The sequence below is a fragment of the Dermacentor silvarum genome, chromosome 4 (genome assembly GCF_013339745.2).
Source record: "Dermacentor silvarum isolate Dsil-2018 chromosome 4, BIME_Dsil_1.4, whole genome shotgun sequence".
Lineage (NCBI taxonomy): Eukaryota > Metazoa > Arthropoda > Arachnida > Ixodida > Ixodidae > Dermacentor > Dermacentor silvarum.
Window position 1 is genome coordinate 154,371,595 of NC_051157.2, and position 72,089 is coordinate 154,443,683.

The window sequence follows — 72,089 nt, forward strand, 5'->3', positions numbered from 1 at the left end:
TATGTGCACACCTTTCCTCACTACGGTCTGTCCGTTTTTAATTAGGGTAAGTACGGTGCTCAATTTACAGAATTTCCGTTCTACGGAGCTCACCGTTTTGTATTTGGAAAATACAGACAATTCCGTGATCACAACTACGGAAATAACCATTTTCCATTCGACGGAAATCACCGTTTTTCATTCGACGGAACTCTCCGTTCTCCATTCGACGGAAATCACCGTTTTCCATTTGATGGAACTCTCCGTTTTCCATTCAACGGAAAAAATTTTTACAGACTATCCGTTTGACGGAAACGCTGTTTTTCATTTACGGAAAAGTGTCCGGCAACGTTTTACCTTCAACTTTCACCGTAAACTGAAGAATTTTTTTTACAGTGTACACGTGTGTGAGCACGTGCGTTTTTACTGTGTGTGTACGTCGACTGCTTTTTCTTGAAATATTACGCATGAAAGATTTCATGTGTGTCCGTGTGCATATAGTTTTGCTGCAGCAGCGCTTGCATACACTTGCTTGTGGGGTTTTGACATCGGTGAGCACGCAGGCACAGACCCGCCACTAATTCCAAGGCGACGCGAAGCATGGGGATTGCACGTAAGTTGGAGAGGCGAGAGCAATCGTCGCCTCTAGTCACTCCGACACGCGTTTGGCAGGTTTTGTGGACATTGACCCCACCGGAATGCGGTGCGTCCATTGTCGCTAGCGTGCCTGCGTGTTCTCCCTCTCCCGGCGAGAAGGATATCATTCAGGCACCCTAAAGTGGTATGGTCAATGGGCGCGACAGTCAAGTATTAGCTGCATGAGCCTTTATTATTGGTCGATTAAGGTGTTTCACGCAGGGGCGGTCAGCCTGCAGTCTGGGCCAGCAATTGGTTCACCTGTGCTTCTCCTTAGCTGTTCAAAAACATGTGACCATGCGTCCATAAATTCGTGTCGCGTTCATGTGTGATTAGAAGGCACGATACTCACTCATGCACTATAATCAGTACTTCGTGGAATATCTCCAGCGCAAACGGGTGTGAAAAGCGTCTTGGTTGCTGGAACTCAAGCAAAATCTTACGTTCCACTTTGAAATGCTGGTAGCACGAAATCAAGCGTTTTGCACAGCGAATTTCTTGACATGATGTGCGTAAGAGAGCGGGAGCTCATTCAAGTTTGAACGCCGGTGGGTATCGGAGTGTAAACTGATCTTGTTAAGGCTCTTTCAATTAGAATTGCTGCAGATCAGTTAGGATGCGTCACTGTACAGTGGCTATGTGGTGGTTGCGTGTGCCACCTAAACTAGCACCAAATTGTCGTCTTCAGGAACTGCGCGCAAATTGTCTCTCGGACTGTTAGTTGCATTTTGTCGGCTCTTTTACAAGATAATACTTCACTCATTGATACAACAGCACGGGAAGATGTTGACCGAAAGCCGACCTTATATGTTTTGCTTCTATTTTGAGCAAACCTGTGAACTCCGTCAACATTTGGGAACAAGGTAGAATATTGGGTGAATAAGTAAATACCAACACAATTTAAATGTCGAGTAAAAAGACGGTTAGCAAGGAGAAGGGGTTAAAGAGGATTGCTGCACTACTTGCACTCAGCCTTTTTTTAGCTATACATTGATTATTATGGTCAGCATTTTTTAGGAGGTTAAACAAAGAGTTTTTAAAGCACAGATGTAGACTTTTCACACAAGGTGGTGTTCCATGCAAGGCCCCGTTTGAGCCACAGTTTGAGAGTGTCACGTTTAGATAGAAACTGGTTAAACAGCCATTAAATAATTTATTTGCCGTATTAATAGGAAATCTTTCAATAATACCTGCCTGTAACTTCCTGGAAAAATAGTTTTCTAGCAGTTTGTGGTCGCAGTTTTGTCTCATCGGCTCTCGTCAATGTCCTGAAACCTTATGAATACGTCAGCGTCTGACAGTATTTAGAGCCGTGAACAACACGCTAATGTCTTTTACGATGTTTAACATATTTATATAACGCACATAAACACAAATATGTCAACATTAAATTTACATTAGAAAATTTTTATCATGTAGCTGAATTGGGAATCCATTCTATAATACCTAAGTGAAAGGACGCAATTATGCAAGAATTTTGGGTAGAACCACATGTGAGATGACTTCTACACTTCGGTGTCAGCACATGCCCACTGGCACGATGACCGAGTTCGGAAACGGTTGGTTCCAAGCAGACAGCGATGACCAGGCAGAGGAAACGCTGACGCAACGGGTAGGCACCACAGCCGAACGTTCCCTGCTTCTCGTCTGCCCGCCGCGGCAAAGTAAGGATAGCGCAGCTGCTCCTCGGTGCAAGTCTTCGGATACCTTGGAGAGTATGAGACCCAGGACATATCAGAAAACGTTCCATATCACATGCTACACTTTAAGAAGGCCCACATAACACAGAACCAAAGCTGCATCTGTCGCTTAAACGATAGTATACTCTGTTTCAGTATTTCCGTGTAGCAATGTAGAAGCTACAGGCTTCTTTGACCAAACAGGAAGGCGAACACATCTTAAAGGGGCCCTCAACCACTTTTAAATGCGAAGCATTTCTTGGCGAACATTTGTTACTATGACAGTATCTATCTATCTATCTATCTATCTATCTATCTAGCCGCCTACGTCTTTGGCTTTCATGGTCGTTTCGTTGACTTGGTAGGTACCAAAATTGGCATTATATGACAACAGCATATAGTGAACATAAATGATATGTCATGACATGAATATCATGACATGCGTGTCATGTAGGTCATGAAACAGCCGCCTACGTTTTGGTGCTATCATAGTCGTTTCATTAACTTGGCAGGTATCAAATTGACATAGTAGGGCAGGAGTGTATGGCGAACATAAGTTGTAGGTCATGACATAAATGTCATGGCATGCGTGTCATGTAGGTCATGACAATTACCGAGCGAAAAAGATTAACACTGAGAAACCACTGGAATGGGTTCGGACGTGGGTACTAAGTGAAGGAAACACTAAAGGATCATGGTAGAAATCATACTCATGAGCATGACTCAGCAAAAATGCCAATGACTCAGCAAAAAAAAAGATTAACACTCAAAAACTACTGGAATGGGTTCGAACGTGGGCATTAAGTTAAGGAAACACTAAAGCATGATAGCAGAAATCGTGGTCATGAGCATGACTCAACATAAATGACAATGACTCAGCGAAAAAAAGATTAACATTAACAAACGAATCGTACTGAGCGATGTGGTACTGGGTGACGGAAAACGCTAAAGTTTGATGGTCGAAGTCGTATTCATGAGCATGACTAAACCTTTCGCCTTAAGACCTTTTAGGTGTAGCTAATAGGACTACAAGCATAGGATCCAAGCATAGTGCAGTATGCAGAAGTGTTAGGTAAGGTTAAGTGCAGTAACCATAGTTTAGTGAGGTCTAGGATTTGAAGAGAGAGAGAGTGAAATTAGTCAAGAGGAAACAGACCAACCTAGAGGCAGTAAGGGTAAAAGCAGACCAATTCAGGCTGGTGCTTGCAAACAAATATGCAGCTTTAGAAAAAGAAGATAAAGACAACATAGAGGTAATGAATGAAACCGTAACTAGGTTGATCTCAGAAGCACCAATTGAAGTGGGAGGTAGAGCACCAAGGCAACCAGTAGGTAAGCTCTCCCAAGAAACAAAGGACTTAATAAAGAAACGACAGAAGATGAAAATGTCCAACTCAAGAGATCAGATAGAATTCGCTGAACTGTCAAAACTAATCAACAAGAAAAAAGTAAGGGATATTCGAAATTATAACGTGGGAAAGATTGAGGAAGCCGTAAAATATGGACACAGCATTAAATCAGTAAGAAGAAAGCTTGGCATAGGACAAGGCAAGATGTATGCACTGAAAGATAAGCATGTTAATATCATCAGCAATTTCGATGACATAGTAAAAGCAGCGGAAGAATTATATACTGACCTGTACAGTGCCCAAAACAGCCAAGCTACTTTCATTCAAAATAGTGATGAACCGGATACAGAAGCTCCTTCTATAACTAGCGCTGAAGTTAGAAGGGCCTTGAAAGACATGACCAGGGGCAAAGCTGCTGGAGAAGATGGAATAACAGTAGATTTAATCAAAGATGGAGGAAGATATCATGCTTGAAAAGCTTGCGGCCCTTTATACGCAATGCCTCACAACTTCATGTGTACTAGAGAGCTGGAAGAACGCCAAAATTATACTAATCCAGAAGAAGGGAGACGTTAAAGAACTGAAGAATTATAGAGCCATTAGCTTGCTTTCAGTATTGTATAAAATATTCACCAAGATAATTTCCAATAGAATCAGGGCAACACTTGACTTCAGCCAACCAAGAGAACAGGCTGGCTGCAGGAAGGGATATTCTACGATGGATCATATCCATGTCATAAATCAGGTAATCGAGATATCTGCGGAGTACAATCAACCTCTCTACATGGCTTTCATAGATTAAGAAAAGGCATTTGATTCAGTAGAGATACCAGCAGTCATAGAGGCATTGCGTAATCAAGGAGCACAGGAGGCCTACGTGAATATCTTAGCAAACATCTAGAAGGATTCCACAGCTACCTTGGTTCTCCACAAGAAAGGTAGAAAGTAACCTATCAAGAAAGGGGTCAGGCAAGGAGACACAATCTCTCCAATGCTATTCACTGCATGCTTAGAAGAAGTATTCAAGCTCTTAGACTGGGAACGCTTAGGAGTGAGGATCAACGGCGAATATCTCAGCAACCTTCGGTTTGCAGATGACATTGTCCTATTCAGCAAAAATGGAGACGAATTACAACAAATGATTGAGGACCTTAATCGAGAAAGTGTAAGAATTGGGTTCAAGATGAATATGCAGAAGACATAGATAATGTTCAATAGCCTGGCAAGGGAACAAGAATTCAGGATCGCCAGTCAGCCTCTAGAGTCTGTAAAGGAGTACGTTTATCTAGGTCAATTACTGACAGGGGACCCTGATCACGAGAAAGAAATTTACAGAAGAATGAAATTGGGTTGGAGTGCATACGGCAGGCATTACCAAATCCTGGGAGATTACCACTGTCGTTGAAAAGAAAAGTGTACAATCATTGCATTCTACCGGTGCTAGCATATGGGGCAGAAACTTGGAGGTTAACAAAGAAGCTCGAGAACAAGTTAAGGACCGCACAAACAGCGATGGAACGAAAAATCTTAGGACTAACGTTAAGAGACAGGAAGAGAGCGGTGTGGATCAGAGAACAAACGGGGATAGCCGATATTCTAGTTGACACTAAGCGGATGAAATGGAGCTGGGCAGGCCATGTAATGCGTAGGATGGATAACCGGTGGACCATTAGGGTTACAGAATGGATACCAAGAGAAGGGAAGCGCAGTCGAGGTGGGCAGAAAAGCAGATGGGATGATGAAGTTAGGAAATTTGCAGGCGCAAGTTGGAATACGCTAGCGCGAGACTGGGGTAATTGGAGATCGCAGGGAGAGGCCTTCGTCCTGCAGTGGACATAAAATATAGGCTTATGATGATGATGATGAATAGGACTCCTGAGGACTCATGACATGAATGTCATGACATGCGTGTTATGTACATCATGAAGCACCCGTCTACGTCTTAGTGCTCTCATGGTCATTTTGATAACGTGGTACCACACACTGTTTCTCATTACTTCGAGTCCCACAGGGCTTGGGATCTGCCGTTTTTGTTTACAGACATCTCGTTCCCCGCCTAACATTTCACGAACAGCACGAACGTCACTTCGCACCGGTTATTCATGAAGTGTCACTCGCCCCAAAGTGCGCACGGACACTTTTTCGTCTTCTTTTTGCGCTCGTGTAGTTGTAGACTGAAACAGCCTTCCTTACGACATCGCAACCATCACCAGTTCACCTGCATTAAAAAAAATGTCACAGTTTCGCCCTAAGGGCGAAGCAATGAATGCGATAGCAACACAGCAATGTCATACGAAGTAAGGTGAGCGGCTTTGGTAGCAGTATGAATTGTAGTAAACATGAGCTGATTAAGTAAGCAGGTGGCTGCGGCGTAAGTAGACCGACATGAAGAGAGACTCGATGACCACGAGAAGGCGCGTGTGAAACGGTGGTGTTCATGAGAAGCGCTTCCCGTGGGCAGCGCGTGCGAAGGGACACACCTGTAGCTCTGCACTGCCGATCCGGGCAGCATTGCATGTGTAGCGTGCGTTGGAAAATGTGGCCCGACTATTACTAACTGAATGAACAAGCGTGGTATGAGCGCGCACAAACAAACGTGAATAGATCACACTGAATTACTGCAGACAACGACTGTGAAAACGCTGGCAGGAAGCGCATATATACGCCGCAGCGGCGAAGGTACGTGCGGTCTATCGCTTCAACGGAAACTGAGCGGCGAATGCACGGCGCATAAAGGTCAGAGCCGTGGGGAGATAAGAGACCGTGCGGGCGAGACGAGCGCGGTTGTTGGCAGAGGAGAAGTGTGCCACCCTCCCCCCCCCCCGCTCCCTCCGGCGCTGGCTTCCGGCTTCCTTGCTTGCGCGTGGAAGATTGAGTGCGTTCGGTCTCCGTGATAGCGCGCGTCCCCGCACGCTTCCGCTCGGGCATACGGCGCGCGGCGAAGTTTTTATCTATAGGGAACCTCACGGCGACGACGACGGCGACGCCGACGGCAGAAATCCGGTTGAAGTGTCCATATAATTGCTATCGCAAAAAAAAATGTCACAGTTTCGCCCTAAGGGCGAAGCAATGAATGCGATAGCAACACAGCAATGTCATACGAAGTAAGGTGAGCGGTTTTGGTAGCAACAACACGCAGAACTGTTGTCGACGAGGGAACGCTGCGAGCGCGGAGCAAGCGGACGCGCCTCACATCGGCTCCGGCAATTTCCCTCTGCTTTACCGAAAATTCCAAGGGACCCCGTGAAATTTTGCGTCTACTAGACGGATAACATCACCCGGCGCCCGAAGATACCACTCTGGACCAGGTGGGCCAATTTTCGGGCCTTTTAGGCCCATTTTTGTCTTCGCCACTTCACCCAGCTGGGCCTAACACCCCGGAGCCGGTCTCCATCGTTCTCCGCGGCCGCCATGGCGGCCTCTGCTTGGCGCGGCTACGATCCCGAGACGATGACATGGTCAGAAATCGTCGCTGAAGCCCCGTCTTCGCTTGAACCTTCCACTCCGAAAGAGGAGATAGTGGATGAAGGCCTTTTCTCGTTGGTGGCACTTCGTAAACGCCAGCAACGCCCGAACGCCTCGGTGGTCAACGGACTCTCCATAAGTGCCGGTGTTTCTGTGCCTCCGAATACTGCAAGGTCCAACCCTCAGCTCTCGCAAGCAGCAGGGTCGAAGAAATGGCGGCCCACCGCTATGCCTCGACTCCGCAAAGAAGATTTCACGATCGTCATCAAGCCCAGAGTGACGATCTCCCTGAAGACGGCCCTACAGAACGGTGAGCTTGGTGCTTTGCTCTCTGCCTATGTAAATCCATCTTCGGCGGACATTCTTAGTGTCTGGCCCATCTGGGACCAGAATATCGTCATTGCCACCACTCAAGACGTCAATGCGGCGAACGCGCTCGCTCGTGAATTTACACTTAATGCTTCCAAAGGCCCCATCCCGGTGGTCGGACACGCCAAAGTCAACGGTGAAGTCTGCAGGGGGATTATTACGGTCCATGAGCAGGAAACTTCTACCACCTTGAAATCTAAAGTCCAGTGGCGCGGAGGAGAGATAGCCTTCATCCGCAAGCTGGGGAAGTCGACGATTGCCCTGCTCACCTTCGTGGGGCACAGAGTACCGCGTTACGTGCACTATAACAGTGTGGTGACTGTGGTGCGCGAATATAAGCGGACTATTCCCGCGTGTTTCCGATGCGGCACCATCGGTCACCGTCCAGACTTATGCCCGAATCCTCAAGACAATCGCTGTGGACACTGCGGCGAAACAGTCGCAGTCCTCGAAGACGGCAACATGGCGCCCCACGAGTGCACTCCTTCCTGCATTGTGTGCGGTGGCGGTCATCTTACGGGCTCACAAGACTGCAAAGCCAAATTCCGACGGCTGCAACAACCGGGCAACCCGACCGGTCAACGAACCCAACCTCGGACTGCAGTGCCCTCGGGTCCTGTCACCACTTCAAAAGCTCCCACGCCTAGCAACAAGACGACGAAAGGCACAACCGGACCAGCGCCACCGGCGGGCACCTTGTCTGGACGTGCCCCCAAGTCTCCTCGGTCAACTACCCCGAAAGCGTCACGGGATCCAGACGTCCCTACATTCCAAGACGGGGATTTCCCGGCCCTCCAGGGCCCTCCGTCTGGCGCACCAAAGAATACGTCTCAGCCCAAGGTAGGCAGCCGAGACGGGCCTCCTCCGCCTCCCCGCACTCCTCTACCTTCTCCCCCACCAAAGCTTCCTCCTCATCCACCCCTTAATTCTGACGTCGCGGACCTCCGCCGCGAGCTCGAGACTCTCCGGGCACAAAATGCTCAACTTAACGCCAAAATTCACGCGCTAGAAACGGCTCGGTCCTCCCCGCCCCCAGCACAGGTAGCTCCGGAACCGATGCAAGTGGTGCCGGCGGACCCGACACCCTCTAGCTCCGACTTGCGTTTCACCGCCCTCGAAAACGCCCTTGCCGAGTTGACGACTCAGATATCAAATTTTGGCCAAATCCAAGACAGCCTTCTCAAGGCAGTCACAGCCACGGTTACGGCCGCCGTGACGACCAACATTAAGACATGGCTAGAGTCAAACCCCCGGCTTTTACGCCGAACGGGACGCCTCAAAGACGCGAGCCGCCCATCAAATTTCACCCGATCCATCGATCTAGCCGAACTCTCGGAGGAGCCGGAATCGCTCCCGCTGCAGGTGACGGAACCTGGTCCGGCTCTCCAAGGCAATCTCTCTTCAAATCAACATGGCTGCGCCCCCTCCCAACCAACCCCCTAGAGGGCGGCGCCCCCCGCAAAGACAGCAAGCTCTCTCTCTTGTACAGTGGAATTGTCGGGGTTTCAAAGACAGGACGAAACGCGCCCACTTAAGGGCGTACATTGACAATCTCGAACACCCCGCCGCAGTCCTTGCGCTGCAAGAAACCGGAGCTGCGGTTAAGCTCTCGGGCTTTAACGCTTTTCAGCGAGACCCGTCCACCTGTCTCCTAGTCAATAAAGGCTACACAGCGCAGGAGGTAGATCTCGACCTAAATCTGGAATATTCGTACGTGATGGTCTCTGTCCTTCCCCTGCGGCGAACAGATAGTCCCGTACACATACTTAATATATACTGCCCCCCGAAACTAAAAAACGTCACTTTTTCTAACATCTTTAGCGCAGCGCTAAGGATCGCGGGTCGCGATCCCCTGATGATAGTGGGCGATTTTAACGCCCCCTGTCCCATGTGGGGCTATCGCAAGGAAGAGCCGCGTGGTCGTAAGTTGGCGGGACTTATATCTACGCTGGGCATCACTCTTCTAACCGACCCGGTCCACCCAACACGTGTAGGGAATTCCGTCACTCGGGACACCTGCCCCGACCTTACCCTCACGAAACACATCCGACACGCAGACTGGATCAACACCGAGGACACCCTCGGTAGCGACCACTGCATACTGAACACTGTCATTTACACTCGACCCTTACATCGCGCTTTTGCACAAGCCAAACTTCCCGACTGGAATGCTTTCCGCCAGGCCCTCCCCGTAACTTCTCTCTTGGAACAAGACTACTCCACTTGGGCACACGGACTCGTGCAAACACTCCGTTCACACGAAAAGCAGATACAGCTTACGGAACGTGCACCGGACGTGGATAACCACCTGATGCACCTCTGGGAAGCTCGCCGCAGCCTAACCAAACGATGGCGGCGGCAGAAACACAATCGTAAACTCCGCGCTCGCATCTCTGACCTTACTCAGCAAGCAGCCGAGTACGCTGCCCAGCTCGCAGACACTAACTGGGTAGATAGATGTAACAGCGCAGCAAGACAGATGTCGAGCCGCAACACTTGGCGGCTCTTCAGGAGTCTCATAGACCCTACACAAACACGATTGAAAACCTAGAAACACCTCACTCGCGCACTACATAACTTTCAGGGAAACACGGAGCAGCTAGCGAACGCTTTGCGCTCACAATACCTCAATCAGGATCGAGACCCACGAGGGATGGATTATTCGTATGCAGGCTGCGATAATCCGGAAATGGATCAGCCTTTCCAGCTTCACGACCTTCGCGCGGCTCTTGCACAAATGCGCAGGGGGACGGCGCCTGTGAGAGATAAGGTAAGAGTCAAACTATTGGCAAACCTTTCAGATCGGGCATACGGAACCCTACTCGAATACATCAACGCCATTTGGACCGGGGACACTTCGTTGCCAGCCGATTGGAAGACATCATTGGTAACCTTTATCCCGAAGGCGGGGAAATCGGTAAACATAGACAACCTCCGGCCCATTTCCCTCACTTCATGTGTAGGGAAACTCGTGGAAACGATGGTCCGTGACCGCCTCTCGGAATATCTCGAGAGCAAGAACACTTTCGCAGACACCATGTTCGGTTTCCGACCTCAAAAGTCGGCACAAGACATCCTTTTACAGCTTCATCACGAGATCCTCGAACCCACCGAACACCCACATAACGACAAGATAGTCCTGGCACTCGATCTCAAGGGTGCCTTTGATAATGTTAAGCACGCCGTCATACTAAAGCATCTTAGCGAGAACAACTGCGGCGCTCGTACGTTCAACTATATCAAACATTTCTTAACGGACCGCTTGGCCTTTATACGCCTACAAGAGACCGAGTACGGCCCGTTTGAGATGGGAACACGGGGCACACCACAAGGCGCTGTGTTGTCCCCGCTTCTCTTTAACATTGCCATGACACACCTCCCGGCACAGTTGGCGGGTGTCGATGGTGCTCAGCATGCGCTGTACGCCGACGACATCACCATCTGGGCCACTACGGGAAACATAGGAGTGATGGAGGAATGCCTGCAAGCAGCGGCGAGCATAGTAGACCACTATGCTACGTACTGCGGCCTCGAATGCTCCCCGTCCAAGTCTCAATTTGTGCATATTCGACCTTCCCCGAAATGCAAAATCTCAGCTCAGCTTTCTCTCGCCAGTGGCCCCATCCGAGAAGTGGAGGAGATTCGAATACTCGGTCTCTTCATTAATCAACATCGCAAGGCAGACACAACTCTTGCCAAACTCCGCAAGGTCGGCGACCAGGTGGGCCGGATGGTTCGCCGCGTTTCCAACAAGCGAGGAGGGTTGCGAAGTAAGGATGCGGTGCGGCTCGCACATGCCTTCGTGACTAGTAGAGTACTGTACTCGACTCCATACCTACGCTTACGGAAACATGACGAAGATTGCTTGGAGGTTGTACTCCGCAAAATGCTCAAGAGAGCCCTCGACCTCCCGATCTCCACTTCCAACGCGCGTCTTCTCGCGTTGGGGGTGGTGAACACCTATCGGGAACTTCGCGAGGCGCATCTTGTTAACCAATACACGCGTCTCGCCCAGACCGTGTCCGGTCGCCGCCTCTTGGACCGGTTACATATTAAACATGACCACCATACGATGGAAAGGGTTCGAGTGCCCGAACTGTGGAGACGCGCCCTCTACGTTCGACCCCTTCCAACTAAGATGAACAAGGAGGACCATAATGGCCGGCGCCAGGCGCGGGCGGATGCCCTGCACCGCCACTATGGCTCTAAGAAACACGTATTCTACGTCGATATTGCAGGTCCAAACCACACCAGGGGGGGATGGTACATGGCTGCAATCATACACGAGGAAAGACAAGTGGACGGCCTCTCGTTCAAAGCACCCAGCTCAACGCACGCGGAGGAGGTGGCGATCGCCCTCGCAGCCTCCCATCCCGACTCTAAATTCATCCTCACAGACTCCCGCGGAGCTTGTCGTAACTTTCAATTCGGATGGATCACTCCTCTCGCTGACAAAATTCTTCGCCACAGTATTCGCGACTGCGACCCAACTCATCGCTCAATCATATGGGTCCCCGGCCACCAAGGCATGCCAGGTAACGAAGCCGCCCATGAGGCAGCCCGCGCACTCACTTACCGGGCACCAGGCATCACTTGGGAGGACCTTGACCCAGATCACAGCCCTCTTCTTTCTTTTAAAGATATTACTGAGCACTATCGTGCCGAACACCGGCGTTACCCGGTTCCTATGAAGGGGCTGGGTAAAGCTGGCGAACGAACTCTCCTCAGGCTCTTTACAAACACTCTGCTGTGCCCGGCGGTTCTCAAGCACTTTAATCCTTCTTTTGACGGCCGCTGCTCATTCTGTGGGGAGGTGGCCGACACCTTCCACATGGTTTGGGCATGCCGGCAAAATCCTTCTTTCCCCCCCATCACCCCTTCCCCTACCCGAGAGGACTGGGAGGCGGCCCTGCTCGGCTGCCAGGAACTATCGGCCCAACAAGCCCTAGTTCGGCGGACCTGGGCAGCGGTCAAGACCAACGGGGTCCCGGAATGAGGGACTCCGCCCAGTATTGCAAGGGGCACGACCCACTAGAGGCCTCTCCCCCAGCACCTCTCTGTATAGATAGACCAATAAATGCTTTTCACCACCACCACCTGTTGTCGACGCCATCGGCGTTTCGCCCGCGTTAGCTCAAAATGCGTGCGGCGTTGGTGACTGTTGCTGGAGCCTCTGATATAAATAGGCACTTGGTGCCGCAGCTAAACGTCGGCTCCCTTCCCTCCCCCTCCCCCACGGCCTCTCGCGCGTCTGAAGAAGGCGCGTTTGCCCTACATATATGGTGATTGTAAAGGAGAAAAGAGACGCCTACTTCTGCAGCCCTTAAGCGAGCACGGCGCAGAACGCGCGTTTGTTCTCCGCCGTGCGTTCACTCCCCGTGAAAGACGCGCCCCTCGCGCTCTTTGACTCGCACATACAGCGTTCGGCGCGCGGCGACGATTTCATCTCCAAATGACGTCATACGGAACCTCACGGCGACGGCGACGCCGACGCCGACGGCAGAAATCTGCTTTTGAGTGTCCATATAATTGCTATCGCAATAAAATTATGGGGTTTTACATGCCACAACCACAATCTGATTATGAGGCACGCCGTAGTGGGGGACTCCGGAAATTTAGACCACCTAGGGTTCTTTAACGTGCACCTGAATCTAAGTACACGGGTGTTTTCGCATTTTGCCCCCATTGAAATGCGTCCGCCGTGGCCGGGATTCGATCCCGTGAACTCGTGCTCAGCAGCCCAACATCATAGCCACTGAGCATCTGCATTCATGGAAGAAGTGTCAACGATTCTTATCTTAACTAATATTGTTTTAACTATTCTTGTAACCCCACCCCTTATGTAAATAATATCCCCGTTTGAGGTCTTTGAGGAAATACAGAAAGAAATAGCCAATGGGTGTGTCTGTTTGGCTGGTGACTTCACGCACTGCATAGGCATTCCCGCTAGTTTCCAGCGGAGTCAGTTCCTGCGCAGACCGAGCGCGTTGACCAAAAACGCCCTAGCCTCGATACAGAACAAAAGCGTATCGCCGGTGTGCGCCAGCTGCGTTTAGTAGTCAATGTGTGTGTCTGTTTGGCTGGTGACGTCACGCACTGCATAGGCAAGGTATCTCGATTGCGTTCCGGCTGTTTATTGGGTAGGTAGCATATTGTGCGGACCGAGGAAGAACAGCACGCCTACGAAGAATGACACGCGAGCAGAATTAAGCGGGAATGGGCGCGAAGACGGCGGGAGGCTGCTAACGCCGCGCGCCGCCTTCGCGCCCATGCCAGCTCAAGTATTGTGCCAGAAGCCATGGCCATCTACCATAGTGACCACAAAGCTATAGTCACCTTAGTGAGAAAATAATGAAGACGGTAGAAAATGACAATTCACGTGGCACGTGTCTTTATTTAAATCAACATAGTTTATCACATATATACACCTCCGCTGGTCACCCACCTTTACAGAGTGGAATGGCACCGAGTTTTTTTTTTTTTTGCTCTTTTTTAAATCACGATGCTGGGCACAAGCAGGAACTAAACAGGTTGTGAGCTTACAAAATGTCTTTATATCAGACAAAAAGACGGACATGTGTAAAAGACACTTAGGATGTAATTCTTTCCGTATATATAATTAGCTCACTTGCACCCGTACGAAAACAGCGACGTTGCTTATGCAGATTTATGCTTACATGTGCTATAAGTTGTAGTGCGTTGATTTCCAACTTTCCAACAAGAAACAGTTGGGCCGTTACGCTCTTTTGAGTCCTTGCGTCCCTTCTTGCTGTGAATGCAGTCGCATTTTAAAAGTCATGCGTACCAACCTTCGTATACAGCATGAGTAAAGCGCTCGCTGCTAAATCGCGCAATGAACAACGCGCTCATTTTTCATCGGTAATGATAGGGGCGTCAAAAGGCTGTGGAAATGCTTACAAAACCGCGTGGCAGGCGGTGCCCACGCGAGATGCCTTGTTGACCGTGTTCACCCGGCTCCGCCGCCGTAGTCCACACGCTTCGAAGCACTGGCTGTATGTGGGGAACAAAGGGGGGCTGTGCAACATGCGCTCTCCGGCAGCCGTCGTTGACGGACAACGGCCGGACGGGAAATGCCAGCGTCGGCAGACGCGTCCATCGAAATTCCACTGCGGTACTTTCACGTCACGGCTGCAAGGACGGGAAGGGTATACCATCAGTTGTGCGCCCAGTCTCGCGGCAACTTTGCGCGTATTCGTCGGCTTCTTTCACGCTCGGGAAAACAATTTTATGTAGCCCGTATTGACCAACAGAAAGCTGTAGCGGGAGTTTTTCATGCTGCTCTACAATTTTGTCATTGACGCTTTTCACGAAATTATAACATTTGAAAGTTTAATAATTAATTAACACTAATTATTTAACAAAGCGGAATGCAAAGAAAACTGTCTGAGTTTTCTCTAAGGGGCGGCCAACAACATTACCGTGGTCCTGCTACGTGGCATCTGCATATATTTAGATCTTGGTGCATGATAGTTGGGACACCCTGTATAGTTAGGTATCAGTTTTGTGTAGATGTGACGCATGTCATAATGTCTGTGCCAAAATTTTTAGCTTAAGGTAATCGCGCGTGAACTTATCCTACGTTATGTTGAGCTCTGGCACTTATACGCTTAGACTAAATAGGTTTCGAGGATTCGCTTAGAGAAGAATAACAACAACTAGACGGCTCTATTTTAACAACCGGATGAATACTATTGGCCATAAAAGTATGAACACTATAGAGCAGGCTAACTGCTTTTTTCGCCTTTTTACAATAGCCGACAACCTTACCACAGCCTTTAAAATATGTATTTCATAAGTGAAACGAAAGGTTGATGCAAAGGTAACTTTGGTACCCGTGGTCTCCCGACCGACAACATTGGCATGATATCAAGGATGCTTTACCAATTGAACTACGGGGTCGGCTGTCAGTCCATTGACTTTCTTGGCCACTTAGGCTCGTTTATTTAAAGCATGTTTGCTGGCGATACTGGCATCCATGGCGGCGTATGCGGAGCACTCTCTACACTGCATGTGGTGCGTAGGTACCTGACTAAGTGTACAGTGGGACAATCACTGTGAAAACTCATTTCGTAGGGAATCACATGCGTCATCCCCAATTCTTGTTAACGTCGCTTACTGGCGGTGATATTGGCCTTTGGTAGAATATAGTTTTTTTTAATTATCCTTCATTTTTAATACAAAATACCAAGAATTTCTAGTGGTGACCAAATATCAACTTTTTCGAATAAGAATTTAATAGGAAAAGTAGGTATCGAATATAAATGCTGATATCGAGTAATGAAACGCAGAAGCGTATATTTACATCCAGAATATTCATGTCGGTATAATTGGATAGTACACCTGTAGTGACTCGTGAAAAATAGAGAGCCAACTATTACAGACACAAAATATCCTTCTAAACACAAGATCTCTTAATTGTCATTACAATAACTGCACGAACAGCCGCTCGACATCTTTAGAGCCAGGTTGCAAAACAAGCTTTCCAAGTATGAAAGGCTGTTTTATGACTAGTCTTCCAAAAACGTTAAATAATTGGTTGCTGGAAAAATCATGAGAAGTTGTAGAAAAAGAAAAGTGAAAGCCGCTGCAGTAATTGTGTACCGTAGACAGAGTAAAGGACTTGTTTCAGGGTAAAAAGATATTGGTTGTAGCCTAAAAGATAAAACTACTACATTCCTAGGCAACAAGGAACACTAATTGGCAGACCAGAAGCAGTGATCACGGGTTGTCATGCAATGGACGAGAAGAGGATGAACCGCGGAGCCCGGTTTTTTTTAGTCACAACCATAGTAAAACCTTAGATAAAGAAGAAAAGGAAGGCATAGAGGAAATTTCTTGAGGTTCTTCATTGAATTTTAAAAATTATAAGCTAATGGGAAACGAAAGTGGAGAAAAAAAAATTCGGCAGATACACTTAAGACTGTTTAAATGTGGGGATAGGAAAGCTTTATAGTTCCTTTGGGGACAGCTTTAGGCAGCCAGATGACTGATATATGACATGTACAATCACCTTTAGTTAGCCCAGACCGAAATTTACCAAATGTTCTTTCCAGAGCCTTTATTTTGTTTACCAGAACCTCCCTGAGAAATTTGACGTCAATCTGAGCATTTTGACCTGTTTTTACTCCTTGCGCCATCGGCTATTTTTGGTACCATTGCTCGGTCACGCTACGGACAACGCCGCCGGATTTTCGCGTAATGGGGAATTGTAATGCTTTTCCAATAAAAACAAGTTTGCTGGCTGTGGGAGTCGAACTCACCACTTATGCATTATGTGCGCGTTGCCCTATCGATTGTACTATGACGACGGCTGTCCTCACGTGCACATTCTTTGGTATTTATACAGGTGCGCAAGATCTAACCGAAGTGTGTTAGCCAGTGCGACGCTTCCGCCGCGAAACCGACAGCGAAGCTTGTATTGCAGATTTTGTTTATGCATTGCTTCGAATACTGTTGTCGTTTTACTACTGATAATTCACGATAGTTTGTTCAGTAGGCGCAGAACACTAAGCCGACTTTAACAGCCAGCTGTTGCGAAACATTTGCTTAATTTTGATATTCGAAAATACCGAATAGTTCATTTTCGTATAGGAATATAATATTACAAACTAACTGTTCGCATTCGTATTAGAAACTTAGCTTGTTCGCCCACCCCTATTAATTTCTGTTGTACCTTCATTGGTCCCATTGAGTAGCATTTACATGGTATTCCCATTCTCTGTTGATTTTATAGTGCCGGGAGAGGCCAGGATAGTGATTCTGGCTGTGACTCCATCACAATGCCTGAAACTCGGACCGTTTTGTGGCAGTATGGTCTACAACTTTCAGCTCCCTACTGTATAGCAGTGACATAGGCGCAGATTGCAATACGGAAAATATACGCCATTCATCACGAACATTGTTTTTTTTAAGCTCCACAATCATTTATGTAGTGCAGTACCTTTCACACACGGAGAAAACTGGCGTCGCGAAACATCTCTGTTCTGGATGACGGGTTCGCACACATGAGCGTGTGCAGCTCGCCTCGGATGTGAAGCGGTTCATTCCGCGGGCGCACAGCTGGTCTTCGCGTCTGTCCGTCGTAACGCAGTTCTGGCTGGTTGCGTCGTAGTGGAATTCTGCTGGCGTCCTCAGGCAATGCGTGTAGAAGACTTCAGCGCATCCTCGCTGCGTCTGAAAGAGAAAAAAACGCAACAAATAAAAAAACCATGTATAATACAACTTTCGAGGCTTTGTAGTCCTTCACGTCGACAAGAAACCGTGCGATGCACACTTTTGTTCACACATAGTACACACTGGAACCTCTACAGTTGAACTACGAGAAAGAGAGCGAAGTCATCTCCGTACAATTGGTCAAGAATTTGCGTGGTTCGCGATATCCTCTGATTGCAATTATTTATTCCAACAAACGCTCGAAACGGAGCACTGGACGCGTATGATCAAGTCAAATATCTGAATATTTAAATGCTTCTGCAGCGCAACAACGCTGTTGGTGTTATGAAAGACGTTTATCCCGCCTTTCATGTAAGATGTTTGTAGCTTTTGTGAGCTAGTTGGCTGTTTGTATCAGAGTGACGAATTTTCCATGTCACAGCGGAGAAAACGATGAAAAAAATTACTCTAGCAGCTTATCGAGAGCTTTTCCCTAGGAGAAAGCATCAAAAGATGGTGCGCTTAGACTGCACACTGTGGAGATTATGTCAACAGCGGTGGTGACCTTCAGCATGCCCCCCGCAACCCGTCTTCAAAAAAGGAGGCGCCTATTTTTTTGCAACTGTCCTTACATTGTAGTCATCATACCCGGCACGCGGCTGCACACATTATTTGCTATGACTTTTTTATGTATTTAGGAGCCCCTTTAGGAGCTGTATTCGCGATTCTTCTGACATAGAGGGGGCGCAACAGCAGAGCACTGGCACAGGCTGGATCCACGATTCTGTCGATGCTCATCTTGAGCTCTATCATATATTTTTCTCGAATGTTACAATAAATCGCGTTGTTTTCTTAAAGGCGAACGTCTTTCGTTGGCCAAGCACTTTTTGGTTTTTGCTGCAAACAAAGAAAATACGAGGCAATAGCAGTCGCCGGCCTATTCATGCAAACGTCTGCCGTGCAAGCCTTGCTGCTACCGGCTTGGTACGTTCCCGTAATGTTTTAAATTGGCGTCAGTGGCACTGAATGTCCTTGTACAGTGGATGACAGGAGAAGCACAAGAACGTCTCCAGTACACCCACATGCATCTGCCTGTTTGAAATACTTACAGGTAGAACTGATATGACCAACCGCGTTAACCCGCTTGCTTTTCAGTGCTGAAATCTAAACGAGCTCCACCTACGACGTGTTCGCAATTGAGTGGAAGGGAGTGTTTGCAAATTATTGATTTCAATATCTTGTTACCAAGTGCAGGTATATGCGTATATGTGTGCCAGCAAAAGTCTAGTAATACGCCGTAACTTCATACAACAGCTGTGATATTGCGATGCTCGCGATCCTTCGCGTCAGTGGCCGCCTAACACGTAACAATTAATTACACGTGTCACTTTAAGATGACATTTATTGCAAGACACGAACTTGATAAGGTTTTTCGTGGTTGACGCTGACAGTTATAGTAACCTAATCACGTTACATCAGGTTAGAGGGTCGCATCTCGCTATTAGTGTCTGGTGCGATTTTGAAATTATTGTTCATTGCTGAGCACGAGGTCGCGGGATCGAATCCCGGCCCCGGCGGCCGCATTTCGATGGAGGCGAAATGCAAAAACGCCCGTGTGCTTGCGTTGTAGTGCACGTTAAAGAACCCCAGGTGGTCAAAATTAATCCGGAGCCCTCCACTACGGCGTGCCTCATAATCAGAACTGGTTTTGGCACGTAAAACCCCAGAAAGAAGAAGAAGAAGAAATTATTGTTCATGTAGCCTTTGCATAATTTCAGCGCGCAGTGCGTTTTGATATGAATGGTTTGGTCAGCCACGTGATCTGAGCTGCATCGACATGGAATGTGTATGGGCATCGAAAAGGAACTCCGTACAAAAGAAGTACTCGATGACGGAACGTGCAGGGATGTGCCGTGATGGTACTACATGTCGCATATGGTGTGCACTGACCTGGACAGCATAGACTGCTGGGTGATATTGAATAGATGGTGTCCCGGTGCGCTGGTTCGTGTACCATCTGTTCGCAAATGAACACAGCTGATCCTACCTAAAACGCAAGACTAACGCAACGATTTAAAAAACAAATTGATTCCTCCACCGTCTTGATGTTTGCGAGAACCGATTGTGCCGAATCACAAAGAAAACTACTTGCTTACACTGCAGGTCATCCAAGCCGTGCGTACTTAACACACCACTCTACTCAGCCTGATCTTACACTATGAGAACAAGAAAAAGTCACAAGGGGCGTGATCAGATGAAAATGGTGGGTGCAGGGTGGTTGCAGCAGTACTTTGATTGTTTGGAACTCAGGAACTGTCTAAGATAGAATGATGTGTGAGCGGGCGAGTTGTCGTGATGAAGACGCCAGTTGTTGTTCATCCACTTCTCCGGACGTTTGCGACGAATGCTCTCTCTTAATTTGTGGACAATTCTATTTAGGTAAAAAAACAATGAGCATGGATTCCCCATTGCCACAAACTTGACGTGGCTTTGTCGGCCGTGGGGAATTTGGCGACTTCCATTGCGACGACTACTGTTTGGTTTCAGAATCGTAGCCGTAAAGCCATGACTCATCCTCGGTTATTGCACTGGAGAGGAATGTTGGATTTTCTCCTAATTGTTGCTTCATTTCCGTACCGACAAAAACACGGTGCAGCTTCTGTTCTTCACTGAGAAGTCCTGGCCTGAATTTTGCACAAATGCGCCTCATGTTCAAGACATGCGACAAAATTAGCTGAACTGTGCCATGCCATTGTCCTACAATGTCACAGACATCGTTTATAGTTAGCCTCTGATTTCCATGGATAGCCTTACGAACTTCCGCTATCATTTGCTCGGTTGTGCTCGTTGACTGGGGTCCAGAAAGTTCATCGTCGTCAACTCATATTCGACCCTCTTTGGAGAGTTAATGACCTGAAAAGGTCCTACTTTGGTACATGGCGTCCACTTCAAAAGCATACTCTAGCATACGATGAGTTTCTGCGGCAGTTTTGCCAAGTTTAAAACAAAACTTGATCAGTATCATTTGGTCCTTGAAGTCTGCCCTATTGGTTGCCAAGAAATGCGCCAAATTAGTTAAACATTCGGTTGCAAACTGACACTTCGCAAAATAATTCTTCTCAGATGCAAGTCGTTGAGCTAACTGATCCGCAAGGCATACTGCTAGCTACATCTAGCGGCGGAAATCTGTACCACACTCAGTTTGCACGTGCTTTTCAAGTTCCCGGAACTTTTGGGTAAAACCTCGTACACGAGCTGGACATATGTGATAACGTGTTTGACCTACTCTTCACATTATTAACAGCTCCGTTGTTAATAATGCAACGTGATTTATTCACGTGTAAACGTCAGTGAATGCGAGAAACGTCAGGCGAACGTCAAGAAGCGGCGAGGCGACGAGCAGTCAAAATCCGGGCAAGTGCAAGCTCGGGGCGCATGGTTAGCACCAACACTGTGGCTTGCTTGCTGACTGCTTCGTCGTCGTCTAGTCTTCTACATTACATTGGCCCCCGGGAAGTAGCGTAGCCATCCTGGCGACTTAAGGCGTTGACAGTATAGAGGGGTCATAATAGGGCTTCAGGCGACTCACGTGAACGATTTTTCGACCACGACGACGTAAGTCTTGAGACGGTGTCAAAGGCTCAACGTCATAATTCACTGGAGATGTCCGAGCGAGGATGTGGTAGGGCCCATGATATCGGGCCAATAATTTAGACGAAAGGCCAGGCGTACTCGGAGGAATCCAAAGCCAAACTAGGGCACCGGTCGCGAAAGTAGTGAGAGATCGGTCAGTGTCGTGCCTGAGCTTCTGGTGACCTTGGTCCTCGGTTTTCAATAAACGGGCCAATTGTCGACAATCTTCGGCGTACTTGGCGACATCTGAAATTGCAGTGTACTCGGATGAGTCAGGTGTGTAGGGAAGCATAGTGTCCAGCGTGCATGATGGCTCACGTCCGTACAAGAGGAAGAACGGCGAGAATCCTGTAGTCGCGTGCGTAGCAGTGTTGTATGCATATGTGATGAATGGAAGGACGGTGTCCCAATTTATCTGGTCTGACGCCGTGTACATCGTCAGCATATCCCCCAGAGAGCGATTAAATCGCTCAGTGAGGCCATTAGTTTGCGGATGATATGCACTTGTCATGCGATGAACGATGTTGCACTGAACGAGCAAGGCTTCAATAGCATCAGACAGGAAAACACGTCCCCTGTCGCTTAAAAGCTCACGGGGAGCACCGTGGCGCAGTGCGAAGTTGCGTAAGATGAAAAACGCAACGTCTCTTGCTGTGGCTGTAGGCAAAGCTGCAGTCTCGGCGTAACGCGTGAGGTGGTCCACGCCGACAATTATCCACCTATTCCCAGAGGTGGTCGAGGGAAGCGGGCCGTATAAGTCGATACCGACGCGGTCAAATGGACGGGCCGGGCAAGGGAGAGGCTGAAGTGTACCGGTCGGGCGTTGAGGTGGAGTCTTGCGCCGCTGACAGGCAGTGCAAGCACGTATGTACTTGCACACAAATGCATACCTTCCGCGCCAGTAGAATCGCTGCCGCAGGCGATTGTAGGTCTTGAGAACGCCGGCGTGAGCGCTTTGTGGGTCAGTGTGGAAGGCAACGCATATGTCCGTGCGCATGTGGCGAGGTACCACCAGAAGCCACCTCCGGCCATCAGACGCGTAATTCCGGCGATAAAGGAGATCAGGCGAACGTCAGGCGAACGTCAAGAAGCGGCGAGGCGACCAGCAGTCAAAATCCGGGCAAGCGCAAGCTCGGGGCGCGTGGTTAGCACCAAGACTGGCTTGCTTGCTGACTGCTTCGTCATCGTCTTGTCTTCTTCATTACAATAATGTGAAGCATGAGTAAGCGTGCGCCGTTGATGACGGCGCCGTCACGCAGGAGCAGAGCCCGAGAGGTCAGGTGACCCGGGCTAGCTCTACTCCTCCCGGCGACCGGCAGGAGAGGAGCCGATCAATTGGAGCGCGCGCCGGGGAGGAGGAGGAGCGGCGCCGGGGTTTAATAGCAGGTGTTTGCGCCGCGAGCTCTTCGCACGGTGGACGCCATTAAGCTCTAGCGGTGACCACTGACCGTCTACCACAGCGATTACAAGGCTGTGCTTGTAAAGGGCAAAAAAAAAAAAAACACCCGACGTGACAACTGCGAAAACCCAAGCAATGGGCGGATTAAACAGTGAATACAAGCATTTTCTACTAAATCTTGATGTTCATGTCTCACTAATAACATGCAGCCAGCTCCACGAAGTGAAATCTGCCAAAACTGCGGAGGTTTGGTCGTGCCTTCGCTCTCAAATGAAGACTACCACAGCGAAAAAAAAAAGAAACATGCGCGACAATCGTAGAAACAGAACTACCACAACTCCGCTGTTTCGCCAGATTTCACTTCGTGGAACTGGCTGAATTTTTATAACTATATTTACGCGATTCTTGCTGCAAATACTGCCGCTTAAGGATGACCGGCATTCCCCGTTTCTGCTTGTCGCCTCCCTCCGCCTCGATTCTTGGAGCCAATGCAGGCCCGCTAACATCCTACAGAACGGTGCCGCGGTAAATTGTAGTGTTTATTAGCAGTTAAGGTAGCCCTAAATTGTTATGTGAACTGGATGCGATGAGTTCAACACACCACAGCAGGAAAATAAACCTGTACAGATCAACGTCACCTTGTTTCCATGACGTCGTCGGTCCGTAGTCGTTACCGCTGAGCCCGTAGCCAGAGCAGACCTGGATGTCCCATTACGCATTTCAGGTGCGTGCTGAATACCCTTACTCGTGGTTCGTGACGCCCTCGCGGTTGTTGTGCGTGGAGACAATGGAGCCGTTGTCGTCCTCGACAGGTGCCAGCATGCCCTGGCGATATTTCAATGTGCACGCTTTATTAGGGATGTGCGAAGATGATATTCGAGGTCGAATCTAATACGAGTCGGATAGTGTCGGCGGCGAATCGAGTCGAATCGAATATTGAATAATTTTCGAATAGTTTCCGAATACTGAACACCTGTCATGACAAGGCTCACATCCTGATATTCTTAGAGCTAGCAAGTTTCTGGCATTGCATAGTACGTTATAAAGAGCTGTTTATTAAAGACACAAATGGAGCATTAGGAGCAAACAAGTTGTTTCCTGGCATGCACAGGACTCCTCAGAGTGCGCGAATGATATCTGTATTGTGAGTAGATAAGCGACGTAGCCTGCTCCACTACGTAAGCTCTGATGTTTTATGTCTATACTATGCCCCGCGGTGGTGAAAATTTACCGTACTTCAGCTCCAATGTTATGTTGAATTGGGTGCATTTGACATTTTCAAATATTCAAAAAGTATTCGAAAGATATTCGCATATACATGTAGTGACTATTAGATTCGAAGATTGAATCGCATAGGGACAGTATTCGTTTCGTTATTAGAAAGTTTCGATTATTCGCCCACGCCTACGATTTATGTTGGTTTATCTATACATTGTGCACTGTATAAGCTGCTCTAGCAGGTTCTTACAACTTAGCGACATGTCACTTGTCTAAAGACAAGTGAGGATACTAAAGGAGACTAAAGCGACAGCACATAAACTGTACCGAGTTGGGCAAGTAGGTACAATTGCATCTTTACATACAGCTTATACAAAACAGATTAGACATAGGGAAGAAATACACGACGCAAGCGCTGGTAATAAAAACATGTAAATGGGGAAGAAATCGCGCCGGCGCACACCAACAAAATTAAAAGTGGTAACTTTAAGTTAAACCAAAATAAAGTGGCAAGAAAAAAAAAACCCTAAACGACGATAAGATCTCAGGAGAGACAAGATTGCAAGATCAATCCTGATATTCATCCAGGCGGTATATATCTTCCCTGTGTGACGCTCTTAACCCCTCAATTATGCACTTGTGGCTATATTTTTTTATCTAGTATGCCGCCGCTACCAAGGTGCCTCTCTATGAAAGCGATGGCAAGCAGGATTTTCGCATCATGTATTGCTGTTTCAAGAAAAGCACGGTGGCACCTCGCCATTTCTTATTGAAGATATACAATGCACTGTAAACAGGGTCTTCAACGAGGCGGAACGGTCTGAAGAACGCGCGGCCGCCTCGATTCAGGTATGCAAATTTATGTAGTCAGCTCCATGATATCGACTGTTTCATTAGGTTCAACAAAAAGTGTAGCTGCTCGCCTTCCTGGTAAAAAGGAGTACAGTGAAAAAAAAAAGAAAAATCGACGGTATTAACGCATTCCCACGCACTAGACGCCCCAGTGTGTTGTCTCAAGGTCATAGGTCCGATTACTAGGTAACATGGACTAGTTTACCCAAAGAATCTGGGCCCGTATTCACAAAAACGTTCTAGCGCAAAGACTGCATATACCAGCTAATCGCCATGTTGGACATATCATTAGTGAATGCAACCGGCGAATGGCGAAGAGCACTTACGAACAAAAAGCTTTCTGAATTCGGCCTCAGAACGTGTTTAACTTTAATCAGAGCTTTAACCGTAACACTATTAAGAGTTATGTCAACACTATTGTTGTTCACGGTGAACACTTTCATTATTGTGATTTAAGCTCCTGATAACGTGTACTGTGTACCAACTTACACGTTAAACTCGTGCTCGTGACAGATACCATATTTATGTTCATAACAGGCACCGCTCTTACAACACTACGGCTCTGGGGTCCCAGATTTAAGCGCATGTCTGTAGTTCATTTTACGGAATAAAATTTATTCGTAGAAAGAAAAATGGCGTGAAATTATTTTTGATATTTTAACTTCATATTCCAGTTCTCCTTAGAGCGCTTGGTATAAGTCATCTCCGCCGACCAAAACCACGCTGTATGATCAGAGTTAGAAACTGTTCACGTTTAAAAGAATACCTAAATGCCTGTATTTTATCGAACGTGAGCAGATACTTTTTAGTGAAGGAATGCTTCAAGCGAGAAAGAATCTGCCCTATTACGTTGTAGTTATAATATCAGCCGAAGTGCCGTGTACGCCTGTCCCGTACGTGCCGTGTACGCCAGCACCCGATCGACTCAGCGCACACACACACACACACACACACACACACACACACACACACACACACACATATATATATATATATATATATATATATATATATATATATATATATATAGAAAATGGTGTAAGAAAACTTTTATTTTCTCTAACGGTAAGCCGAATGAGGACCCGGTTAAGAAAACAAAATAATTCATTATAATCTTAACTGTCTATGAAATGAATCCCTCTGCATAATATTCTGAAACACCGACAAGAAGTTGATACTTCCCGCTTTATAACGAAAATATTTTCAGACTGAAGATCACGAGAAGCGGCGGTACTCTCTTCTATTGCTTGAAAATGATGATAGTGTTTTTTTTTATGGCGGAATGCGTTCATTGTTAGTAAATGCCCAATAATAAAATCGCACTCTAGAGGCCACCCAAAAATGCAGCGCCATTAGATTTACCGTTGGTGCACCTGCACGGACATATTTTAGAGAAATAAGATATCATACAGACACCAAGTGCAGTGTTTCAGCATAGTTGCGAAAGCAGTTTGTAGACAAAAATTGGGGTTAGTAAGAAGCTGCTACGCTCTTAGGAATTGGCGCGAAAGAAAAAAGGCGGGGAAGGAAGGTGAGAGGGGGAGATAAAGACCAAGAGGGATGCCCGTTTTTTTTTTTTTGGCTTATTGTCGCTACAGCCTTTACAAACTAGGTCGCATTCTGTTGTGGCGTTGAACTTGCAGCAATATTGTAGATCTTAGCAAATACGTAAGAAGTCTTAAGTGCTGCGCGGCTATCAAAGGTAACCATTTCAGGCCACTTCGCGTGGAGTAACCATTGGTAATGTGCAGGATGGGATTAAAGCTAAAGGTAAATTGCCCTATTCAACGTCCGAAACATGCACAGTTGATCATGACAGACGCCCTGCGGGTTAAGTTGAACCACCCGCGGTTTCTTAACGTGTACCCAGATCAACTACTCGAGCAATTTCACCCTCTTGAAATGCGACGGCTGTGGCCAGGAATTGAACCGACTTTTTCATCAGCTATTCTTGATTCTCGCTTGCGGGGCTCTTGTCAGGAAATCGATCTGCTAACAAGAACAAAACCAACATCATGCTGCTGTAACTGCTAGTCCAGGTCCTTGCGTTTTACTTTAACACACAGTTTCTCGGCGGTGTATTTGCGGTTGGAAACGGTTGGAGCTCGTTGCTATTTTAAGTTTTTTAGCGATAGGCCAAGCGCATTTCACTGAGAAGACCAATATCTGCACATACTTAATGGCGACGCGATAGTCTCACCTTGCGGCTCAACGGAGTCTTCTTCGGCTTAACGGCAGCGGCGGCGAGCAGCTTCCCTGCCTCTTCCGAGTCGGTCGCGATGGTGGGGTTCGGCGGTGCGGTAACTGGGTATCGAACGTGCGCCGTGGCTACCGCGGCGAGAGTCAAGATGACAGTCATGAACAGGGCCAACAGCGCGCATCCCAGAGTGGGAGCCCAGGCAATGACGTCGTCAGAGGCGCCATCTTGTTTGTCGTCCTTCACTATGCACGAGGGACGGAAGGTTTGCAATCCTTGTGAAATAATCAGCGATAAAATCAAGTTCCCTCTAATGGACGACAAAACACGCGAAAGTTCGAGCCACAGGCTGAAAAAAATTTGATTGTATTGCGTGTAAATTCAATTAAAATAGCCGGCCATGAAATTCCTAACGTAAAGGAAAATGGTGGCAAGTTGAGATGTTTGTAAATAGTCCATGGTTACTTGTTAGCCGCAAAAGCAGGCATACACTCTAAGCGATGTACACACTATAGGTGCCTCTAAGCAGTTGTAACCTTTATTGTAGAAGTCTCTTGGCAATTTGGCAAAGATTTCAAGGCTTTAGTTCATGGTTTAAACGCTACAATAGACGGTAATTCATCAACAGCACAGTGCATCTTCACAGGTACATTCACTGCCACCGCTATGTTACCTATAGAGGCAACCTTTATATTGCAATCATAACCTCTATTTGTCGCGAGGGTGAGAGAAAAGCGCCGCCGTTCAATAGCACAAAAGACGCTTTACGCGCAAGAAACGCCGCATCGGTCGGGAGTTCAGAACGACGGAACCATTGTGCGCAACTCTGGATTTAATTTGGGTATTCTTGCGCATTTGTGAACCTTCTTTGCGCACCGGTGAACTTTAACAGACCCCCCCCCCCCTCCAGCAGAACAAGGTGCGTATCATTTTGTACTTCAAAAGAAGTTAGCCAGGTGTGCTAAACAAACTGCGAATCTCTTCTAAACGTATTGAAACGTTGGGAACCTAATTTGCGTATTCCAGGCCACTATGGCGGCGATGACCCAGAGGGATGTGTTTGGTGCGGTTGGGGCCGGTGCAAGCAAGACAAGTTTGAATGTACGTGTTATCCCTTCGAAGCTCGCCCGCTTTGCACTTAAACGTCGCACATCAATTTTCACATTGTCAACATACACCAACAGTACACGGAAACCTCAACCTATTCCGGTATGGTATATAGACAATTCAAATTATCTGATGGGCCGCTGATAAAATCTCTATTTTTTCTACTGCGTGTGGCCACGGGTCGGGAGAATTGGGCATGGGTTGCAATCTAAGCTTGCCTTTGGCGTTGCATCGATCCGTCATTTGCGCGATGTTTCTTATCAAATATCGATTTATGTTTTTCACATTCTTCGGGATTTTTACAATTAGCCGAGTTGGGTCACCGGAGTTATTTAATCATCAATTCTTGCCAGGTGATGACGTTGCGAGCACAGTGGTGGCATTTCGCTGCCACAGCGAGCATGATCGAAGTTTGATTGGCGTGGGCCTTCCGCGAATTTACTCTCTTAGTGCGTGCGAGTTTTATGGGATTAGGAAAGATAAGGTTATGAATGCGCTACCTTGTGAATTTCGGCAATAGTCATTTGATAGTGGCAGTTTACTTAATATTAAACAGAAGCTTTCCTTTCTCTTTTTTTATGTATGGTTTTGGTATATCACTGTACTTCGCACTTCGTGTGTATATGACACTTCTGGCTCCCTTTTAGCGTGTTTCAACAAGCGTGTTCATGTTTTATGACAATATTGCTTATTTATTGATTTATTTGTTATGTATTTATGTATATAATATTTAGTTGCAATAAATACCCTCAAATATCTATGCCAACTGGCTGGACACAAACAAGGAAATGTTATTTGCCGTCGCTTGGAGATATTGAGATTATTTTTTGCATTCCGCCTACTCGCGTAACTAATTTTATTTAATAATAAGCTTCTCAAATATCCTAATTATAGAAAAAGTGTAAATGAGAACATTGTAGGGCAGCATGAAAAAATCCAGATACAGCTTTCTGTTGCTCAATACGTGCAACATAAAAGTGTGTTTCCGAGTGCGAAAGAAGCCCATGAATATACGTGATGTTACTCGAGTGCTCAGTCGCGCGCAATGTTGCGTTTACTCGCGGGCTTCTTTCACGCTCGGAAAAACACTTTCATGGGGCACTTATTGAGCAACAGAAAGATGTATCGGGAGATTTTCACGTTGCTCTACAATGTTATCATTAACAAGTTTCAACTAGTTATAAAAATGTCACAGCTTCGCCCTAAGGGCGAAGCAATGAATGCGATAGCAACACAGCAATGTCATACGAAGTAAGGTGAGCGGCTTTGGTAGCAATATGAATTGTAGTAAACATGAGCTGATTAAGTAAGCAGGTGTGCTGCGGCGTAAGTAGACCGACATGAAGAGACACTCGATGACCACGAGACGGCGCGTGTGAAACGGTGGTGTTGATGAGAAGCGCTTCCCGTGGGCAGCGCGTGCGAAGGGACACACCTGTATCGCTGCACTGCCGATCCGGGCAGCATTGCATGTGTAGCGTGCGTTGGAAAATGTGGCCCGAGTATTAGTAACTGAATGAACAAGCGTGGTGTGAGCGCGCACAAACAAACATGAATAGGTCACACTGAATGACTGCAGACAACGACTGTCAAAACGCTGGCAGCAAGCCCATACGCCGCAGCGGCAATGGTACGTGCGCTCTATCGCTTCAACGGAAACTGAGCGGCGAATGCATGGCGCATAAAGGTCAGAGCCGTGGGGAGATAAGAGACGGTGCGGGCGGAGCGACGAGCGTGGTTGTTGGCAGAGTAAAAGTGCGCCCCCCTCCCCCCCTCAGCTCCCTCCGGCGCTGGCTTCCCGCTTCCTTGCTTGCGCGTGGGAGATTGAGTGCGTTCGCTCTCCGTGATAGCGTGCGTCCCCGCACGCTTCCGCTCGGGCATACGGCGCGCGGCGAAGCTTTTATCTATAGGGAACGTCACGGCGACGGCGACGGCGATGGCGACGCCGACGGCAGAAATCCGGTTGAAGTGTCCATATAATTGCTATCGCAATAATATTTGCGAAGTTGATTATTCATTAAAGCTGATTACGTAATTACGCGGAATGCAAAAAAATATTCATGGTATGTCAAAGCGACGGCAAGCAACATTAGCTTGGTTCTGTCGAGCTACGTGGCATTTGCATATTTTTAAAATTTCGCTTAAGTTACGTGGGGCACACACAGATATGGAGAGATAACTGCGTGTGTCTGTGTGTGCGTGGATATGCGCCTAAATGATGTGAAATGACAATAAACGAGTAGTAATTGTTTCACGAATTAGTAAAAATTGCAGGAATCGTTATTTCCGTAGCCTGAAATAACGTGTTACTTAAAACCAACATCATTCTATCGCACGCCATTCAAGAACTCAGAAAGATTGTCTATGAAACACGCGATATATGCTGAATGCGCATAGGGTAGTAAGCTATAGTATACGTTTTCTGTGGAACCTCCATACGACAAGCGCAATTGAAAGGGAACACGGTAACTTCTACATTAAAAGGTAAAAATGTTAACTTCTGTAACCTCTACTGAGCAGAATTCGGTTAAGAGTGTAGCAAATCAGTCACTGGAAGCCGTACGTGAGGAAAAATGATTTGAAGTATTACTTACAGCTCATTTCGATTCCATGCTCATCAATCACTTCTGCGTGTCTTCTGTGTTTTAGACGGCATATAGTCACAGTACCCTAATGCTAGACTGAAGAACGAAAATTGCCATAGACAGCGCAGCGCGATAAGGGACACAGAACGCAAATACTAGCACTACTCTGCTTGCATCTGTTGGGTGTGGCCTAGGGGGCGGGGGGGGGAGGGGAGTTGGTGCACCTACACGGAAGTTGCGATGTGGAAATGACGATTGTCACGGTGGTGGCCCTTAGTTTCAGTTTCCGGGTACACTAACGCATAAGCCCTTCAGTTACAGTTCATATTGAAACGACGACGAATGAGGCAGCTGTGGCAACGAGAAGGCAAAAACATGCATCACTAAAACTGTCACCGCCAGAAGCTCTTCCTCATTACGCTGGTGGCCACTGGTTCCTGTTGGTTAGAATGCGCAACATTTGAAATCTCAGGGAACGCATTCCCAAACACTTTCTTACGTAGATGTGAGATTGGCTTTCGCAGCGGTGATTGGCTTGTTTTCGTGACGATGGCTATTGTGACTGGCCAAGCACCAGCCAGTAAAAATGTTCTTTCGAAAGAGAACCTTTGTGAATGAAGCCCGTAAAATTCTTTTTATTCCATATTTGACAATTGTAGAAACAAACTTATGTGGCTCAACGTAGGCCAAGCGCTCCCCGTACATAGTGCGATTCACAATTTAGTTACGGCACTTGGCCGCGGGACAGAAGATGGGATTTTGGTTAATTGACTACGTTTGGGCTTGTTACAGTGTAGAGAAACATAAGCATAAAACTGTCATTCCCTTTCACATAACACCGGAATGCCGACGTCAGTTACCGGGAACTAAGCATGTAATTTACTGCTCAGTAGAAGGATGTCATATACATTGAGAAACCTAAGCGATTACAGAAAAACAAAAAGAAACGAGAATCGTAATAATGTCTAAAAGGCACATGTCGCCACAGTAATGATATGTTCTCTACATTACCCATCGTCGAAGCACAGGTCTTGAAGGATTCTGGTTCGCTGCTCGCCACGGAAGAACTCGCCGCGGTTGCGCTCGGCGACGGGTTCGTGCTGACTGGTGCAAGCTGTTCATGGCTTGAAGACGAAGACACTGTGTAGGTCCGGTGAGCCATTAGATAGCGCAGCCACACGGGAACAGTGCCAGTGATGGCCTCAGATGCTGAAGTTTGCGGTGGCTGGAATGGGTTAAGGTTCCTCTGGAATCGGTACGGCGGGGCCATAGCTGTCTGCCTCTTCGTCTTTTGTCAGATGATTAGCGCTACCGCAATGATGATTGTTGTTATCCTGACTCTCTGTGGCACATACCCACAATGGGGCAGTAAGAATGAGTTGATTGGTTGAGAGAAAGCGACTAAGAGAGGCGAAGGAACAATTTGGAATTTGCCAGTTACAGATAAAATTCTTCAAGCGATGTAGCGCAATGTTCAAACATGCAAGCCATGTAGCGAGACAACGTGTTGCTGAAGACACATTCATTCCTTTAATGACGGCACACATAAATGCACCCCCACTCCCCCGAGAGTGTTTTTTACCTAAATGTGTGAAAGTCATCGATACACAATCATCGAACGAAAAACAATAATTTGCGGCAATGTTTTCAGCGATATTGGTGAAACCTACAGGCATAAAAATGGAAGTGGGCTTCAACGCAAGCCACCTATGGCTTGCTTTGAAATTTTTCCCAACAACTCTTTTCATATACGAACCACAGGTGCACATTTCATTTGCTCTACAGCATGTGTATGACACCACTGCAGTCGGAGATCTTGCAGAGGTATGCCTTCTTTGACCCTGCTTTCAAAAGAAAGCTAGTCACGCTGCCGAACTTCTTCTATCTCATCCTACGTTCTGACTCTACACCAACGAATGATGCTTGTTACCTGTCATTCAGTATCGACCGAATGTATTTAGCCAGAAACTTCTCAATTAATACCGACACTCAGGAATAAATTATTTTTCTGCTAGCACGGCTGATTCGGAGCGCGCATTGCTAGGACAAAAGTTACGGCACGAGAAGAGACAAGGCAGCGCTGACTGGCAAATAAAGATTTATTAAAAATTTAGAAACTTTAAAACCGCATTATATTAAACGTCATCAAAAAGAGCATGTAATACCAAAGAGAATTTTCGGTGCACAAGTGCCAAAAGATCTGGCAAGTGTTAAGTTCCATCTATTTAAGCTATTTCAGTATCATGAAGCGCTATCCAGACATGGCTGACAAACCATGTCCCCCTTTTTCTTTATCTCGTGGGCTTCTTGCACTTGTATTGTGGTTTGATCTTTGTGCTTATAAAGACTTTTCTTTTTTCAAACTGCGTTGTGTACTTATCATTTGACATTGCCTGTTTGGCCAGCGTTTGTATTCCCCCATAAAGAAGGCGGAGATACCCAAACCAGATGGCACGAGGACAGCATTACGATAACGAAATGACACCAAATGTATACTAGCTACTGTCTAACGAAGACGCAACGAAGGCGATGGCAGTACTAAGGCGGCATAATCACTATTCAATGACGGCAGAAAGACAAAGAAGGACTGAAGGCGATGGATAGAAAAGGGCGAGTATGACAACAATGGGATAACGTTGCTAAAGCGGTGGCCATGGCAAAACAACGAAGTAACAGTGGCGACTTGACAGTGGTATCACGATTACTGTGCGACGACGATGTCATGACTTTGACTACATGACGATGTCTGCATGACGAGAGTCGGATGACGAAGTCATAATGGCGATGACGGAATAACTGCGATGCCATCACGACCAGGGTGTGACAACAAATTCACGATGACGACTGTATATGACGACGACACAACGATGACGATGGCATAACAACGGTGTGAGGACAATCGAATGACGTCGTGTATTTGACAGCGGCGTTATTACGACTGTATCGTGAAGCCTGCATGACGACAATTGCTTGACAATGATGGGGTGACGAGCGGCGATTGATGACGCTAGAATGACGACGATGCAAATACCACGATAACACCGTCATAAGCACATTCCTAGTGGCCCAAGCTATTAGAAAACTTGGCCCACTGTAACGGCCAAGAAGGCGTTTCCACAACGGCACAACCAGAGTGAGATCATGAAGCTGGAATGACGACAATGTGCATACCTCGACTGCATCGTGACTACGAAAACATACCGAATGGCCAAAGCGGGTCGACAACTTGGCCCACTGGGTCGGCGAAAAAAAGCTAGATACATAGACGGTAGAACGGAAAGTTGGGCTAGATGGTGGATGTTCATCTTGTAAAAATGGGGGTACTGCACTAGAAACATACGGAAAGCAGATTAAGACGGGTAAGTGTAGCGTCACTGCTTCTTCTCAAGACAACCAAGAGCGTAATAGAGTTGCTGTGATGTTTATCAACATAAGGTGTCACACAATTTGAAGAACGTTGCGCAACGTTATGGGGCGAACATGGCGTTCTCCGATCCTTTAAAAATGACCCGTTTGTGTGCACAGGTCCTGGAAAAGATTGCAAGGTCGCCTAGCCATAGCCCTTTTGTTTGCCATGTAAACCACAGGTTACCAGCTCAACGTCCGTACCGTGTGCGTGCGCTGTGGTTTATGAATTCCCATTCTCCTGCGGCTGTGTTTATGTCAGCCAGACAGGATGCTATATTAATATCCGTTTAAGGGAGCATTTTAAGTACCAGTCTTCTAACGAATATTGTCACGTAGCAAAACATTGGCGGGCTTGTGAAAAAGAGACAAAGGTGTGCCTTCCTATTTAGAAAAACTAAGCTTTGATACCATCATAGGGACGGGCGTACACCGGAGTTGTTCGTCGCGTATATTACAGAAAAAAACTTAAAAAAAACACGTGTATGTACTAGCGATCCTTCCGTAGTATTTGCTGATTGTGAGGTGCAGTTTCTAGACGCAATATTGTTACGGCAGCGTTTTTGGACGGCTTCTGAGCATAATGACGTCTTTTTTCCTTTGTATAATTATCATCTTTCATCCAATAAAATTCAGTTATCAGTTCGAGCGCGTCGTGTCGACGTCTACTTTTGTTGTCCGTGCGTTTCTATCGCATTAGCCCCTTTTTAAGATGCATAGATAGACAGATAACGGGACACGTAGATAACCTAAAAGTGCCTGAAGTAGACAAATATTACTTATCGCATTAAAAGTACATCCGTTGTCTTCCCCAACTAGAGAACTGTATATTAGAAGCCATTATTCCCAGTGCCACACGCTGAGCTGAACAGAGCTCAAGTGGTGACTCTGAGATTGTTCCAGACAAGAACTTATCCGAATCCAAACTTTATTAGCAAGCTATATCAAGAAAGAGAGGTACCAATCAATGCGAGAAGTGTTATGACATCATTACTTTGGATCATATATCCTTTGGCAATGTCCTGTGACTTTCACAGACTGCGACAAGGAAAGAGACTGGTGGCGGAGAGTCTTCCACATAGGAGTTCTTTTAGACGAAGTACAGGTCGTCCAGAAGGCCCACGACACGGCAGTAAGGTTAAATCTTACTGCCTGCAATACTTAGGTGCAGCTGGCAGGGCTTAGTTTATTGTTTAAATGTTTTTTATCTTGACTAATTTTTATTGCTCTACACAATCTTTATTATTATGTCCCGACATAGGAGCCGCCTGTGTCAACATAAGGGTTGATCTTTAGGAGCTGAACAAAGTTTATCATACCATATCATTATTGTACATAACGGAGAACGGCTACCTGTGATCTCGGAATATAAATGTTTATGTATCATTTTTGCCACTAAACCAACTTATATCCCCTATTTGAGAAAACAAATTACCGCAGACTCATACTACCGATAACAGTCGATGGTGATGGGATTAACGTCCGAGCGAAATAGTGACACGCCGTATTCCTGAAACGACGTTTATTTAGCATGTGTAGTGTTCAGCGTCAGACTTTCGTTTCTTTGGCTATATGGGGCATGCACTGATATTGTTCCACTTGGCTATGGTGCTCGATTGTCAAGATCGCCCATGAGCATGGTGGCATGATGGCGACTGTTTAACGTCGATGCATTAGCTACGACGAAATCACGAAGAAGGAATGACGTCGACGGAACCTAAATGTGGTATAACAACGACGGCATGATGACAATGAGATTTCTATTCTTAAATGATGAGAATGGTATAACGACGACAGCTTGACGACCACGACACGAGAACAATGAGATGACGACGAGTGACTGACGGTGATGGCCTGACGACGACGGTGTGAATAATGACGATAGCATGGTCACGGCGGCGTAAAGACATCGTATGAGAACGGATGCACTAACGGTTGTCTGACAACGACGCAATGACGAGGATCACATGGCAACGTCGGTATTATAAAGGAGGTTTATTCGACGAAAGGCCGATGACGGGTCGAGCGTTTCACCGAGCACAATCTCTAAGCTCGAGCCTCATCGGCACGCGATGCTGTTGGCAATCATGCTGCCTAAGTCTAGGCGTTCTTCTTCATTACAGTATCATCATCAGCCTATAATTGCCTTCACTGCAGGACGAAGGCCTCTCTCTGCGATCTTCAATACCGATGTCTTGCGTTAGCTGATTCAACTTGCACCTGCAAATTTCCCAACTTTAATACCCCGCCTAGTTTTCTGCCATCCACGACTGCGCTTCCCTTCTCTTGGTATCCATTCTGTAACCCTAATGGTCCACTAAATGACATTAATTGGCATTAAACCCAGAAAGAAGAATGACATTAGGAGAGATAAGGGGAGCTGGGCAGGCCATGTAATGCGTAGGATGGATGGCCGACAAGGTCGGTATAAGCAAGACTGAATGACGACAGCGTGATTACAATAGGATGAAATAGTAATGACATCGATGGATCGACGTAGGCATGGTATGATGACGACGGCATGAGGACAATGGGATGAGAGAGAGAGAAACGAAGAAAAGAGGGAGGTTAACCAAGGACGTGCCCGGTTGGCTACCCTACACTTGGGGAGGGGGAAAGGGGAAGAATAGATGAGGAGATAAAGGAAAAAAATCCACGCCATCTCCACGAAGTGAATGCTGATGAGTGGGACGAAGCTCGAACGCTTATCGGTAAAACCGTGAAACATTCGCCCACACATCATATAAAGACGTCACACGTTGTTATAAGGTGAATGTATATACACTTATATACACAATGTTTATTCTTTACATATCGATGCAATTATATACATAGTCTACATGTGTTGGATACATAATGATATTTTACTTTACGGACCACAAAGAATGGTTGTTCCCAATGAGCCCTGGGACCCGTTTCCCTTTCAATAATACAGCTTTGTGGTCAGTGAAGTGCGTGGCGACGGGATCTTGAATTATAGGATGCAATGCAAAGTTGGAGAAGGCAATGTCGATGCAGGTCCCTCTGATGGTAGTGAGACGCTTACAGTCGTACGAGGTGCACCAGAGATCGTAACGGGACATCATGTGTGGGACTAGCCAGTCGTCAGCCATGATGTCCACGTTGAAATCTCCGATGAGCACGAAGGGACCGTGTTTGAATTCGGTTCTGTATCGATGCATTGCCTTTTCGATGTACGTGATGACGTCTCCCATGGACAGGTTCGGCGCCAGGTAAACGGCCATGACGACGATCGCGTTGGAGAACTTCACGGCAGCATGCTCTCGTTGTGGCTCTAGTTGGTTAGGGGTAGTTAGAGGTCCTCGGCCGTTTCGGTTAGCCTGACGTAGATCCCGATACCTCCCGCAGTACGCTCTGCTTCATCGGTGCAGACGACCGCGTCGTAGCCGTTGATCGTTGGTCTTGCGGCGTTCCAAGTCTCCGTGAAGCAGAGCACGTTCGCTGCGGTCAGCACGGGATCGTGTTCGACGTCTCTCACGTGGGCGTTGAGGGAGCGAACGTTGAGAAGGGCCACCGTGAACTCTGTGAAGTGGTCAACGTCGTCTCGCAGGGCAGTGAGGTAGCGTTGCGTTAGCGTGGGTAGCCTGTGCTGCTCGAGACGTAGAAACTCGTTGAGCATGGCCTTACCCTCGTTGCTCGCGTTGTGATGGAAGTGATGTTCATGATGAGTAGCTGCGTAGAGATGTTCGCTAACTAGCGCGCGCGCCGAATGTGCAGCGGAGCACGGGAGTGCAGGTGTGTGCCGCGCCGCCTGAGCGGCGGCGCGCCATCTATCGGGCGCCCTTTGAATTATAGCCCAGCTGCGCCTCTAGCGGGAGCAATGAGAACTAACGTACACGGCGCGAGGGACCGATCCCCGGCTAAAGGAGCTTCGCCCCTAAAATAATAGAGTCACTCATTCGCAGAGACAGTCACAGAAGAATCTCCGCTGTCACAAGCGTTCGTGCAATCCAGTATTCTTCACGAACTGCAGAAGGGCTTTTGTGGCTTCTTGCATGCAAGAATGCATAGGCCATGACCCAAGGTTCTTTTCTTCCGAGAACGTTCTGTTATCTAGCAGATTGAGTTTAGCTTGGAGAATACGTCGTTGAGTGTCAAAAGATGGACAGTGACACAGAAGGTGCTCGAGAGTCTCGTCGCACCCGCACAATTTGCACGCTGCACTGTTGGCCATCCCTACGAGGAACGAATAGGCGTTGGTAAATATGACACCCAACTACATGCGACACAGTAGAGTTGTTTCACGACGGGAGAGTCCAGGTGGTAGGCGAAGTCGCAAGTTAGGGTCAAGAGCGTGCAAACGGGAGTTGGTGAAACCCGGTGTGATCGTAGAAGTGTGATGTGGCGAGCAAGCGATTTAAGTTGGCGCTCAGCATCCGTTCTTGAGAGTGGTATAGGAACCTGATGATGTTTTTGATGAGCCGAGCGTGCTGCCTCATCTGCGCTGTCGTTGCCGGCAATTGCGCAATGGCTCGGCAACCGTTGTAATACATTGTTGTGTCCTTCTTCGAGCGCGTGATGATGAGCGTGCCTTAGCTTGTGCACTAGCTGCTCGTGTAATGCATGACGTAGGGCAAACTGCAGAGTTTGTAGGGCTGCTTTGGAATCACTGAAAATGGCCCAACGATTTGGCGGCTGCTGGAGCACGTAATTGAGTACACCTTAAAGAGCCGCAAGCTCTGCTGTTGTAGACGTGGTATTGTGCGAGTATTTAAATGGCAAAGTGATGGCGTCCGATGGAACAACTACTGCTCCGATAGAGCTGTTGTAAATGGCGGAACTGTCCGAGTAAATTGTATGCGGTCAAAATAATACTCGTTGAGAACAAGCAGAGAGAATTGCTTCAGGGCTAGTTGTGAGAAGTCTGCCTTTTTTGTAATCCCAGGAATTGAGAGGCACACGTGAATTGGCTGGACACACAACAATTCCGATGTAGGGCGTTTCGCAGGCTTGAAGCCAGACGGTATTGAGGCATGATGTCATGTCACAATACTACAGAATGTAGCCGGTGGTCTTCGCACTGGAAAATCGGCTAAATGATGGGATGGTAACCCTGAAATGTGTCGAATGTGCTCTCTTAGCATCTAATCGACGATATGAGTGGTGATCGGGTGCTCCTGTGCAATGACCATCGTTGCAGCTGTCGGTGAACATCTCGGGAGGCCAAGACATCTCCGAAGTGCTTGGGCTTGCACACTCGGTAGTGCAAGGATATTAGTCTTTCATGTGTTGGACTAGACAGGAGGACTGTTGTAGTAATAAATGGGTTCTACCTACAGTACCCTAAAGAAATCTTTACTTTGGCGCAGTAGAAAGCAGGAACCCGTGAAGAAGAAGATGAAAGTCACGTTCAACGAGGGACGAACCACTATCGAGGGCTACAAAGCAAGTGACGAGCAACATGTCAGGCCACTGGAGGACATCACCACGCCTGATGCTCTGTGGAGCGTTCCAAGTGCCTGCTGGTTTACGGCTGACAATCCCGTCACTAATGGTACTGTTCCCGCTTGCAATTAACAAGACCAGTTCGAAACTTATTTTAAAGGACCCATCTCAGATCGTGAAACTGAACCAGCTGTAGCGCCACTGGACGATGATGCAACTGTTATGAACGCACTGCTTGACCTTCAGAAATGCCAGATGAGGCAAGAGCAGCAGCTGGTAGATCTTCTTGATGCAGTATCAAGATTTAGAAGCAACAGAGAACAGGTTTTCTTGAAACCAGACATATTTGATGTGGAGCCAGCTCAACAAGGTGGCCCTAGTTCAACTGGAAACAACATGCTCCACAAGCCCACTCCAGACAAGCTCTTCCAATCCGTGGCCTTCAGACCCACTTGCTAACACCCCTGACGATCCCTTGACTGACATTTGCATCGGAGCTCAGCTCAATCCCGAATAACAAGCAGCCGTGAAGCGCATTGTACAACGTTATGCTGGTCTTTTCAGCACAAGCCCCGAAGACATCGGTCTCTATGAAGGCATCGAAGACGAGATCAAGCTGGTGCCTGATGCCAAGCCCTACGGTCGGCAGCCGTACGGTTACACAGCCAGTGATAGACAATCGCTCGAGCGTCGGAAAGCGACTCTGCTTGAGAGTGACATCATCCGACCATCCTATGGCCCATGATACTTCCCAGCAGTGGTAGTGACGCAAAATGGCAAGAAGAGGCTGTGCGTGAATTATATACCTCTGAACCATATGACAGTAAATGTCCTGCAGTCACTTCCCTGGGCTGACAACATTTTGATGACCTTGCTGGCAGCTCCCTGTTTGCGGTCTTGGATTTGTGCTGTGGATATTGGCAAATCAGAGTGAAAGAGGAAGACAAGGAGAAAACCACATTCATCACGCACCAGGGTACTTTCAAATGGACGCGAATGCCTTTCGGGTTGAAGAACGCACCATCCACCTTTCAAAAGGCGATGCACAAAATATTTTCTCAGTTAAAGCCTCGACAGTCCACATCAGGTGCACGCACATACCTGGACGACGACATCATCTTCGACAGCACCTTGTCGGAGTTCGTAGATCTTCTGGAGGAGACTTAACTCTCCTGCAGCGGGCCGGCTTCAAGGTTTCCCTGCAGAACTGCAGGTTTGCTGTTTCTTCGGTGAAGTTTCTCGGATTTCTAATCTCGGAACAAGGCAAGCAACCTGACGCCTCAAAGATTGAAGCATTCCTGCGAATACCGGTCCGAAAAACGTCAAAACAGCTGCTCCAAACAGCCAATTTCTACAGACTTTTCATACGTGATTTTTCGAAGATTGCTGCGACTCTCCAAGCCCCCATTTGGTCTGTTGTGTTTGAGTGGACACCTGAGTGCGACGAACCTTGGACACTATTCGCTCTGCACTAACATCAGCGCCAATAATGGACCATTTTGACGCTGATGCATCTACAACAGTCGCCACAGACGCATCTGCTACAGCCCTTGGGGCAGTGCTCACCCAAAAGAAACACGGCAAAGAGACTGTGATCGAGTATGCCAGCCGATTTCTGACAGAACCTGAGCGTAAACTACACAGCAACGTTTGGGAAGATTTGGCCGTGCATTGGGCAATTACTGTGAAGTTTCGACATTACCTACTCGGACGACGGTTCCATCTTCTGACAGACAACTGGTCAATTGCCTGCTTGACGACAAACTTTAAACCGTCTCGACGCTTCACAGGAATGCTACTCGATCTAGCAGAGTTTGACTTCTCTGTTGAACATCGACCAGGACACCAAAACCATGTGGCTGACATGTATTCACGTTACTCATGCGCCACAGTGTCTCAAGTTCACACCCTCATCTCAATGCAAGCTGAAGATGAAGCATGCAAGGCCATCCATGCAAAGCTTCTGTCATGACAGAAGAACCAGAACTTTCTTGTGGCCAATGAAATCCTCTGCAGGGTTGTGAGTCCAGACCTGTACACAATTGTTGTCCCAGCCAAGATGCAACAGCAAGTCCTTGAACTTGCTCATGATGCCAATGAACACATGGATGTGTCACGCATTCTCACAAAGATCAAAGACCGCTATTGGTGGCCGAATATGGCTGCTACTACGAAAGAGAATGTCGAAGCCTGTCAAGATTTTCAGGTGTACAACTGGTCTGCCACACGTTCAGTTGGCACAATGTGTTACACGCCTACTACTGAGATTCCCTTCAGTGCTATAGCTCTTTACCACATCACGATGCCAGGAATAGAAGTGAAGTACATTCTCAACGTCATTGACTTCACAACCAGATACATCATCCAGCAGCGGTGCCCACAACCTCAACCAAAGATGTGCTGAAGCACTTGCATTCGTTGTTCTGCAGATTTGTAGCGCCTGACGACTGTCTCTCAGATCATGCCAAGTCATTTGAGTCTCACCACTTCAAGAATTTCATGCGCATGCATGGTGTGAACACGTACTTTTCAGTACCATACCGTGCAGCCAGCAACGGACTTGTTGAGCGTGCCAATGGAACACTTGTGACGGTACTTCGGAAACTATGCGGTGGTGATCAGTCACTTTGGGTTACGAAACTGGAAGAAGCCGCTTTCGCTGTCAATACAACCCACCATCGAAGCACTGGCTTTTAGCCCTTCGAACTTTTGTTTGGGTTCATACCAAAGCTGCCACATCAAAAAGTCTGCCCACATCAAGCCTCTAACCTCAGCGAAAGGCTCCTGACACTGCCAGACCGGCGAAGCGAAGCAGTGAGTAACTCTGAACAAGCGCAAGAAACTCGGAAAACAATATACGACAGGACCCACTGCGATGCATCATTTGACAAGGCGACTTTGTATGGGTACGACGACAAGAGCCTATCCTACAGGGATCTGAAAAGCTTGCTCCCAAGTTCAAAGGCTTATACCAAGTCACACGCAAGCGAACTCCAGTCACCTACGACGTTCGACAGGTAATTAACTCCACAATGTCTAGACAAGACACTCGAGTTGTTCGTGTAAGCCAGATGAAAAGATACCGTCCACCATACTTCAACCCTCTCTTGGCCCAGCCGACTAAGGGAGATGAGCCCCCTACTCCAGACTCCGCCGAGTCGCCGCCCGAGGCCCACGTCCCTGTTCACACCTCCGCTGAACTTGTACACGCACGTACCTCACCCTCCAAGTTGACGACCCCTGCGTCATCGCACACAACCCCGACATCTACAAGACTATGACCTGTCAATGCAAGAATAGCTTTTCTTTTCCAAGTGGACTTGCACTTCTAGTTGGGGTATGATGAGAGCTTCAGCTCTAAACATAGCTGTATTCGGAAATCATGTCAAGCAACCCTGAGAGCCGTTGGACGTTTTGCGAGACGAGAGCGAAGAGGCGGTTTTTTTCAGCCTGAGACAGTGTGAACGTACTTGTAATTCTGCCAATTAAACGTTTTCCACCCTTTCCGCCCACTTCCTCCGCTCACAGTGCCGAGTATGAAGTCTACTTCGTTTCTCGTTTCCATGTTAGGCCTTTTTCATGGCCACGTTTTGTTATTGTGCTTCCGGAAGACGGTATTGCTTATTCGGAGTCGATTCCTTTCGGCGACTTGTACCAATATACCTCCTCTACTATTCCTATAGCCAGTTGCGAATTTCGTGTTCCCCAGCCTCCTTTTTCGGCTCTTTCGCATTGAAGGCTCCCATAAAAACAGTAAACTTAGTTTGCAGTTCTCTCATTGTTAATTCAACATCTTCATTAAACTTCATCTTCAAGACTGGACGTTGGAGCTTAGGCTTGTACAACCTTTAATTTAAATGTCCTATTGTGCTTTAGCAAGATAAATGCTACATTTTCATTATTGCTGCAACGTTCAATAATGATGCCAACTGTGTATATATAAATTAATAATCTTATCCAGTATTCTTTCTAATTCTGGAAGACCTGTGTAACAGATGATGTGGTCATTAATTCAGCAGTATGTAACCCTAACAAGTTATCTTAACCACCTAAATCACGGGCAATTCTATATAATTAGTTAAACAGCCCTGCTAAGCTAACTTTATTGGAGAGGGTACGCGTTCACGACGTTTGACATGTTCAGCTTCTAGGCGAAAGTTGTTACAAAGTATAAAAATAAACATAGCATTTGCGCAATGACAAAATACCCGAAGTTTTGATGTATGTACATAACTTATGACAATGCTTGAAAAACGTAGCCATCGCCTGTGGCATGTGTGGCGGTTATTTCTGCTTCCAATTAACTCGCCAGTGCGTGTTGCCATTTAAAAGAAAGATGTTAGCTTGTAATGCAGTTTGCAATCTGTGTTCTGGGAAATTTGCCAATAGCTACGTTCGCTGCAAACCGTGCGTTGTTAGAAGTTGTCGTTGTTAGGCGTAGTTTTAAACGTTGGATAAACTGGTTGTGGTATCAATATCAAATTAATCTGGCTTGTTTTAGACGTTGCGGGGCCTGCACTTCTGGGGGCATTTCGACGGCTGTGAGTGCCACCCAATAGCAGAAAAAAACGACAAATTTGCTTTGTCACATGAACCAGTGCACATGAGAGATAATAGATGCCGTATATGACAATGGCAAGGGGGAAGATCGCATTAGGGAATCCTCAGATGACCTTAATGAGAGGGAACTGGGATCCTCAAACAGCATTTCACGTTGGGTTGTTTTCAGCCTTCGGACAGCTTTCTTTAAAATTTTTAGTGCTTTTATGTTTGGTTGTTCTTTGTTTGACACACTGGTTATTCTACATCTCATAGGTCTTTTGTTACACCAGACTGGGGTGCTATAACGTAAAGTTATTCCAAACTTTTCTATTCCAGTTCTGCAATCCGCCCACCACGATTGGAAAAAAAAACATTTTCGGGCCACTCCCAACTTCGCCTGTCTGTCACACGACGTCACGAAAACCGCGATAGCTCCCCATCTGATATAGCGTGTACGCACTGATTATGCATAATTAAACTGCACAAATGAAAAATAATTATTCCTGATTCGACGCCTTTTCACCATTAGCCCTCTGCTATTGGTCCAATGTTTTCGGGCTGCGCCCACTTCGCCTGTCTGTCACGCGACGTCACAAAACCGCGAAAACTCACCGCGTCAATGTGACGTGTACGCGAAAAAATGCATTAATATGCCGAACAAAATTGAATATTTTTCTGAATAGCCAGAGACGGCCCAGTTCCCAAAGGAATAGAAGATGGCTGCTCGCCGATCGCTCAGGCCCTCGCTACTACACCTGCCGATGGTGGTGGTGGTAAAACCTTATTTCCCAAAGAAGGAGTTCTGAAGGACACTCGGCTAGGCGCCAGGTGTAGAGGGCACCTCCTACGTCGGCACAGAGAGCCCGAAGCTCTCCGCCGCCTTGCGGGCCTTCTGGACAGCCCAAAGTGGGTCGGTGAGCATGTATTTATTTGCGCATAATAAACCTTTTTGCGTGGCTAGTAAAACGTTATCGAGCCCTTTCGGCACATATACGACATCGCTCTGCCAACTCTTCCTTGCTGAGGATCCGTTTTAGTGACATTATTACCCTTCATTTGCACGCCACCACGATTTTCGACCTGCCACCGCAAGCTAAGTAAGGCGAAGCGGACCAATCGGAGACGCCGGTACCACCCTCTTCATGCGGTTATCTGTTTTCACTGTGCTGGCTCGGGCCCATCGAGTCCCTCTCCACTAGAGCGTGCTCCTCGCCTCTTGCCAGCCAATTAGATAACAAATACCTCTTAGTGCAGCCAATGTTATTCGTTTTGAAAGCGAACAAAGGTGACGTCCTATAAACGAGGAGAGTGTTCAGACAACGCTGCGGGTCACTGCCCGATGCTTGCGTCGGTGGTTACGGAAATTTGACGTCAGGAGATTACAATAAAAGCAGTTTAGAATAGTTTTACGCTATAGCGCCCCTGCATTCTGCCGCGCATGCATGGTTTTTACCTTTGTCATGCTTACTGTAGTTCATATTTCTGACTTTTTTCTAACGTAAACAATGAGTTGAGAATCGGCGATCGTGCTCTGAACGTCAGCTCCTATAACGTAGAACTCTTTCAGCCTTTTTTTATACTAATCCTCTGACATCAAGCTTACTTAACCACCGACGGAAGCATAGGGAGCTGACCTGCAGCGTTGTTTTAACATCTAATCAAAGGCCCTTCTCATTTATGGGCGTCACTTGTGTTTGCTTTCAAAGCGAATAGCCTTGCCCACCTTTACTGCTTTTTCTTTTCTAATTGGCTGACAAGGGGCGCGGAGCACGCAGAAGTGGAGAGGGCTATTGTGGGGTAGAGCTAGCACAATGAAAGTAGTTAACCTGATGTGGAGAGTGGTGCAGGCGTCCGCGGTTGGTCTGGTTCCCCTCGCTTAGCTTGCCGTGGCTGCTCGAAAATTGTGACGGTGTGCAACCGGAACGTTTAAAATCCAACCCAACTGATGTCGTATGCGTGACCGTAAGGACTAGACAAGTCACAATGATACAAAAAACCTGTATTTTGCCCACATAAATCAATTATGCTCGGTAGCTCCGAATAACCAGTGCTAGAACGATCGGCAGGCAACCATCTCCTAGTAATTTGAAAAGGGGCATTTCATCATCATCATCATCATCATCATCAGCCTATATTTTATGTCCACTGCAGGACGAAGGCCTCTCCCTGCGATCTCCAATTACCCTGTCTTGCGCTAGCGTATTCCAACTTGCGCCTGCAAATTTCCTAACTTCATCATCCCATCTGGTTTTCTGCCGACCTCGACTGCGCTTCCCTTCTCTTGGTATCCATTCTGTAACCCTAATGGTCCACCGGTTATCCATCCTACGCATTACATGGCCTGCCCAGCTCCATTTCTTCCGCTTAATGTCAACTAGAATATCGGCTATCCCCGTTTGTTCTCTGATCGACACCGCTCTCTTCCTGTCTCTTAACGTTAGTCCTAAGATTTTTCGTTCCATCGCTCTTTGTGCGGTCCTTAACTTGTTCTCGAGCTTCTTTGTTAACCTCCAAGTTTCTGCCCCATATGTTAGCACCGGTAGAATGCAATGATTGTACACTTTTCTTTTCAACGACAGTGGTAAGCTCCCAGTCAGGATTTGGTAATGCCAGCCGTATGCACTTCAACCCAATTGTATTCTTCTGTAAATTTTTTTCTCGTGATCAGGGTCCCCTGTGAGTAATTGACCTAGATAAACGTACTCCTTTACAGACTCTAGTGGCTGACTGGCGATCCTGAATTCTTGTTCCCTTGCCAGGCTATTGAACATTATCTTTGTCTTGTGCATATTCATCTTCAACCCAATTCTTTCACTTTCTCGATTAAGGCCCTCAATCATTTGTTGTAATTCGTCTCCATTGTTGCTGAATAGGACAATGTCGTCTGCAAACCGAAGGTTGCTGAGATATTCGCCGTTGATCCTCACTTCTAAGCCTTCCCAGTCTGAGAGCTTGAATACTTCTTCTAAGCATGCAGTGAATAGCATTGGAGAGATTGTGTCTCCTTGCCTGACCCCTTTCTTGATAGGTAACTTTCTACTTTTCTTGTGGAGAAGCCAAGATAGCTGTGGAATCCTTGTTGATGTTTGCTAAGATATTCACGTATGCCTCCTGTACTCCTTGATTACGCAATGCCTCTATGACTGCTGGTATCTCTACTGAATCAAATGCCTTTTCATAATCTATGAAAGCCATGTAGAGAGGTTGATTGTACTCCGCAGATTTCTCGATTACCTGATTTATGACATGGATATGATCCATCGTAGAATATTCCTTCCTGAAGCCAGCCTGTTCTATTGGTTGGCTGAAGTCAAGTGTTGCCCTGATTCTATTGGAAATTATCTTGGTGAATATTTTATACAATACTGAAAGCAAGCTAATGGGTCTATAATTCTTCAGTTCTTTAACGTCTCCCTTCTTATGGATTAGTATAATGTTGGCGTTCTTCCAGCTCTCTGGTAACATGAAGTTGTGAGGCATTGCGTATAAAGGGCCGCAAGCTTTTCAAGCATGATATCTCCTCCATCTGTGATTAAATCTATTGTTATTCCATCTTCTCCAGCAGCTTTTCCCCTGGTCATCTCTTTCAAGGCCCTTCTAACTTCAGCGCTAGTTATAGAAGGAGCCTCTGTATATCTGGTTCATCACTATTTTGAATGAAAGTAGCTTGGCTGTTTTGGGCACTGTACAGGTCAGTATAGAATTCTTCCGATGCTTTTACTATGTCATCAAAATTGCTGATGATATTACCATGCTTATCTTTCAGTGCATACATCTTGCCTTGTCCTATGCCAAGCTTTCGTCTTACTGATTTAATGCTGCGTCCACATTTTACGGCTTCCTCAATCTTTCCCATGTTATAATAAAGAAATGACAGAAGATGAAAATGTCCAACTCAAGAGATCAGATCGAATTCGCTGAACTGTCAAAACTAATCAACAAGAAAAAGTAAGGGATATTCGAAATTATAAAAGGGGCATTTACCAGTTAATAAAAAAATAACCAGCCCTTCCCCTGTTGAGAACATTTGTGTAAGCGAAGCTTGTCGTGTGCGTATCTGACCTTCGTGTTGTATTTCTATCTGTTTTTCTCTCTTTCTCTATCTTCTCTCTCTCTTTCTCTCTCTCTATGTATCTTTCTCTCTCTCTTTCTCTCTTGCTCTCTTTGTCTCCTTCTTTCTCTTCCTGTCTTTCTCTTTCTCTCTGCCTCTCTTTCTCTTTGTTTTTTGTCCCTTGTATGTGCCTTTGAGCTTGGACCCTTTCGGCACTTTTCAGCGTGACACCACCACCGACGAATCTTGTAAGCCTATAAAGCTTCGCTTAAAAACTCTTGGGTTTGGCATAATAATCCATCTTCATTGCGCACACATGACTTCGATAGGGTGAGTTCGCGTTTGTGTGACGTAACGCGGTATACAGGCAAAGTGGGAGCAGCCCGAACGATGTTTTACCATTTGAAGTGGGCTAATGGAGAAAAAGGAGTAGAGTGAGAAACAATACCTTCATTTTGTTCCGTCTAATTATGGATATAGAATGTGTACACGTCATATCAGATGGAGAGTTTTCGCGGCTTTCGTGATGTCACGTCACAGAAAAGCCAAGTAGGAACAACCCGAAAACTTTCTCACCAATCGCGGAGGACTAATTGCAGCACGGGAATAGTGAGTGAGTGAGTTAGTGCGAGTGAATAAACTTTTATTGGGTCCAGCAAAACTCGATAAAGCGCGCACCCGGCTCGACGGCCAGGATTTGGTCTTCAAAGACGGGACTTTGCAGGAGCGCGTCCCACTCTTCCTTGGTGAACTTCGGGCCCAACGACCCGCACTCCCAGATCATGTGAACGAAAGTAGCAGCCTCAGCACAGGGCACGCAAGAACAATTCGGGTAAATGTCAGGATATATGCTGTTAAGGGACACCGGATTTGGGTATGAGTTAGTTTGCAGGAGTCTCAGGGTGACCGCCTGCGGCCTGCTTAGCTTAGAATGAGGCGGTGGGAAAGCCCTTCTCGCTAAGTACAATAATTTAGTAGCTTCATTGTGCGTGATAGGAGCGTCCCTGTGCCCGGGGGGGGGGGGGGGGGGGGGGGTTGTTCGATGGCAGCATGGTCGGTAAAGCCACGCGTAGCCTCGTGAGCAGACTCGTTCAGGTTCAGAGGAACCTCCTTCGACAGCCCCGACGTGGGCAGGGAACCAAAGGATAGGGTATGTGGAGCTGTCACCGTGTTTGGCGTATTTCAGAATTTGAACTACCTGCCGGGCTACCCGGCCTTTCTGGAATGCCCTGACGGCCGCTTTCGAATCGCTATACACCCTGTCTCTCTGACTGTCTTGCATGGCGAGTGCAATGGCCTCTTGCTCGGCCAACCTGGGGTCCGTCGTCCGAACCGAGGTACAGTTGATGACTGTGCCCAGCGTGTCCACGACGGAAACCGCGAAAGCCTTGCCGTCTCGGTACGTGGCGGCATCGACGAAGCTTGCTTCAATCTTGTCCTTGTAGATTTGTTTTAGTATCATGGACGCTTCTTGCCTTGCGACGACTTGCGTTGTGCACGGGATGAACGTTGCGGGGAATAGACACAATTTGCAATAACTTTTACGTTATAGCACACCTCATTTCTCACGATTACAAGTTCAGACTTACGTGATGGCGGACCTGGGTTTGATACCAACCGTTGGACATATTGTTTGTGTACATATATTTGAACCGGTACATGCCTGGTGGCACTAAGTGACACCCAGCGTTCGAAGTTGGACAGAAACTTACAAATAAGGCTATCACTCAAAAATTTACGTATAGCCTCTCTCGCGAGGAATGTCGACATTGATGCGATTAGCATTGCAGTAATGTAGCACCACACTATAATGCCACCGCGGGAAAGCCTCATGTATAATGCATGCACGCAGTATAGAGATTTCCTGCGACTGAAATTTATAACTTCTCTCAGCTGTCAAAAATGTGAGAAAAATATTTCCATTAATGATAGCGTACCGTCTTGCTCCTCGCCCGAATGCAAAGCCTTGCGATGTGGCAGCAGGAAGTGCATACGGTTTTAATAATGGTCTCAAGGCTTATGAACACACATCTGGAAATCTATGCGTGCTTCTCATTCCGCATCGCATATGCTCAGTCACTATGTGTGTAACCAAGTTATTTTAGACAAGTGCGCGCAACGCGTAACGTTTGCGGCGCTAGCCTTACCTGGTCGTACTTGCGTTCTCGGAAATATGCACTTTGAACTGCCACGAAAACTTACCCGGTCATCGTTATTGTTTTGGCCTCACACGTGGCTCAATCATCCCGCCGTCGTGCTCCTTTTCGCTGTCGCCGTGTCCACTTTCCACACGAATGCTTTCAGTGTCGTTGAAAACGAACCGTCGCGGCTTTCGGCAGTGAGGGTAGCGTTGACGAAGGCATGTGCACAGCCCTTGCGCAGCGTTGCACATCGTTTCTTGAAGCATTTCAAGCTGCTTTACGTGCCTCAGATACGCCGCAAACCAAGTGATGCGCGTTCCAACAACCAAACGGGAAACGGGGTCTGTGCCCACTCCTTCAACCGGTTCACCGCGCAGGCAGCAGCGTCGGCGCGTAAACGTACTAGCGCATTGGCACGGCCAGCGCGCTCAATCTCGCCACCAATAGTCCACGCCATTGACTGCACCGGCAACATCCAAAGAGACGCGCGAGGAAAACTTGTGCACGACGCGCGGCATCAACACACAGACACACGACTACGGTAACACGACCTCACACCGCGCTGCCGGTACGCCCAGGGAGAAACGTATACTAAACGAGCAAAGAAACTTCTCCTCGGTAGCACCTAGGCGAAGTCAGATATTCAAAGAGCAGCAGCCCCCAGATTTACTCCTTCGCACCCGCTTGTGCTCGCACCTGCACACGAACGTCGGGCGATTCCTCAAATGACCGCCTCGTCCACCAGCCCTGCTCTTGCTCGACGAGACGCGGACACGGTGCATTCTGGGTGACAAGGCCGCCGGGGACGGCGGCAGGTCGCGTCTCGACGCCGGCTACCACGGCCGCGCCTCGCGCCGGACTACTGCGTGCTGCGCTTTCGCTGGGGTGGTGTCGCCGTGCCGAGCGCGCACCTGCGTCAATGTTACGTCGGACTATAAAGTGGCCATAAGAGTGCTCAGCAACGTAATGTATTTGCGTGAATGATGGTGTAGTTTATTATAACGAAGCTGTTTATGTGGACCCCGTGCCGTCGGTGTCGGACTTCAATAAAATGGGGCCACGTAGCCCTAACTTCTTTTCTGGCCGTGGCCCCATTTGGGGCCACGGCCAGAAAAGAAGAGCTCAGCAGGGGGAAATGGGTTGGAATGACCTCTTTCCCCCTGTGAGAATGCTGTCTTATACAGTTTTCGGTGATTTTTATATACGGTTATACGGTTTTCCACTCTGCCATGAAAGAAACAGATGTTATGCTGGCGGTTTGCGGTCAACGAACATTTTCCAGCGATTTAAACGCGATTCTAGGAACGCGTGCCTGCCTGCACTTGCACCAGCGGTGGGCGCTGGGTAAACCGAGCTGATGCATTTCTGTATCGCATGAAAGCGAGAGCCTTTGGCATATATTATGACTGTATTCAGCCCATTATGGAATCACCTAGCGGCGTAAAAAGCCCCGGGCGCCATGCGCTCCACGTATTGCCCATAACTCGCTGAACACTGTACGTGAGCGCTCATGCAACGTCGTCTGCTACTCACCGAATAAAAGAAAAACAATCAGATGTGTTTTTTTTCACGATAAATATTTCTCTCATTACTGAGACTCAGAGAGAGGGCGGCGCAACTTGCACGAAAAAAAAAAACACGGCAAAACACAGAAACCTCACGCGAAAGAAAAAAAAACACTGAGTGAACCCCAAAAAAGCACTACTAAAGCATGGTCACCACGCGAAGCACGCAAAAGCGAAACTGAGGTGAAAGAATGGTGAAACAAAAGATTTACAATATAGCCGGCTTGCGAAGTTTGACTTGCATGGTGTAACACTCGGTGTAACTAACACAGCTTCGATGCTCTACCATCTTCACAAAGTGGAAAGGGCAGTGATTTTTTTATGTATTGTACTAGCAGTGAGTACACACTACAGAGAACTGCGCAGACTAGATATAATTATCTCAAGCTCTCTGTCAGCGCTTGCTAGATATACATGGTAAGGTGCGCAAAGCGTGTCATTCTGAGTGCTTGATTGCTCAGCTGGTACTGCTAAAGAATACGCGTATGTGCTTAAGCACTGTTATGTATAAGGTCTCTTGTGCAGACTTTGCATATGTGTAATAACCAGCTCCACTGAATTGTGTAGAAAGATGTGCATTCATAATTTGAAGATCGTACACCGCCCTTATTAAAGCGAAAGCCTTAGATGGTTCATGGGTTGAAAAAAGTCGCAGTTTCACCAGAAAGGCAAAGCATCAATTGAGATAGCAAATTAGTAGAGCAAGGATAGTAATACGAAGCAACGATAGTATTTTATTGGGTCGTGTAAAGTTGTTAATGGCCACTGACTTTTCAAACGGCCGCCAGCAGTGCGAAGATGGCCATGGCCACATTACGAAGTGGGATAAATTCCGCCAGCTACGCGAAGAAACGGCACTCGACTCCTTATCGGATCTCAACGAATGGATCAGGTCGCTGAGCCGCGGCGTGACTTCCACGACGTACGAAGTGTCAGCGCCTCAAGAGAAGCCATCGACGGATTCCCGCCTCTTGCACATGTGGGAAGCACGCGAAAGCCTCACGCACAGGTGGCAGCGTCAACGTCACAACAAAAAGCTGCGAGGGCGCATAGCAAAGCTCGAACGGGAGATACAGGCTCACACCTATACACTGGAACGTCAGCAGTGGGGCCAGATCTGCAACAGCCTCAACGGCCAGCTGGGCTGCAAGAAACCATGGCACCTGCTGTGACACCTGCTGGATCTCGGAAACATCAAGTCGGCAGCACGCAGGCAACTGACGCAAATAATAAACCAATACCCAGGAACCGACGCGGAGCTACCTGCGGAGCTCGCCAGCCGCTACATTAACACCTCGAGACAGAGCGACACGCACCTGCCACACTACGCCGGAGCTCCCAACGAACAGCTGGATGCTGACATTTCGAAGGCAGAGGTCTGCGCTGCGCTGCACAAGCTTCGCGCGACGTCAGTGCTGGGCCCCGACGGGGTTACGAACAAGGTGCTGCGTAACCTCGACCCGAATTCCTTGGGAGCAATAATCGAATGCATGATCGAGTGCTGGCATTCAGACCGTCTACCTCCTGAGTGGAAACACACACGGACGGCGTTCATACCAAAACCGGGCAAAAAACTGAACCTAGAGAATCTTCGCCCATTTCACTCACCTCCGGCCTAGAGAAGCTGATGGAGCATGTAATATTCTGCTGCTTACAGAACGTTGCAGAGGAACCAGATATCCTACTACACATGATGCTCGGTTTTCGGGCATACTTGTCTACCCAGGACGTCCTCCTTCAATTACACCACGACCTCTTGCATCTGGACAGTGGTTCGAGCACGAAAGATCTACTGAGTCTGGACGTCCATAAGGCTTTTGACAATGTGCTCCACGAGGCCGTGCTCGAGAGCTTAGCCGACTTACAACCCGGCGAACGAACCTTCAACTATATCAGGTCGTTCCTCACAGACAGGACGGTCCAGCTCGCGGTCGGAGACCTGCGCTCGCCTGCCATTCGGCTCGGGAACAGAGGCACGCCGCAAGGCGCAGTCCTGTCCGCATTCCTATTCAACCTAGCAATGCGCACCCTGCCTGCGAAACTCAGTGAAGTCCCGGGACACAGCCATACACTATACACCGACGACATTACGCTCTGGACGTGTGAAGGGTCCGACGGCACAGCTGAAGAAACGCTCCAACACGCCAACGACATCGTCGTGCAACACATGAAGGCAGCGGGATTAGAGTGCTCCCAGCACAAGTCGGAGCTCCACCTGATCGGAACACCCGAGCCAAACAAGCACAAGTCACCACCACCTCACATCACGATACGCGTAATCCAGCAACCAGTCACCCACGTCGAGCACATACGAGTACTGGACATGATACTGCAGCAGAACCGGCGAAACGGCATCACCATAGAGCGGCTCGAGATGACGGTGAACCAGACGGCGAGACAGCTGCACAGAGTGAGTGCGCGTAAGCAAAGCATGAAGGAGAAGGACCTGCTCCAACTCATGTAGGCCTTTGTCTTTAGCCGTTTCATCTATGCACTACCATACCTACACTTACAGAAGACAGAACGAGCTTCCTTCGGCTGCATTATACGATACCCATACAAGGTAGCCCTCGGCTTACCAAGACACACATCCACCGAGAAACTTCTTCAACACAACACCGTCGAATAACTCATTGAAGAACATCGCACATCACATATTCACCGTCTTCAAGGTAGCAAGACGGGCCGCTGGATCCTCGCTCGAATCGGCCTAAGAGTGTCCCCGATGGGCAGCGACCCCGCCACCATCCCACCACACATGAGGCGCAAGGTTCGTCATTAAACCGCAGCCCAAAAACACACTCGCCGGCCTCCACGACTACACATGACGCAGGGGACCAACTCCGCCGTGGCGTACGTCGAGGCAACGCCTCCTCTAGAAAGATGCCTGCGGCGTCGCTCGCTCACCCATTGCAGCCGTCGTGCCTTGAGTTGCGGTCGGTTGTTAAGAGATGGCGCAGCATCTCACCTATCTCCTCAGGGGGTTGGGGTGGTGCGGTGTCACGGCGGTAGCGGCGTCGGCGGCCATGCGGTGGTGTGCGCATGCGCGCATGTGATGCAAGCGATCACCGCTACGATCGTTAGCTTCTACTTCAAGTGGAAAGGACGAAAATGGCAAAGGTAAGGGCAGCAGGTTTTCGGCGCACGCGGAGGGCATTTTTCTAAAGGAGGCGTTGGTCGAGGCAGCCTAGTACTCTGATCGACCCCACACCAACACTGTTTGGGCCGTTCCAGGCCCAGGACTCAAGGCACAGACAACTTCGACCTCGCTAAGCGCTGCCACACCCACCCGAAGCAGAAGGAGCCGCCATGACGTTGGCCGTGGCCTCAACAGACGCCTGGATAGTTATGAGCGACTCAGAGCACAGCACACCCGGCATAACGACAACATTTACAAGTCACAACACCAAGATATAGGGTGAACAAAAAAAATCCACAAAACTATCCTGCCAGGCAATGTTGCTCGACATTAAAGTCACACCGGTTTGAAGTGTATAATTTTAAAACACGACGTTTCTGCCGACACACTCTTCATGTGCTCGGCAACCAGCTCATATAGTCAGCGCCTACATTCTCGCTGCCTTGAAACGTACCTTGTACCTTGACACGGTACGCATGGTAGATCGTGATTTTCGGTGTCATCAATCTGGCAAGCAGCTGACGCTTCCGGTAATGGTGGTGATATAGGTGGCCGTTCCTCATACCTTTTGAGTAGATTTACATGGAATAGCGTCGTTCTTATCCCGAGGAGAATAACGTAATCGACATCATTTTTCCTCTCAATACAGTGAATGGCCCTTTCCACGTATGACACAATTTGTTTTTGTCCGAAGGGAGCAGTAGCAGAACCCTGTCTACAACAGCTAAATGACGTGGTCTGGTCTTCCGGTCGTAGAGCTTCTTCTGTACTAGTTTTGCTTTCTGAAGCTCCTCCTTGGCTAAACGACAAGTGTCTTCAAGATGCTTCCGCAGCTCAACTACATACCCGTTTGAGGTTTTTGCGTCATCATCGAGATGATCACTTGCCCATAATTCTTTCAATATCGCCATGGGCCCCTGACATAACGGCCATACAAGTCAAGGGGTGCAAAACCCAGGCTTGACTGAGGAACTTCGCGATAAGTAAAAAGCAATGGTGCCAAGTACCGGTCCCAATTTTTCGGGCTCTCTTGGCACATTCGTCTTATCATTTGTTTAGGGGTGCCGTTGAAACTCTCCACAAAGCTATTTGCCATCAGATGATATGTAGTTGTTGGCAACTGCGTAAAAGAGAGAAGCCGGCTTCGCTGCTTTGTCAGGCGTGACGAGAATGATGTGCCTCTGTCACTAATTATCTCCTGTGGGACTCCTACACGAGAAAACATCTCCAGGAGCGCCTCAGCGATTTTTTCCGTATCGATGCTAGGCAGTAGTACCACAGCATCACGATACCGCGTTGCCATATCAACCATTGTCAGAACGTACTTATTCCCTTTCTCTAACATGGGAGATAATGGTTCCACAATGTCAATGGCAACTCTCTTAAACGGGGTATCATTGACGGGAGTGTTTCCCAATGATACTCGATCTATTAAAAGTTTGAGAAAAGTCTTCTGGCACGTATCGCACGATTTAACAGATCGCGTCGTGTCTGATTGGACTTCAGGCCAGTAGAACTCTTCTAGCACACTGTCTGTGGTTCGCTTTATTCCTTGATTTCCTGCAATGATTCCTTCGTGAGCCATTTTCATCACAAAATGACGGAGGCTTCTGGGCACGGCAAGCTGTTCCATTTCACTATTTGACCGCAGTGTGTACTTTCGGCAAAGAATTCCCTACGTTACAAAGAATTGGACGTCGGCGAGTCTAGTATTGATTTCTTTGTCCACTTCTTCAAAGCATTAACGTAGACTGTCGTAATCACTTTGCCTGGTTCTCAAGTCAATTGGGCTGATGTCCAGGGGGTTTATAGCTGGTACTGGTAGCGAGTGTGAACTTGATCTTGTCTGTCTGGTTGTCGCTGCTACTTCCGACTTGTCACTGGTTTCTCTAGCAGCCGATGATAAAGTGTAAGCAGAGATGGATTCATTGGTAGAACAGTTTCCACCTTCTGCTCTAAATGATTCATCTTCAGTGTTCAATGTATAAAGACTTCTTTTCCATTCATTGCCAGGATTTGAGACATTCCGCATGCCTTTCACATTTCCCAAGACAATGTCATATAAAGGATTGTCCATGCATAACACCCGAGTCTTGCCTGTAAGAACGGTGACGTGATCTCCACGTTTGCTTCAGGTAGTTTCAACAATCTTCTGTCTAGAAGACAGACAGAGGAAATTTTTCCTATCAGCTTAGTGTCTGGTGCGAGGGACCTTTCGACAATAATCGAGTCACATCCCGTATCTCGCAAGACAGTAGCGGAATGTCCTTCAATTACACCTTCGGCCGTAGGCCTCGACTTTTCGTCTCGTTTATGCATTTGCGTTCCCCCGCGTTCCGAGGTTCCGGGAACTCGATATAAGGTCTGTGTCTCTTCGTTAACTGCCTAGGGCACTTCTACTTAGTGCATCAACCACGAAGCCTTCTCGATACTGTTGGAATTTTTGGGGCAGTCACCTGTCGTATGCCCAGTGCGGCGGCACTTTAAGATTTATTTGTATTTGGTCCATTCGTATTAGTCCAGCAATCAGCAGCTCTGTGATCGCGTTTACCACAAAGAAAGCAGCGTGGTCTTTCCTTCTCTGCTTGACGCTCAGGGGTTCGAGCTTGACCTGATGGCTTTCTAGGTTCTCTCTCGTTTTTACCTTTTCCAAGGTTCACTAATCCCTGCGCCTTTAGATAATGATCAGTAGCTTCCGCTAGCTTGTCAAGTACCTGACAATTGTTTTCTCTCAAAAAGACTGCCAGCTTCTCATGGGAACTGTTCTGAGACACTCGTGTCCCACAGAGCATAATATGTCCAGTCCGTCTTGGCCATTTCTTGTCATTGATCAAAATATCCCATGTTGCGTTTGCGCACCGCTTATCAGCCGGCGCCCAAGTCTGGCTCATCTGTTCCGGGCGCGAATCTGTTTCGCGCATGTGCGTTGATATGTTTTCCCTCGCCTTTTGTTCACGGCGTTCCTTTATAAAGGACTGCGGATCTCGTCGTGGGCGCTTCTTTTTGTACACCTTCTTTCGGCAAGCATGCCGCATTAAAAGTACGTTCTTCCTTCTCGCGGCGTCTTCTCCCGGCTTGGAACCCAACTCGGCCAAACGTAACAGCTGGTGGCAGCGGTGGGATGGCGGACCCCCGGGAGCGCTGCGGCAGCAGTCGGTGAGGCTTTGGCTTTGTACACTGGTACGCCGAGTGTTATAATTTCCAGTCAGGGAAATAGGAAAGGCGGCTTAGAGGACTTTTGTCACAGTTACGGTTGGCCGTTGCAGACTAGCTCGGCTTAGAGGTTAGCAAACCTATCCGGAAACCCGAAATTGTAGGCAAACTTTCAGCCTGTGCGGCGAGTGCCGACGAAATTGCTGAAGCAGTTGATGAAGTGCAGAGGAAACGCAAAGTGAGAGAAAGAGAGGAGGAACTAAAACAATGCCAATTGTAGCAGCTAAAGCGGTCTCTGGCCACTGAGGCAGAGCCGAGTGCCGTTAATTATGACATGAGAGGTTTTCTTGAGTCTTTTGTTATTGGTAGTGAATTGGGGCTCTTTTTGACAAACTTTGAGCGCACTTGCACAAGAATGGGCTTTGAGCTGACGTCCTGGCCTCAAAGACTTCTGAGTTTGTTGCCGGCGGAAGCCGCAGAAATTCTAGCTAGGTTAAATGCCGAAGAAGCGGAATGTTACCAGGACGTAAAAAGGGCCTTGTTAGCAAAGTACAAGTTGTCGCCTGAAGCTTTCCGGCTTAAGTTTAGGAAATCGGTTACGAAGCCGAACGAAAGCTACTCAGAATTCGCGTATAGGCTAGCAAGCTTCCAAGAAAATTGGCTAAAAGGTGCTGACGCGTTCGACGACAAGGCAAAAATGTTTGAGGAAATCTGCCATGAGCAATTTTGCTCGCCACTTCCTGAAAAACTGAGGGAATGGATTCTCGATAAGCCAGATGTGAGGTCGGCCCGCAAGGCAGCAGAGTATGCAGATGACTACTGCGGAAAACACCGTTCTTTTGACGCAGAAAGAAACATGCGAGGCGCACGAGGCTCTACAGCAGAGCAGAAGGAATTTCTAATAGAAAGTCTGAGTAGAAAGATAACAATACCACAAAGCAGGAATCTTTGGATTCACATTTAAACCAACCTTTTGAGGCGCGGAAGCCTATCGTATGCTTTAAATGCCAGAAATCGGGACACGTAGCTGCGGTGTGTCGCGTTCCAAATGTATCGCCGATACAGTTCGTTATGGGGCAGGGCGAAGATTTGCTGCAACCTTACCTACATGACATGGAAGTTAACGGCCGAGAATGTAAGGTCTTGCGCGACACAGGTGCAACGTATGACGAGGTGCATTCTTCCCTAGTATATTCTGGTGACTTCACAGGCGATTAGGTGTGCTTAAGGCAAGCCTTGGAAGAAGGCACCCTGAGCTTACCAGTAGCAAACGTAACATTGAAAGGGGCGTTGCGTGAAATTAAGACCGAAGCAGCTGTCTCGAATAGCGTAATGCCTGAGTGTCCATATGTGCTATCAAACAGAACCGCAAAAGAATTGCTGAATGCAGGCGTCACACTTGATATGAACCCTGTAATGGTTGTCACGAGGTCGATGGCGAAAGAAATAGCCACTCACTAAGAGCCGTCGTCATGCGTTGTCAGTGCCGAGGATCAAAAATGGTGTCAATCAGATAATAGCGATGAGGCAAGCTCAGACACGATGAATCCCCCCACGAGGAAGGCGAACAGGCACCGTGTTTCATTCCACCCACGAGCTGCGATTTTCAGGCGTTATCTACCGTCTACAAAGCCACGCTGATCGAAGAACAGAAAACAGATTTAAACTTGACAAAATGCCGTCAAAGCGTCGCAAAGCAAGGTGCAGGCAGTGATTCGTTCTATGAAAGAAATGGCGTTTTGTACCGCGAGTTTCGGGGCAAGAAAGGCGCAAGCGCTGACCAAATCGTGGTCCCCCTAAAGTACCGCGAGAACATACTGGAACTTTCCCATCGGGCAGGCTGGTCTGGTCATCTCGGAATTACCAAGACAAAAGCGAGGCTGCTAAGCGATTATTACTGGCCACGCTGTTTTAAAGATGTGGAGGAGTTTGTTCGTAGTCGTGACGTTTGTCAGCGAACTGGGAGACCACACGAGAAACACAAGGCCCCTATGACTGCAGTTCCTATTATTACTGCATGAGGCGTTTTGTCGAGTCGTCGTTGACATTGTGAGGCCCTTGCTAGTGACGAAGTCGGGATATAAATATCTTTTGACGATGGTGTGCCCTGCAACTAAATTTCCTGAGGCAATGCCGCTGCGCTGTCTTATATCAGCATAAATAGTAGACGCCCTCTCCTTTTCATCTTTTCCCGCGTGGGTTTTCCGAGTGAAATACAGTCGGATCTCGGCAGTGTCTTCACAAGCGAGTTAATAACCACCTTTCTTAACAGGTGCGGTATCAAGATACACCACAGCTCTATTCAACATCCGCAAAGCAACAGTGTAGAGAGGGTTCATTCTGTAATGAAGCGGGTATTGCGGGCTTTGTGCTATGAGAAAAAGACTGGGACACCGCGTTACCAGCTATGCTCTTTGCCTTACGTTCGGTGGCTCATGAATCGACAGGTTTTAGCCCAGCGGAGCTCGTGTACGGGAGGGCGCTGCGCTCCCCGCTTAGGCTAGTTCGTGAAAATTGGGAAGAGAAGGGTAGCGATCCGACTGTGGTCAAGTACGTTTGCAACATACTGCAGCGCCTGTGCGACACGCAGGCTCTGGTGGAAGCTAATATGCTTGAAGCTCAGACAAAAGCAAAAAAAAAAACGCTACGACAAAAACAGCACTGTGCGCCAGTTTCACGAAGGGCAAAAGGTGCTCATGTTGCGTACTTCTAAAGCTAACAAGTTGTAGGTACACTGGGAAGGCCTGGGTACGATACAACACAAACTTTCAGACACAACTTACGTTGTTAAACTGCCAGGTCGTAGGAAAGAAGTACGTATCTATCACGGCAACCTCATGAAGCCCTATGTAGAGCATGTGCCGATTGTGAACTTGGTGTTAAATCAACCCGAAGAAGTAGCAGCTGAACTTCCTGACATTCCCCGTGACATGACTTGTTTTTCTGTGGATGAAATCCTTAATTTGACAGCAGAAAGTGCTGCTCTAAGTGAAAGCCAGCTTGAAGATTCAACAAATTTGACATCTGAGCACAGGCACGTGTTCTCAAAGGTACCCGGTCGGACCACTCTGACGACTCATGATATTGAGCTCACACCAGAAGCGGACAACCCAACGTTGCACAACAGGCGATGTAAAGCTTACAGATTTTCACTGCGCCATGAAAAATTGATGAGGGAGGCAGCTGATCAGATGCTAGAGCTTAAAGTGGCCGAACGAGGTGAAGGAAGCTTCATGTTCCCAATGATAATTGTAGAAATTAACGGTAAAGAACCGCGGCCGTGTATCGATTACCGTAAGCTTAACTCTGTTACCAATGTGTATCCCTTACGACACATAGAAGACTGAAAAAAACATACGGCACATAGAAGACTGCCTTGAAAAGGTGAGCAAAGCTAAGTTTATCTCTACGCTCGATTTAGTGCGGGGGTACTGGCAAGTGCCGCTAATAGAGCGAACGAGTGAATTTGCTGCCTTCGTGACGCCTTTCGGCACCTTCCGGCCTTTGGTTCTTCCCTTCGTTCTTAAAAATGCCCCCTTCGCCTTTTCGAGACTCATGGATCAAGTGCTAGCTGGAGCGGAGGCATTCGCACTACCGTATCTCGACGAAATCGCAGTATTCTCAAAAACTTGGCCGGAGCACGTGAACCATTTGCAGGAGGTGCTAAGTCTCCTTCGCGAGGCTGGCCTAACTTTAAAAGCCCAGAAGTGCAAGTTAGGTCGCTCAGAAGTCTGCTACCTAGGTCACAGATTAGGTCAAGGACCTCGAAGTCCAGTTGATATAAAGGTTCTGCCAATCAAGGAATTCCCTCAGCCGAAAACGAAAACTGAGCTCCGTACTTTCTTAAGGATGGTAGGCTACTACCAACACTATATCAAGTGTTTCTCGCATGTTGCTAGCCCCCTTACAGACTCGCTGAAAAAAGAAGCTCCTACACGGGGGGTGTGCAATGGGACGAAGCAAAACAAGCGGCCTTTAATTCTTTGAAGGTAGCTCTCGCCGCAAAGTCCGTCCTGGCGAGCCCAGATCACTCGAAACCTTTTCTTGTGCAGTGTGACGCAAGCGAAAAAGGGGTAGGTGTAGTTTTGAGTCAGGAAGACGAGCACGGGCATGAGCATCCCATTTTGTATGCCAGCCGAAAGCTGTCTGCTGTTGAACAAGCTTACAGTACCATAGAAAAGGAATGCGCATGCCTCGTTTGGGCTGTAGAAAAACTTTCCTGTTATTTGGCTGGAGCAGAATTCATTTTCATTACAGATCATCGTCCGCTCACGTGGCTTCAACAGATGTCCAACAAAAATGGCAGGTTGTTACGTTGGAGCCTCAGTTTGCCACCGTACGCGCTTACGGTTAAATATAAGAAAGGATCACTGCGCGCAAATGCAGATGGTCTCAGCAGGGCTTTCTCTCCCTCGGCGCCGGCCGGCCTAATGGCATCAAGGCCTTGATTGAGTATTCACATAGAACCGTAACTGTCGCAAGTTACACTCTGCGTATGAGGGTCTAGCCTGGCCGCACTCGGCAGTTGTTTGCGGTGTTCGCGGCGGTGCTTGCTGTATCGCCTTTGCCCAGGACCCTGGCCCGGGATTCGTGCCCTCGGCGTCGCCTGCAGTTTCCTTCCACGCCATGCACTCCACATTTAAGCACATCAGCCTGAGAGACCACCGGTCTCTCAGGCTGATGACCTTTTTCGCGCGTCCGTAAAGGACGCATCCTTCGACATGAAAACCGAGCACCGAGTCATCTGTCCTCGGACGGTCAGACGTCACTTCGCCGGATCCTTGAACATTGGTCGCCAAGTACTTTGGCGCTTGTGTGCACCACGGAAGTGCCCATCAAGCGCGCAGCCGGCTGAACTGGTGAAAACCTCCGAAAGTGCCGTTACATCGAAGTCTTCGACGAACCTTTCGCAAAAACCAGTGCGTGTGAAGCCTTCTTTACCCCCTTGGTGCTCTTCGGTGGTGAGGGGCTGTTGCGTTTGCGCACCGCTTATCAGCCGGCGCCGAAGTCTGGCTTATCGGTTCCGGACGATAACCTGTTTCGCGCATGTGCGTTGATATGTTTTCCCTCGCCCTTTGATCATGGCGTTCGTTTATAAAGGACTGCGGATGTCGCCGTGGGCGCTTCTTTTTGTACACCTTCTTTGGGCAAGCATGCCGCATTAAAAGTACGTTCTTCCTTCTCGCGGCGTCTTCTTCTCCCGGCTTTGAACCCAACTCGGCCAAACGTAACACCCAATAGAATACCGGCAAACAGTCTACCAGTTTCGGAATTATCGGGTTTCGCCGACCGAAACTTGGTTCGGTAGCCTTCCTCCGTGAACCTGAAGCGTTGCAACAGTGTCTTTTTTAGTGTCGGATAGTCCATGACATGATCTGGTGCCATTCTGCCGACAATACTTGAAGCTTCGCCTGTCCAACAGAGGCTTAACGATAGGGCCCATTTGTCTTGTGGCCAGCCTTGGCTCGTTGCGGCGCGCACAAATCATTGAATGTATGCATACTACTCATCGCGCCCTTCGTCAAATGCTTGGATTTGTTTGTGCGGACTTTGATAGCTCTCGGTAGCGCCTACGTGGACACTCTCTGTAAGCTGCCCAGTAGTCATGCTACCCGCTGTCGCATGTAACTCCCTCAACATTAACTTGAGCTCGAGCACTTCCCTTTGTGGCTTTAATCTAGCTAACTTTGGCGTCAGCTTCTTTTGATGCATTGTGTTCAGCCAGACGTGCTGCACGTGCTTCTCTTTCGTGCGCGCGTTCTTCGTCTACCCATTGCTTCAGCGCCGGGCCAGTCAACTCCAGTTCTTTTCTAATTGCTGTAAGCTTGTCTGTCTCCATCCTCACCCGTCAGACACGCATATGTTATGTGATGCTCTTCTGGATAGCGTAAGAGCAGTCCTGTTGCGCGGACGCCAGATATGTGATGGTTAGGATTGTCCCGTTGAAAGGCGTATGACGCGAGGAAGATGGAGAGGGCGGTGTGTGATTAGGAAACTCACGACAATTATATTAGGCGGCACGTAAACCCGAAGAATATGTTCAACTAGAACCACGCAGGCAAGGTTGTTCGTAAACAGGACAAAAAATATGCATACAGTCTCACGAGGTTACGGTTGAAGTCCGGGGCGTGGTGAGACTCGTAGAGTCCTTGAGGTGGAACACTCACTGGTAGAGTGAGTACCAACGTGGAAAAGTAGACGCAGCAGTACGGGGCAGAAAAAGGTGGATGGCCCACAACTCCGTAGGTGGCAGCAGTCCAATCTAACGCCTCATGCAAGGCGACGACCCAAGGCGCTTTCGTCTGGATGACGGACGCCTGGTCTCCTGAACCTCGCGCGTAGATGCGGGTTCGAGGTTGTAGCAACCCGCTCCAAGGTCTCGTGCTGTGCAACGACCAGAAGCGTTCTCTGTCCCGAAGACGGACGCCCGGTCAAGTGAACCTCACTCGTAGATGTGGGTTCCGTATTCCCTGCGGCCCTAGTCGTGCCGTCGTTCGAAAGACCTCCTTTGAGCGAGCCCCATTCGCTGCGCGAGCCTCCATTGCTTTCTTTTCCTCTTGTTGACGATGGCCGCAGTGTCGCCTGCTCTTTGCGCACCATACTTTGTATTTCATCACAGTGGGTAACGCGAGGCTGCAATTCAGAGCAGCCGCCGCAGATAGACCTCGGCTCATGCAATGCTTTGTTTCCATACAAACGACGCGCGTTACTCTGGCGCCATCTCGCCTCCATTGCCGCCGCAAAGCCTGTCTTGCGCGGCCCTACGCTTTTCTTCTCACGCTATTGACCCTTTTCGCGGCGATCCCGTGGGCGCTGCCATGTTTGATCACGTGATGACGCGTCCATTGCTTGCCTCAACTGCCTTCGTTGCCTCCTTGTTTACAATGGAAGTATATAACGCCGGCGCTGGCTTAAAAAAAAAACCTCTGTTTTCAGAGATATTGTAGACGGTGACTAGGTGGACGACACGAAGCTTTGATCACAGCTTCAGAGAACATGCCAAAGCGCTTTCGGAACTGATTAAGCTATGTCGAAACGGCGCAAGCAGCGTATATGGTGCTTGCTCTAAAAGGGGCATAACTGGTATTCCAAGCTATCCAAGCTTTCCGATTATGAATTCAGTCAGGATTAGTGTGTTTTGCTCTTTGTTCTTTATTTGGCAAATATTTTGAAGCAGTGGCTTGTCAGTTTCTGACTCGGAGAAGTTCCTCGGTGCGGCCACTATCTGATTACTTTCTGCCTAACTGCTCGCGGGTGTGCTGCAATTCCGATAGATTTGTTCTTGCTGCGCACAAGGCTTGAAATGTAGCTGTTCTGTATATTGTAATATCTTGTAGCAAATATATATTACAGCTACTACCTCGCTTACTCTTGTGGACCGTCACGAAACATTGAGCTTCGACCATTCTTGCGCCATAGGTGTAGCACGTCATTTATTGTGCGTATACAGCGCGCATAAATTCAAGTGTGCGCCCATTCACTTATTCTTAATGCGTCGGCGACAGAGTGGGCGTAAGTTTTCCTGCCATTTCGGACAGATGTGTATAGATAACGTGCGCGAAACTTACTATGACAGAAAGCGCGCTACTCCCTCTGTCATTTCCGCAGGGGCGTCTGCGTCAGCAGGCGTTTGGTGAGTTGCGCCACCACGTACCCGAGCACACGAGGCTTGGACCCTCCCGCGTGTAGCCGTGCGCGGCTTAGCCGTGTCCGGGGAAAAGAGGATCCTGGGGGTTGAGCCGATGCCAGGGTGCTCGGACCTTTATGGCCCCTCGGCTGAGGCAACACACCTCTTTGGCCTCCGCTTCACGTAGACGGCACCCCTGGGCTGACCCACCCAGGGGAAATCGGTGGTCGCCTTTTCCTGTCCCTCTCTTCAGTCTATTGCTTTCCTATCAACTTTCCTTATCTGTCCTGTCATCTCCTCTCTTCCAAATTTTTTCTGTATCTTCTAGGCGGCTTGGGTTAACCTGGTGCTCTATATCCAACCTTGAGTATGGCGCATTGGGTTATAGCAGCGATGCACGGCTGGCGTGTGCAAGTCATTGCCCTGTCAAACTTGTAGCGTCCCCTTGTTGGGCTCCGTGGTGGGTGGCTGCCATTGCTGCCGAAGCAACTTCATTAAGCATGCATAGAGCATCTTTCCCTTTGCTTCCTGATCGTACCGCTGCAAAGCGCGTACGCACCGAAGGCTTCCTGAACTTTTTCGTTCATCACAAAGAATCTTTTCCACGCTACCATGTGATCCACAGTGATAAACCTGAAAAACCAGTCAGAGTTATTTCACCTTTCCTTGTCTCGAAATCCCTAACAGACACCATTGGACCAGGCTATAAAGCTACCAAGATGGCAAGCGGCGATCTCCTCCTTGAGGTTCGTGACAAGCTGCAGCATGAAAAGCTTGCAAAACTCACAGCATTTGCTGACATCCCAGTAACAGTGTCCCCACATCGTTCTCTGAACACAGTCCGAGGCGTGATCTCAGATTCGGACTTGATAGAACTAACCGAAGCAGAACTACTGGAGGGTTGGCAAGACCAAAATGTCATTGAAGTAAAAAGAATAAAAATCTGACGAGACAACAACGAAATACCAACAAAACATTTGATAATTACATTTTCTTCTAGTGTTCTCCCAGAGACCCTCGAAACAGGTTATACTAAAACCCGCGTCAGACCGTACATTCCCAATCCTCGACGTTGTTTCAAATGCCACAGGTACGGCCACGGCTCGCAGAGCTGCCGAGGTCAACTCACCTGCGCAAAATGTGGTGACAAAGGTCACCCCTCCGACAACTGTTCTGGTACACCCCACTGTGTAAACTGCGAAGGCGACCACCCGGCATATTCCCGATCTTGTGAAACGTGGGAAAAAAAAGAGAAAGAAATAATTACCTTGAAAATCAAAGAAAATATATCATTCAAAGAAGCCAGAAAAAGGTGCTCAGTTTTCAACACTACCGCTTACGCCGAGGCGGCGCGTCAGGGGGCAGCGCTGCATTGGCCTCCGCCACTTCCCCGGCCCGTGCGCAGCGAGCCTGCGGGTGTGGCGCCTGCCCCCATGGTGGCAGTAGGTAAAACTACTCCACCCATCCAGCAAAAGAGTTCGGCGACTCCTGGGCCGTCGGGACACAAGGCCTCTACTCACCAGTCGAGGCCTGAAACACGAATAAGCGGCCTGCAAGGGCGGGCGGGCATCCAGCGCCTCCCGAGAGGCAATGGATACAACACCGGCACCGCAGATGCCGAAAAAGCAGCGCGGTTCTCTCGACCGCGCCAAAAAAGAAAAACAAAAGATCATGGGTCCAGGCAAGGACACATGAACCTAAATTTCAATGCCTCCCTAACTCGCAGAACACATCTTTTACAACACCACAATGGCCACACAGATAATGCACTGGAATATCAGAGGATTAATACGTAATCTAGACGACCTTACTGAACTGTTATCTCGATATCAGCAAAAGGTGTTCTGTGTCCAGGAGACACATCTAAATCCCAGACAAGCGAATTTTCTCCGGCAGTACGCCATATTTCACAAGGACCGAGACGAAGCTGTTGCCTCGTCTGGCGGGGTGGCAATTATTGTCGACAGGTCCGTCGCTTGCCAACAGTTAGCCCTTAAGACGCCTCTCGAGGCCGTGTCCGGGCGAGCAATATTGTTGAACAAGCTCATAACCATTTGCTCCATTTATATACCGCCAAATTACCAACTCAAAAAAACGGAATTTTACAATCTCATAGACCAGCTCCCAGAACCATTCGTGATCACCGGCGATTTTAACGCTCATCACACAATTTGGGGAGACTCCCGGTGCGACACCAGAGGCCGCCTAATAGAAAACTTAATTGTATCCTCTAGCACGTGTCTTTCAACAAAAAAAGAGCCCACGTACTACAATATACAGCATAATTCACATTCCTCAATAGATTTATCAATGGGCTCTGCGGCCATCTTTCCGTATTTGGAATGGAGTGTAATAAAAAATCTCTTTGGAAGTGACCACTTCCCTGTAACGCTAAAGCTGATACAGCAACACGAATGCCCTCCAAATTGCCCTCGGTGGAAGCTATCATCGGCCGACTGGGATCATTTTAAAGAAGCAAGTTATTTATCACAAGATTTTATCAGTCGATTTAGCATAGACGACGCCGTTGCGTATTTTACCGCTTTTATAATAGACGCAGCAGAAAAATGCATTCCACAGACAAATGGTTACTCATGCAAAAGACGAGTCCCTTGGTGGAACGACGACTGTAGAGAGGCGCGTAAGAAACAAAAAAAAAGCATGGGGCATTCTCCGTCGATATCCTAATGCGGAGAACCTCATTGCTTTCAAACAAATCAAATCTCAGGGAAGGAGGACTCGAAGGCAAGCAAGAAGGGCAAGCTGGGAGAGGTTTCTCTCTGGCATTAATTCGTACACTCAGGAAGGGAAAGTCTGGGAGGGGCTAAGAAGGCTGAAAGGGCAACAAATCCATCCGTTGCCCTTGGTAAATGAACAAGGAAACAGTCTCAAGGGCCAGGCCGACGCTCTAGGTGAGCACTTTGAGTGGGTTTCAAGCTCTACGCACTATTCCTTGTCTTTTCTGAAATTCAAAGAAATGGAGGAACGGAAGTCTCTCAACCATAAATGTAGCCCAAACGAACCATTTAACCGGCCTTTCTGCGTTGCCGAGCTGCAAGCCTCCCTAAACTCATGTCAGAACTCTGCTCCGGGTCCCAACAGAGTTATGTACGAGATGATTAAACAACTTCACCAAGACACACAAATCACACTGCTGGCACTCTTTAATACTCTCTGGACAGCTGGACACCTTCCATCTTCATGGAAAGAAGCTATTGTAATCTCTGTGTTAAAACAGGGTAAGGATCCCGGCTCAGTAACAAGCTATCGCCCGATAGCGCTAACAAGTTGTCTCTGCAAGTTGTTTGAAAAAATGATCAATCGTCGCCTTCTACATTACCTCGAATCAAACAAAATGCTTGATCCGTACCAATGCGGATTCAGAGAAGGCCGGTCAACAACCGACCACCTCGTACGTGTCGAGGCTAATATTCGCGATGCCTTTGTTCATAAACAGTTCTTTTTATCAATATTTCTCGACATGGAAAAGGCTTATGACACCACGTGGCGCTATGGAATCCTCCGAGACATGGCACAAATGGGTATCAGGGGGAACATGTGGAATGTTATTGAGAGCTACCTCTCGAAACGCACATTCCCTGTAAAAATAGGCAACACACTCTCGCGTCCATTCACACAGGAAACTGGGGTACCCCAGGGAGGCGTCCTGAGCTGTACGCTTTTTATTGTGAAGATGAACACGCTTCGTTATTCACTACCTCCAACCATTTTCTATTCTGTTTATGTAGACGACGTACAGATAGGTTTTAAATCCTGTAGCCTTGCAGTCTGCGAGAGGCAAGTACAGCTTGGACTTAAGAAAGTATCCAAATGGGCAGACGAGAATGGGTTCAAGGTTAATCCACATAAAAGCTCCTGTGTCCTTTTTTCAAGAAAAAGAGGATTGCTCCCTGATCCCACTATCGAACTGCAAGGGCAGCACATTCCTGTGAACAAAGAACATAGATTCCTGGGCATCATACTCGACTCAAAACTAAGTTTTATCCCCCACATAAAATACATGAAGGCCAAGCGCCTGAATGCAATGAACATACTGAAAATTCTCTCGCACACAAGTTGGGGTAGTGACAGAAGATGCCTACTGAATCTCTACAAAAGTATTGTACGATCGCGTTTAGACTACGGGGCAGTGGTGTATCAGTCTGCTACACCGAGTGCCCTAAAAATGCTTGATCCAGTTCATAATTTAGGCATACGCCTTGCCACAGGAGCGTTCCGAACTATAGCCCGGTACAAAGCCTCTATGTGGAATCCAATGAGTGGTCACTCAATTTGCAAAGATCGTTGTCCAGTATCATGTATTTCCTGAAGGCACACTCTAACCGTGAACATCCTTGCAACAAAACCGTAAACGATATAACTTGTGCCACACTTTTCCGGAATCGTCCAACAGTGAGAGAACCCTTTTCACTGCGCGTGAGGAACCTCAGCGAAGCAATGGCTGTTCCACTTCTTGAAAACTCTCTAATGGCTCCAGCCATGCCAGTAGCACCGTGGCTGTGGCAGCTCATAAAATGCGACACATCGTTCATAGAGGTTACGAAACACGCACCAGAGGCACATATTAGGATGCATTTTCTGGAACTGCGGTCCAAGTATTCGTGCACGGAATTTTACACCGATTCTTCCAAGTCTCATGCTGGCGTTTCTTATGCTGCAGTCGGCCCATCCTTCTCGGTATCCGGCTGTTTGCATCCGGAAACAAGTATCTTTACGGCGGAAGCCTATGCACTTTTGTCGGCTGTTAGACATGTCAAGGAAATAAAGCTACAAAAAGGAATAATTTTTGCAGATTCATTAAGCGTTGTGAAAAGCCTCAACTCTCTACAAAGATATAAAAATCCTGGTTTTAGTGAACTTTATTCAGTGCTCTGCGCTTTGTACGCATCTCATCAACATATCACAATATGCTGGCTACCTGGTCACAGAGGTATCGAGGGTAATATGCTTGCCGACAGCGTCGCTACATCAGTAAATAAAGAACTAAGCAATTTTTTCATACCTGTCCCTGTCATGGATTTAAAGCCCTTCATTCGCAAGAAACTGAGGGACCATTGGCAACGTACATGGGACACAGAAACACAAAATAAACTGCACGTCATAAAGCCAAACGTTGGAAACTGGCCTCCAGTAACAAAAATACGACAAACTGACGTTATTTTCTGCCGTCTTAGGATAGGCCACACCTATGGCACTCACTCCTATCTACTGACCGGTGATGATCCTCCTATATGTAATAAATGTGGCGAGACTCTTACGGTCCTTCACGTCTTGTTGGAGTGTCGGGAGACTGAAGTTCAAAGAAAAAGGTACTTTGCCATGGCATATAGACAACACATTCCACTCCACCCGGCAATGTTTCTCGGCGTTGAGCCACTCTTTGACAATAAGTAAGTTTTAATGTTTTTACGAGAGATTGGAACACTGCACGTTATCAGCCCAAGGTATACGTAGCACATGCCCTCACCAGAGGCTGCTGCTGCGATTCCATTTCTTTAAAGCACGTGCCTTCCAGCCCTTGCGTTCAAGGGCCCACTGGTGAAGTACGAGTGCTATTTTTACTTATACGTTTGATTAGTCATCCCTTTGTAATAGAACTTTTATGCTCATAGTATACATCACTTGTCATTGTCATTATTTTAACACCTGTTTATTTTACGCACTTTACAGCGACTAATTTTTAGGTCTCTCTACAGCCAAATTACATCTGCCATTCACCATTCAGATCCACAAATCTGACATTTGTCATGCTTTACCTTTGTGAATTATTTCATTGTTTTTTGCCTGGCGCTCTTTGGCCATACCTGGCCCTTGCGCCAATAAAATTCACAAATCATCATCATCATCCCTCTGTCATTGTTTAACGAGTGGTATTCACTCTTGCCGACGTTCTGGGGATGACGCCCTTTTTTTTAAGGTTAGCGATACAAGGCTGGCGGATGAGCAAATTTATGTATCCTCCAATAAAGCCGCACATCACGAAGCACCAGTAACACGTTCGGACAGTTGCAGCAGCGGTCCACGAACAGCGGCCCACGATTCATTCTATTCCTTAGCATGCCAGTCACTATTTTTGCAGCCAACTACTGCACACGTCTTCAATCCTCATGATTCAATTTACCATGATTAGAGCATAGTGCGTTAGCGAAAACTCAGTTGTATTTCCGACAGCTGATCGCACAGAAACAAGGTAAAAGCGGTAATGGTTTCGTATTCGTGCGCGGTCGCCGAGGAGAGGTATGGCGCGCCTCCGTGAGCGCCATCTCGTTTCTCTAAAACAAACTGCTCCGCGAAAAGGGTCAATAGCCGTACACTCCTCGTTCGCTTGCCACCTCATGGTACCGATGCACCCTCCTCCTCCACTTACCTCCTCGCGCGCTCTTTCGCTATCACCCTCT

At 47.8% G+C, this 72,089-nt stretch overlaps 1 protein-coding gene across 1 annotated transcript; it reads right to left on the reverse strand.

Annotated features, from left to right (window-relative positions):
• Nucleotides 1–1,887: 1,887 nt before the first annotated feature.
• On the reverse strand, nucleotides 1,888–23,504 carry LOC125945045 (uncharacterized). The gene is made up of 5 exons (XM_049666602.1): nucleotides 23,428–23,504; nucleotides 19,601–19,667; nucleotides 17,439–17,671; nucleotides 14,396–14,626; nucleotides 1,888–2,322 (listed from the first exon to the last, which is right to left on the reverse strand). The coding sequence occupies exons 1-5, from the start codon at nucleotides 23,502–23,504 to the stop codon at nucleotides 2,121–2,123; spliced, it is 810 nt and encodes a 269-aa protein (XP_049522559.1). The 3' UTR covers nucleotides 1,888–2,120.
• Between the last annotated feature and the right edge of the window lie 48,585 nt (nucleotides 23,505–72,089).

What these genes read in the sequence shown, in the direction of transcription:
- LOC125945045 (XM_049666602.1), bottom strand. Translation starts at nt 23,504, where the DNA reads ATGCTGGCACCTGTCGAGGACGACAACGGCTCCATTGTCTCCACGCAC. An exon ending in GAGGGCGTCACGAACCACGA is followed by an intron (nt 19,668 to 23,427) that starts GTAAGGGTATTC and finishes ATTTGCGAACAG; the next exon opens with ATGGTACACGAACCAGCGCA. An exon ending in GTTTTCTCCGTGTGTGAAAG is followed by an intron (nt 14,627 to 17,438) that starts GTACTGCACTAC and finishes CCGTCCTTGCAG; the next exon opens with CCGTGACGTGAAAGTACCGC.